The sequence below is a fragment of the Pinus tabuliformis genome, chromosome X (genome assembly GCF_031772625.1).
Source record: "Pinus tabuliformis cultivar Carrire ecotype Pingquan chromosome X, CPIR1, whole genome shotgun sequence".
NCBI lineage: Eukaryota > Viridiplantae > Streptophyta > Pinopsida > Pinales > Pinaceae > Pinus > Pinus tabuliformis.
Window position 1 is genome coordinate 500,159,077 of NC_142308.1, and position 72,089 is coordinate 500,231,165.

The window sequence follows — 72,089 nt, forward strand, 5'->3', positions numbered from 1 at the left end:
CTGCATGTCATTGCTTGGTACTTCCCTTTCAGTATCTGTTGGAACTGATTGAACCATATCATTATCTTCATTTGATGCCTCATTATGTCCTTCATCTTCTTCCATTGATCTATTGTCCACAAAAAAATGAACAATTTCACTGTTCAATTCTGCTGGTTGTGAGGGCATGTTCATGCTTTCTTCATTGGTTGCTGAGACACTATGTGCATTCATATTGATCATTGCTTCTGCTAGCCATGAAGGTGGGGTTACTTGGCTTGGCAATGTCAATTGGTCATTGTCAACTGCATGTTCAACAATATCATTAGCAATATCAGCAATAGGAATTTGATGTTCTTGAGTTGGTGGAACAATCTCCATGTTACTAGGAATTTGTTCATTGTTATATTGTGTTTCACATACAGTTTCATCATCTTCAGCATATAACTGTCCTTGAGACAGGGAAATCATATTACCAGCTGCAACAACATCATCTTGGTCATCTACTTCTTGCACTTCAACACATGTTTGGACATTCCCTTCTTCCTGACCATCCACATGAAATGCTTGGCTACAACCAGTATCATGCATAGCATCATAGTTCAGTGGCCAGATTCCTGTCCTCCTAAAGCCAGCCTTGATATTTAATGGTGTTAAAGCCCTTTTAAAAGCTTTACTTGCAAGCTCTGCTAGCTCAAACCTTTTCACCTCAACCCCTGGATTCTTTTCCATCCATGCAGCACGCTCCGACCTGAAATAGTTCTTGAAAGGGCCAAACACACTAACATCAAGGGGTTGCAGCCTATGAGTGGTATGAGCGGGCAATGTCAACAAGTCGATGCCTAAATTGTTTGCTTCCTCAATTGTTTGTACAGCCATGTGGCTCCCATGGCCATCTAATATCAAAAGGTGTCTATTATTAGGCGAGACGCCACCTGGTACCGATGCAGCAAAGTGAAAAAGCCAACTTAGAAACAGTTCTTTAGTCATCCATGCATGGGGATGTGCAGGCATGCATGCACCTGGTTCACAGTTCTGTATATAGTTTTTCAGTTGATTTTTACCTTTGAATAGATAAAATCCTGGGATTGAAGTACCAATTGCATTAACACAACATAAAATAGTTATCCACTCCCTGCTCTTGGGCAAAATCTTTGGCACATTTCGGCTCCCTCTCTTGGCAATTATCCGCATGCCACAATTCCTCCCTGCCTGTAAACCTGTTTCATCACAGTTCCATATATGGTCTGCTCCATAAGAATGTTTATCATAAGCACTAGAAAGTGTGTCATAGAATTTTTGCACAACTGCAGGGCGCAAATTTAATGCTCTGTCTCTGTCAAGGCCCTCAGCAGTACGCAATACAAGTTCTGGATGCCTTTTTTTAAACCCAAACCACCATGATTTACCAGGAAACCCATCTTTGAATGGGTTTGGCCTCCCTTGACAGATTTGAGCAACTGTTGATTTGAGTTGTATCAACTCTAGCCCATGTCCCAGTTGGGCCATCTCTTTACACCACTCAACCACCTCGGCCTCCTCATCCTCAGTCATAACTGTAAGAGGCCCTCTACGTTTTGTATGAGTCAGTCCATTTATCCAATAATGTATTGATGAGGGAGGAATACCATGTTTTTTTGCAGATGCCCGAACTGAGTATCCATTAAACTCTATGTCGTCAATTGCAACTAACATTTGTTCTTTTGTCCATCCTCTTATAGCACTGATCTTTTTAGTTGAGCTTGCCCCTTGGACAGTTGTTGATGGTTGTTCTGTGGCTGATGGTGTGTTAACATCAGCGGCTGTCACATGCTCATCTTCAACAATGTTCCCTGGTGCATTGCTGGCATCGACATCAGCTGGCCTGTCATCATCAGACGATGTGCATCGCAGCTGTGCACCCCTTGTCACTCTCCTGCCACTTCTCCTTGTACGAGCAGAGTAACTTCCTTTTGCCATAGATGCAACAACCTGTAAAATTATTGCATGCATTTAGACATTAGAATATATGTTAAATTATGCTTTATTACTTCTGCAAAAATTACTTTTCCTCTATTACAGGAAATTATCAACATGTATGTTGCATTTAGACATTAGAATATATGTCAAATTATGCTTTTTTACTTCTGCAAAAATACTTTTCCTCTATTACAGGAAATTGTCAACATGTATGTCATTGTTTTCATAATGAGAGCAAATGTTTCACTTTCATAGGGCAGTGTCAGGATATGCGTATACATTAGGATACAGAGCTTGTTACATTAGGATATGCGTATACAGTGATTACAGTCTATCCATATGTATTACATTAGGATATGCGTGTACAGTGATTACAGTCTATCCATATGTATTGATTATGTATTACATTAGGATATGCGTATACAGTGATTACAGTCTATTCATATGTATTGATTATGTATTACATTAGGATATGCGTATACAGTGATTACAGTCTATCCATATGTATTGATTATGGAGAGAACGGTACTCTATATACCAATAAGAAAAAAGGTATTTATATAATAGGAATGACTAAGAGTGAGAACCTCGGGATATCATGTTGTATATTGATTAACTTGTCACCTTTGTATCTTATCTAAGATTATGACAAGCTATGCAATTAGAACACAGTAGTTACACATGACTCTTTCTAACCATGCTTGTTTACCTAATCACTTGCTTGTCTCATTCTCATTACACTCGGCATAAGTAATAGCACAGATATTTTACAAGTAACATCATCTAAAGGTTGACCTATCAGTGCTAACCTAAGAAATACATGTATAGATATGATAAAGTACCTGTATCACAGGTTGGTTATCTCCCTAATAGACTGGATTCAGCTTTAATATACATATAACATATGTAATTATACAGAGCTTTGTTCTAGCTCACTCATAGATAAGGGTGAACTGAAACCATGCTTAGATACTAATACGAGCTTTTTAGTGTATAGATCTTACTAGTGATAAGATGAATGAGATGTATTCAATAGGTTCAATTCCTGTAAGCTAAGGTTCAATTCCTGTAAGCTAAACAAGCTATGACTACAGTACTAACACGACATACGTAACCTCTGTGATATGTAAGCTGTAATCACTATCACATTTGATTCTATGGTCTCCTAGGTGTCATAGACAATTGGTTTTACTTCAGTTTAATTGAGTTTCATTGCAGTCATTTATTTTTTATATTTTTCATATAATTTATTTAGTTATTTTGAATATTGTGAAGAACAATCTCTGCTCCAAGATTTCTCTCCATTATCTGTGACTTAATTTACAGTGCTGAATTATGTAAATCCCCATTCCTTTGGTCCAACTTTTACAACTTCGTATGGCTCGGGCTCTCCATACCCTAAGGTCTCGAGCTCAACGAGGTGAAAAGATATGAAGGCCAATAAGACTGTCATCTGCTGTGTTACTTATAATTGTGTTTTCTCATTATCTAAAATCTTACAGTCATCTAATCCAATAAAGAGAAATGGTCATCCACTCGGGCTTCCATTCTAAGAAACCATTCCTCAGTTCTATGGTCCATTCATCAGTAGTAGAAATTCACTTATTTGCATTCTTTCGACTCAATATCAAAATTTTTGCTTTCTCAATAGCTTCATGCTTCTGAAAATACATGTCTTTCGATTATGTTTCAATGTGATGTCTCAATGATGATTGTCAAGGTCTGAAAATATGTGAAAAATTACTAAGTTTATCGGAGTCATTAAAGTTACAATTCATTTTTGTTCTATGTTTTAACTCATTCTGCATAGAACCCAAGCCATAATAATCGCTCAATTCCTGTAAGCTAAGGTTCAAGGTTCAATTCCTGTTAGGTAAACAAGCTATGACTACAGTACTAACACGACATACGTAACCTCTGTGATATGTAAGCTGTAATCACTATCACATTTGATTCTATGGTCTCCTAGGTGTCATAGACAATTGGTTTTACTTCAGTTTAATCGAGTTTCATTGCAGTCATTTATTTTTTATATTTTTCATATAATTTATTTAGTTATTTTGAATATTGTGAAGAACAATCTCTGCTCCAAGATTTCTCTCCATTTTCTGTGACTTAATTTACAGTGCTGAGTTATGTAAATCCCCATTCCTTTGGTCCAACTTTTACAACTCTGTATGGCTCGGGCTCTCCATACCCTAAGGTCTCGAGCTCAACGAGGTGAAAAGATATGAAGGCCAATAAGACGGTCATCTGCTATGTTACTTATAATTGTGTTTTCTCATTATCTAAAATCTTACAGTCATCTAATCCAATAAAGAGAAATGGTCATCCGCTCGGGCTTCCATTCTAAGAAACCATTCCTCAGTTCTATGGTCCATTCACCAGTAGTAGAAATTCACTTATTTGCATTCTTTCGACTCAATATCAAAATTTTTGCTTTCTCAATAGCTTCATGCTTCTGAAAATACATGTCTTTCGATTATGTTTCAATGTGATGTCTCAATGATGATTGTCAAGGTCTGAAAATATGTGAAAAATTACTAAGTTTATCAGAGTCATTAAAGTTACAATTCGTTTTTGTTCTATGTTTTAACTCATTCTGCATAGAACCCAAGCCATAATAATCGTTCAATTCCTGTAAGCTAAGGTTCAAGGTTCAATTCCTGTTAGGTAAACAAGCTATGACTACAGTACTAACACGACATACGTAACCTCTGTGATATGTAAGTTGTAATCCCTATGAAGCTGATGATCGAATAATTCCTGTAAGCTAAGGTTCAATTCCTGTAAGGTAAGCAACCTGTGACATTGATTAGATGGATACGACTGTATTCAATAGGTTCAATTCCTGTAAGCTAAGCTTCAATTCTTGTAAGCTAAACAAGCTGTGACTACAGTACTAACACGACATACGTAACCTCTGTGATATGTAAGCTGTAATCACTATGAAGCTGATGATATAATAAGCTAGAACACATACATAAACTCTGTATAAAAAAGGTTAACTGTAACTGTATAGGTTAACCATAACCCTATGGACAGAACTGTAATGTAAGAAATCTGATAAATGAAAACAATGAAAACAGAACTGTAAGAAGAATGAGTTGTAATTCATATAACTAACTTGAATATATTGGCCACTGTTTTGTGATGTTGTCTTCAAGTTTGCTGAATAGTTTGAAAGCATAAGATGCAACTTCAACAGTGGGTGGACTTCTTTTATAGTTTTGGGGACTTGATTTTAATTGGTGGACATGGATGCACATGGATTGCAATGGCTTCATTTTGAATGTGTGGTATGGATTTAATTTGATGTGATCTAATGGTTGGGAATTGTTTATTTGTTGATCCATGTGCTTTGATTTGTTTTAATGAGAAATAGAGTGAGTTTGGTGTCATTTATTGCAGTTATTGGGTCTGGGTGTCATTTATTGAACAAAGTGGATTTAATTGTTATTGGGTTGGGTGTCATTTATTGAACATAGGGTGTTTAGTTGTTGAACAACACAACAGTTATGGCTGACATACATTCCTTTTGTTATGTGCAGGTAGGCATATTTATTTGGGATGCAAAGTTGCAGTTCTGAATGTTTTGTACTTCTGGAATAGACCAGTTTGGAAGCCTTTATGGCTCTAGCCGTTTTCTACTTGGGTCAATATGTTTTGCAATATTAAGTAGTAAAATACTATTTATGGACAGTTGTGGGCCCAGTCAATGTATGGGTGATTTTTAGACATAATTTAATACTTATTTATACATAATGTTATTTATTTCTGTTTAAATTTTGGTTTCAAAAGTCTTAATCACTGGTGGTTTGGTGGGACCAGTATTATATCAACTACTGGTCCCTGCACAACATTAGGAATCTCTCCCCTATATAGAGTTCAATTTTAAAAGGAATTATATATATATATATATATATATATATATATATATATATATGAGTTTTCTAAAGAAATTGAGGAATTGTCTTGACTATAAAAAATCGGTGGAATCCCAGTGAATTTTTTTTTTTAAATCTTGCAATAAGAGTGTTTGAACTATGTTTTGGATGGTGGAAATAGATTCAACACCATCAAAAACTTCTAAAACACCCAAAATATTGAAATTTGACAATTATAACTTGGATTTAGAAAAATTTCTGCCAAAATTTATCAAGATATAACCGAAATTTCTATAATTTTCAAAGCAAAAAGCAATCTAATAAAACTATAACACATATATAACAATTATTTTTTTAAATCAAACATACCAAAAAAACAAAAACGTAAAGGTTGAAGGGAAGATCACTAACATAATATCACAAAAATATTGAAGGAAACGAATGGCGTAGATGATTAAAGGGAGGAAAAAAATCACAATGCCTGCCATAATATTCCACCGTTTCGTTATCTGCTTGGATACGCATATCACAAAAACAATCAATAAATGAAAAAGCAAAGATGACAAAATTTACTTGGGGGAAACATTACAGAGAAAAAATTGCATTAGATTGAGACATATCATTATTTTGTCACGCCCAGATCCGTGCAAGATGGTCTTTATTAACGAATGGTGAACAGTGGAATTCACAAGGCATCTGAGAACCATCAAATTTACTGTACTTAGTCAATAGCAGTACCATCCAAATTTGGATAATTATAATTAAAAAAATTACTCATTCAGAAATCGTACTCACAAAATTTTTGAATATATATTTAGAATCACTTAGTCAATAACAGTACTATCAAAATTTGAATAATTATAATTAAAAAACAAATTACTCAGTCAATAATCGTATTCACAAAATATTTGAATATATCTTTTGAAAGCTGTAGTTTAATTAGATTGTTTTTTTATTGAATTGAGACTTCTGTGATCCGTATTAATTTGTTGAGGAATTTTCGGCAAAAATCATGAAGATTCCTCAACAAATTGTTGTTTTGTTTGGGAAGTTATAGAAATTCTTGTCATATTTTGAAAAAAAATGGTAAAGATTTTTGTAAATTTAAGTAAAAGCTGTTAAATTTTATAATTTTAGGTGCTTAAAAAGTTTTTGATGGCGCTGAATCCATTTTCACCGTAAAAATATGATTTAAACACTGTCTCCATAAAATCTTTTAATTTTTTTTTACCAAAATTCCAACCATTTTTAATCGTCCAAACAATTCCTCGACTTCAATTCCATTTAAAAATACAATACTATATTTTACACAATCAATAACTGTAACCACACATTTTTTTGAATATATATATATGATCTATCGGATTCGAATCGTGTTGGACACTCAATTTCGAAAATGACTTGAAATGGGTCGAATCATGTGTTGTGGATAAGATACATGCACTGCATTGACAAAACGTTGCGAAGAAAATCAAAATGCAAATTGCAGCCATCCCATCTGAAAAATTGACAGTTTTCTAGAAAAAAAATTCAATTTGAATAGTATTAAGGATAAAGTTTCTAGAATGTGAGGTTTTTAAGGGTTAAGATTGAAGCATTAATATACTGCAAATTGATTAGTGTAGATTCATTTTTATGGTTTCAAATTTATTATAGTTTTATAAATACAGGTTTATTTATTATTATTTAAAAAATTATAAGTAATTATCAAATTAGTAATGAAAATAATTATCACTAATTACTGTTTGAGAATGCAGGCTTATTCACCATTGTTATTTAAGAAAATTATGGAACTATAATAATAAGAGAAAAATTTCATTTAGATTGCCCACCATTATTATTCAAAAAAATTATGCCGCTGTGATTTTCACCCTTACCAGATGCTTCGAAATATTAAAAAATTAATCTATTTATGTTTACTTAAAAAACAAACTCTGAATCAAGCAAAGAGACATTTTAATACATGGATCATACCCAAAATTAAGTATATACGACAGAGAATTAAGTAAATTTCCATTTATTTACACGTAAACCATCACATCCCTCTGTGAAAAGTAGGGCGGTTTATGTCGAATTTATGGACCGAATAAATTCAGATATTGTAATGACCTGAAGGCTGCAGAGATCAAAGCGTGAGCTTTCTTTCCCCACACATGTGGGCATTCAGACACTGACACTGATGCAGCTACGCGTCCTTACAGAAAGGGATGTTGTTAAGTATTGTGGAATATAAGGAAGCAGACAAAACTGTCCCAGTACATTACAAGACGAATTTTGAAGCCGACCCTTGAAGGAAAATGATAAGTAGCACTGCAGGGTAGCATTGCAGGCCAAGTTAGTTCATACAAAGGTAATGTGCAATTTCTACACTGTCAACTCCATATGATTTGCTTTGCTTAGTAAAGAAACGATAACATTTTCAGTATTCAGCACAAGAGACCATTTGGGGAGATCAACTGTTCAAGGAAATAGCCAAGCTCTACTGCAGGCTAAGTTCTCACATTCAAAGGTAAATTAAGACTGCCCATATTCTTAATTCCAGATGAATTTTCAAGGCCATGATAACCCATTTTCAGTATTCAATCCAGTTTAGACCATTTGGGGAGATCGACCCTGCAAGGAAAACACCAAGCTCTACTGCAAGCGAAGTTGTCGCATGCAAAGGTAATTAACAGTGCCCACATTCTAAATTCCATGTGGTTTCTTTATTAAGGGAAGGATAATCCATTTTCAGTGTTCAATCCATTTTCAGTGCTCAGACGCACAAGAAACCATTTGAAGATCAGATTGATCCTTCAAGGAATATGGCAAGTTCTACTGCAGGCCAAGTTATCACTTGCAAAGGTGATTATCACTCCCCACATTCCAAAAGTTTCCATATGATTTGTGTATTAAGGAAATCATATTCCGATTTCAGTATTCAGCACAGTGAATGTATATAACTTAATTTCTAGTTGTTACATATTATATGGCTCCAATTATATAGATGCTACTCTTGTTTTCAATCATTTATAAATGGGTATTAGAAAAATATTACGTAGTTCAGGCTTTTATGGATTTTTCTTATGGCATCCTGGAAACGTATCTATTATTCTGAAATCGTCCTTAGTATCCCACATCAAGGATTGGTCGTTATTCAGTGGCATATAATCAATCCTCCTTGGTATCCCACATCAAGGATTGGTCGGTATGAGTGGCATATAATCCCAACCTTCCATGATACTTAATTCAGTGGCGAACATTCCATGATACTTAATTCAGTGGCATATAAGCCCAATATTCCATGATCCTTGAGCCAACAGGGGGGCTACAAGTGGGTAATCCTTGCCATTAATATCCTGTATATACCATGATCCTTATCTCATACATACTATAATCTTTAGATTGGTGCCTTATATTAATACCACAAGTAGGATATCGCCACAAGTAGGATATCAGAAAAGACAATCACAAGGGATCACAAAGGAGTTGTGTCTCTTACTAATACTCAATTTTATGAACTTTATATAATACCCAATACTTGTAAACATTATAATATCTAATCCTTTACCCCAATGGGTACAGCTTAGTGCCTTCTACTAATGCCATGATCTTTACGCACAATATGCCAATGGGGCACCTCGGGTCCTCCCACTACTACCTCCTATATACCATGATCCTTGTGGAAGCAGCCATAAGGGAGCTGTGTACTTATGGCTGTGCTTCATACTAATACCATGATCCTTATGCAGCTCCCTACTAATACCATGATCCTCCCTACTAATACCATGATCCTTAGGTCAATGAGGCAGTTTGGGACCTCCAACTAATACCCCAATATTTTATGATCCTGCCCAATAGAAAAACAATCACAAGGGAGTGGTGCCCCATAATAATATCATATCCTTATAAACCTCCCTGTAATAATATCAAATCCTTATAAACCTGATGCCAATGAGGGCAGTTTGGTTCTTCCGTACTAAGAGCCCCAATATAGTATATCATAATCCTTCGCCGTGAGAGCAGCCAACTTGAGAGCGTCCCACTAACAACCCCAATATATTATGATCACTTCCCATGGGAGCATCAACAAGGGACTGGTACCTCTAATTAATACTATAATCTTCGGTTCTTTTTACCAATACCCCCACTATTTTATGGTCATTCCCAAGGAACAACCACAAGGGACTTGTGCTTCCTAATAATAAAATGATACTTACGAACCTTATGCCAATGTGATAAACTAGGTGTTTCTTATGAATGGTCCTAATCCAACAAAATCCTTGCCAACGGGAGCAGGTACAATGGAGTTGTGCCTCCTACTAATACTATAACATTCCCCTAATAGGGGACTCTTGGGGTTTCCTACAAATACCTCAATATACCATGATTCTTCTCAATGGGAGCAGCCATAATAGGGGAATCTTGGTGTCTCCTACAAATACCCCAATATACCATGATTCTTCTCAATGGGAGCACTTACCATGATTCTTCTCAATGGGAGCACTTACCATGATTCTTCTCAATGGGAGCACTTACCATGATTCTTCTCAATGGGAGCCAGCCATAATAGGGGAATCTTGGTGTCTCCTACAAATACCCCAATATACCATGATTCTTCTCAATGGGAGCACTTACCATGATTCTTCTCAATGGGAGCAGCCATAATAGGGGAATCTTGGTGTCTCCTACAAATACCCCAATATACCATGATTCTTCTCATTCTTCTCAATGGGGGCACTTCTAATGGGAGCAGCCATAAGAATGCTAATAGGGGAATCTTCGTTTCTCCTACAAATACCCCCAATTTATGATTCTTCTCAATGGGAACAGCCATAAGAATGCTAATCATGATTCTTCTCAATGGGCCAGCCAGCTTGGTGTGGTGTTGCCAACCCCAAATATGCCATGCTCCTTCTCAATGGGAATAGCCACAAGGGAGTGGTGCCACCCACTAATATCATGCTCCCTACCAATACTCCCATTCCCCCAATATCCCAATATGCAATTATCCTTCCCAATCAAAGGAGTGGTGCTTCCAATTAGTACTATGATCCTTGTGCCAATGGGGATGCTTGCTGTATTTTATTAATGGCCTCAATATACCGTGATCCTTCCTAATGGGACTAGACATGAAGAAGTCGTGCCTCTTACTAATACCATGATCATTATTATCCTTTTGGCAGTGGCAAGCAAGTGGTGCCTCATACTAGCATAATGGTTGGTTGGTAAACCTTTTTGATATCCTTAAAATACCTGAGGGGGCAGTATCGTATGGTAATACTTGCAGTATACTATGATTCTTATATCCTTATGCCAATGTTTGCAGCAACAAGGGACTGGAAGTGAGTGGTGCCTCCATAGTCCTAATGATCCTCCTTTAAATAAACATAAGGACTGGTTTCTCCTTTTAATATTCCTAATAGACCATGACCCTCGGGACCTTATGTCCTTATCACAAACGGGAGCAGTCACAAGGAAGTGATCCCTCTTACCAACATAATGGTTGTTTGGTTACTCATAAAAACCATTAAGCTTCCTCTATATCCTTAAATTGCTAATAAATATTGATAAGCTTCAAACGAGGAATGAACATCAGAAGAATTATAAATACTTTTTGGGCTATTTAGGAAGTGAAGGTGCTGAAATTTTTCTGCCACATCAACTCTGATATTGCTAATGATCTTTGTTGTAGTGAAACTTTTCTGCCATGTCAACTCTGATATTTCTAATTATCTTTGTTGTAGCTGCTGTTGGTTGGGGACCTGGGCAGCCTTTGAAGATTGAAAAAGTGGAAGTGGCACCTCCACAAGCAATGGAAGTCAGGATCAAAGTGTGCTACACTGCCTTGTGCCGCACAGACCTTGTTTTTTGGGAAGCAAAGGTAAACTATAAACAAAACTAGCATAGGTAGAATCAATGTAAAGTTTCCATCTTAACTCAGAATCTATTATCAGTACTCGAAATGTAAACTTCCATTTTTTTAACCTCACATGCTATTGAATAAATATTGAGATGCATCGGCGTTGCACTTGTCTTTATTAATCTCTCTTCATCAATTCCTTTTCATTCTTAATAGATCCAACTTTAAGAGGTTAAGATGGATCTATGTCACCTTAGTTCACTTTAAAGAGTTAAAGTGAAAAGATTAAGATGGATTTATGCTAATTTAGATCCATCTTAAACCTGGATCTTTTTAACATCTTTTTAACAACTAGAGGTTTCTGCTTGGATTGTTTTGACTCCTCAAAAGGCTTAGTCCATCTGCGATGGATGTTTCATTAGTGTTACACACTCAGAGACATACACATGGACATCTCCTCCACCAGGACCGTGGAGAACTCATATTTCTTTGGGTGCAATTAATTTTTCTTGGTGAGTCCATCTGCGATGGATGTTTCATTAGTGTTACACACTCAGAGACATACACACATGGACATCTCCTCCACCAGGACCGTGGAGAACTCATATTTCTTTGGGTGCAATTAATTTTTCTTGGTGAGTCCATCTGCGATGGATGTTTCATTAGTGTTACACACTCAGAAACATACACACGTGGACATCTCCTCCACCAGGACCGTGGAGAACTCATATTTCTTTGGGTGCAATTAATTTTTCTTGGTGATGAAATGTCTATTACTAACAACTAGAGGTTTCTGCTTGGATTGTTTTGACTCCTCAAAAGGCTTAGTCGATCTTGGGGTTAAGATGGATGTTTCATTAGTGTTACACACTCAGAGACATACACACATGGACATCTCCTCCACCAGGACCGTGGAGAACTCATCTTTCTTTGGGTGCAATTATTTTTTCTTGGTGATGAAATGTCTATTACTGCTCTGGTTGCAACTCATCTTTCTTTGGGTGCAATTATTTTTTCTTGGTGATGAAATGTCTATTACTGCTCTGGTTGCAGGGTCAAACGCCTCTCTTTCCCCGCATCTTTGGTCATGAAGCAGCTGGGTATTCACTCTGTTTTTTCCTATGACAATAATTATTAGGTCATAATTATTCAATCATAGTATTTCATGGGAAAATTTTCGTGTGATTGATTGCCTGCTAATTCTGGCAATTGTTGACACAGAATTGTTGAAAGTGTTGGAGAAGGGGTAACTGACCTCAAGCCGGGTGACAGTGTGCTTCCTGTATTTACTGGAGAATGCAAGGAATGCAGACACTGCAAGTCAGAAGAGAGCAACATGTGTGATCTGCTAAGAATTAATACTGAGAGAGGGGTCATGATAAGTGATGGAAAGTCAAGGTTTTCCATCAATGGAAAGCCAATTTACCACTTCCTTGGTACATCGACTTTCAGCGAGTACACTGTTGTGCATGTCGGTTGTGTTGCCAAAATTAATCCGAAGGCTTCTCTTAGCAAAGTCTGTATTCTAAGCTGTGGTGTCTCTACAGGTAAAGTACTTTCTGATATTTTTGTACCAGATTTTTTTAAATATTTTATTTTATTTCGAATTTTCTTAGAGAAAACGCCCTCCGAATTTTTAATATCAGCAATATTTAGGACTATAGTTGCCCATATACACTAAGCAGTTACATAGATTGTCTAAAAATCCCAGATGATAGTATCTCTTCTCATGTTAAAACAAACTTCAAGACCTCACTTTTAAGCTGGATAGCACAACTTTTTATTACCCTTTTACACTGGTAAAAGGATTCTTGAGAATGATAACGGAGGGACTTAGTTAAGATTCTCTGGTTGGTTAATCAATCCGTGATCTTATTTGGAGGCCTTTATACATGTCTGAACTCCCATCCATCGAGATTCAAAACACTTTTTTCGCTTTTTGTATGGAAGAGACCTTGTTGCCCATCTCCCACCAGCAGTTAAATATTTTCCCAATGCTATTGGTTATAATAAGTCTCTATTCTCGATAGAAAATCACCATTTTGAGTTTTGCATCCTTGCTATGCCATGCCCAAATACGATGCCTTCCATCTTTGCCTGATTTTGAAAAACTTGGCTTACAGTCCTCCAATGTAACCATGCACATCTCTAAACCCCATGTCCAGCTTCCTCAGTGTTGCCCTGAGCAATATGGCCTGCCCTTGTATATCGTTCACTCTGGTTGATTGTTTTAGATTTGTTATCCAAAAACTTGCCTAACATAAGTGGAATGTGACCATGTTTATCTCTAAACACTCCCCTGCCCTTGCAAGGCTTGGGTTACCCTTTGGATGCTCCATTAATATTGAATTTAAAGCATGCCTAACGTTCCTCCATTGTGACCATGTTCATCTTTGAACCTCCAATGTCCCTTCCCCAGGGCTGGTCTGTGGAAGGCATGGCTTGCCCTTGGATGCCCTCCATCTCTGCTTGATTGTTAGATATGGATTCCAATATCTTGGCTAAAATCTGTGTAATGTGATCAAGCTCGTTTCTAAACATTCCCCTGCCTATGCATTGCCTGGTTTGCTCCTGGATGCTCCATCAAAGATGGATTTAACCCATGATGAGTGACTTCGAGTTTGCAATCTGCCTTTCTTAGCCCCCCGTCTGCTCACGGAAAAATTGCGCTTACTGGACTTGTTGAAGGTATAAGTAATTTCAAGATGATAATGAAGAAATACTTGACATAGTTGAAATTGTATAATGTTCTACAGAGTGGATAATTCAATTCTCAGGAAGTGTTGTTGGTTGCACTGAATAAAATTAACCATGATGGTTTCCTTGATTGGATTGTTGTAAAAAAACATTTTTGTTGTGGAAACAGGGATGGGTGCTACTTTGAATGTGGGCAAACCAAAGAAGGGTTCGACAGTAGCAATATTCGGCCTAGGCAGTGTTGGGCTTGGTGTAAGTACCAGTAACAATGGTTTCGCCCCTTTTTCTTGGTCCATGTGTATACAAATTAGTATATACAGTAGGTCTAAAGTTTGTAAACTTATTTTTTTAAGGATTCTCATTAGTTCACTGTTCTGCCCACAAGCCTGCATTTTCTTTGGGATCAATGTACAGAGTATATATATTTTCTTTGGGATCAATGTACAGAGTATATATATATGTGTGTTTTTTCTCTGATCCTTCTGAATTACACAGGCGGCCGAAGGCGCAAGAATTGCAGGAGCTTCTCGAATAATTGGAATCGATTTAAACAGTGACAGATATGAACAAGGTTGTATACTTTCCCATTTCCATTATTCAATAATCTGTGTAGAGATATTGAGTGTAAAATTGTCTTTCTAATTCGTTGTCTGAATCGTTTCTTGTAATCTTTCGTTTCCCAGCGAAACTATTTGGCGTAACGGAATTTATAAACCCTAAAGACTACGAAAAGCCTGTTCAAGAGGTATGTTGAGCCGCCTACAATTACGTCCGATTTCTGTCGTTCAAATGGGAATATGTTTTAACACATGGAATAGTTGCCTCACTTACGAAGCGAGGTACTTGGTGGTCTGGGCGGGGAATGATGTTCCTGTGTCATGGGATAGATCCTTTTTAACCTCGTTGAAGGGAACACAGAGGGTTTTCATACTTAATATTTTAATAATAATCAGATTCATTTTAACTACAGATTGTTGCAGGGAGAGAACACAGAGGGTTTTCATATTTAATATTATAATAATAATAATAATAATCAGATTCATTTTTTTAACTACAGACTTAGCCAGGGATCAATTTTTTGGAGGTACAAATCAAATCTATTTTATCCATAGTTACGATGAATCTATATTAGTTTTCTCTCTGCACACTATTTATAATTTTTCATTGTTTAAATAACATTTTTGAATGCTTAAAATGATTCAATGCCTTGAAAATCCCCTTAAATCCCCTTAACTACTCTGATTATGTAGACTACACAATTTAAATTTACAATTACAACAACTCTCTATTAAATTTTAAACAAAATCAACAAAAAGACGAAAATTTAAAATAGTGAAACTGCTTCAAATATTTTGCCATAACAATTTATTTTTTCAGTTACTATATATAATATATATAGTTTCTTTATGTATGCCTTTTTAGGCTTAGCAGTCAAATAGTTGGGGTCTTAAATGATTCAATGCCTTGAAAATCCCCTTAAATCCCCTTAACTACTCTGATTATGTAGACTACATAATTTAAATTTACAATTACAACAACTCTATTAAATTTTAAACAAAATCAAGAAAAAGATGAAAATTTAAAATAGTGAAACTGCTTCAAATATTTTGCCATAACAACTTATTTTTTCAATTACTTGATATAATATATATATATATAGTTTCTTTATGCATGTTTCTTTAGGCTTAGCAGTCAAATCGTTGGGATCTTCACTGCGTGGAGGTGGGTCCCTTGTCCCACAAATAAAGAGTCTCATACACCAATTTTATTTGATAAAGGGTCTCATACATCAATTTGGTGTTTAGCTTGGATGTGACCTTAAAATTAGATAATAATAATGATAATATGTATAAAGAACTACAAATATTAAATATTGAGACTAATAATAATAATATCCATTTTTAAGGTCACAGCCAAGCAAGACACCAAATTGGTGTATGAGACCCCCTTGTTTGTGGGACAAGGGATTCACCTCCGCGCAACGATTTGACTGCTAAGTCTACTAAGGCATACATACTCTACCCCTCTGGTTTTGAACTTGAGACCTCTTAAGAGAAAACACATGTTTTTTTTTTTTTTTTCTAGGTAAAGTCTACTTCTATATTAAGGTAAGAAAAATATTTACATGGTTTACATCATCCGAGGGGGCCGTGGCCCGCCCTCTAACAGTAACAACCTGGACAGACTATCGATCCACTGAGACAGAGTTACAAAAACTTGTCCATTTGAGTTCCTTGGACAGCAGACATTTTGAACATGGACAGACAAAATACAGACCCTTTTTACTTCATTGACTCTAACCTTTAACGGGCTAACTATACTGACTAGAAACAAACAGCCATGGTAAGGCTGAGAACTAGGACTGAAAATAACCGAAATGTGAACCAACAAAGACATTAACAACTGTGCAAAAAACCTTGAGAAGAGCACCCGAGTAGGTTCAAGTTGGGTGGCTGGGCGACGCTGGCGGCTTCCCCTGCTGCGGACTGGGCGGATCGAGCCATATAACGAACTCATCACCAATCTGAAGTTGCCCATCTGAACCCGGTTGGATGGAGTCATGTCCCTCGTCTCTGCCCTGAGCACGATTGAACATCGGCGGAATTTCTTGCACTGACTCGGCTTGGGCCGAGTCCTCCTGAACCAGAACTTGCTGAGGCTGAACAATCTGCTCTATGGCATCCAGGGGACGGGGCGCACGATAAACCCTGCCATGCATGTCCCCCAGGAGTATATCGCTGCCCTGGATGCTTGCTGAGGCAGGGGAAGACGAGGAGGGGTCTTCAGGTGCCGCTTCCGAAAGATAAACTGAGAAATTGACAATTACATCAGACTGGATGAGTCTTCTAGGAATTCTGAGGCGGAATGTCTGGTATGTATCATGCAAAACCAGAAACTCCTCCTCAGAACTGGATGACGAGGGGGGCACAACAGCCATGGGAGCGATTGGGTGCGGCTCCTCCATTTTAGTTGCAATTCGAGTCCCTGATCTACCGCCTCGTCGAGGCACACCTCTGCTACGCATCATGGCTCCTAACGCAAGGTCTTTGAGGCGCTGCTCAACCACCTTGATTCGGCACTCCGGAGAATTCCCTTGCCAATTTCCAGCGTCGAGTGGCTTGCCCTGTACATTGCAAGTCTGGGCATTCCTACTAAAGAACAAATTCCTTGCAGTCACCGTAGGCAGAGGGCATGGCTCCATCATGCTTGAGCGCATCGAGTTCAGAGCAGCCTCGCTTGGCTTGAATACGCCGTCCTCCTTGTTCTGAACCAACTTAATACCGTTTGCCATGAGCATTGAATTAAATCCTGTCTTCATCGCTGGAATGTACATACCTGTCCTCTCGGCCTTGTCACAGATGTTGAGGCGAGTGCTTGCCTTAATGGCACGTAATGACACCCACATCCGGGTAGAAAACACATGTTCTTAACAAATACATAACAATTTATTTTTTTCAATTATTATATATATATATATATATATAGAAATATTATATTTTTAAAATGTTTTGTTTATGGATAAAATTGTCTGCTCTAAAATGTATTTAAGTAATTTAAATATATATTACATAACCTTGACCTTGCATAGTGAAATTTTTTTTCTTAATTTTTTATTATCATTTTATTTTTATAAAACATTGATATTGAAATAAATAAGTTAATAGGAATATTTAGATAGTTTATTCAAATTTTAAATTAACATTTATTTTTTTATACATTTTAGTGAGACTACAAACACACAACAATTTATTTTTTTCAATTTTATATATATATATATATATATTATTTTTAAAATGTTATATATATATATATATTATTTTTAAAATGTTTTATTTACGGATTATTTATTTTTTTCAATTATTATATTGATATATATATATATATATGTTTGTTTTATTTACGGATTAAATTGTCTGTAGTAAAATGTTTTTAAGTAATTTAAATACATATTACATAAACTTGACCTTGCAATTGAAATTTTTTTCTTAATTTTTTATTATCATTTTATTTTATATAAAACATTGATATTGAAATAAAAATGTTTTTTTTTTTGTTTTTCCTTTCTTTGGGCTTTTTTTTTGAAAGAATGAAATTCAATTTGTAAGAATTTTAAGAGGATTCAACTCCCTCAAAACTGGAATGCATCTGGGGTGCGGGACAGGTAAGAGCTAGGGTTACAAGATTATTTAGGGGTTGAACGCCATGGAGGGGTGCAAGGGGGGAGCTCCACTCCCTCTTACAGTCAAGCAGTAGCTAGTCGAGGTAAGAAGACGATGGAAACTGCTAGAGGTCTTTCAGGAGAAGGAAAAAGGAACATTGACGAGGCACAGGATTTGACCAATTCAAGGGAGGGCAATAGATTAAAAGAAAATGAGGAAGAGGACAAGAGACAGGAAGCAGCAAACAAAATGCCAAAGGGCCCATGTAAACCTAAGGTTGAGGTCACACTTAGAGTAGTTTTAAATGATCCTGCATTGCAGGCGCACAAGGATCACATGCGGACCTATGCTATCATTTGTAAATTCATGGGATTATGGCCCACTGAGAAGGCGCTACAGGGGTGGATTAAATACCACTGGAAACCTAAAGGAGGCATAGACCTACATCTTGGATCAAAAGGTTTCTTCATGGTAGTCTTTATAAATATAGAGGACAAAGACAGGGTGTTTGAAGGAGGGCCCTACTTCTATGCAGCTGTAGACCTGTATATGCAGCCTTGGATGATGAATTTTGTACCGGAACGCGAGACTTTCACTTCGGTCCCAGTCTGGGTAAGACTCTATTCCCTACTTCTAGATTACTGGCAAACTAAATCTTTATCTGCAATAGGAAATAAATTAGGGCGTTTTGTCAAAGCATTTGAGGCAACCAGAAGGGGAAAATACACTTCCTTCGCTCGAATATGTGTGGAGATGGATCTCTCTGGAGCTCTACCAGATGAGGTCATCCTGTAAGTTTTCAATGAAGAATGGGTGCAAACAGTGGATTATGAGCATATTCCTTTCAGATGTCCAAGGTGCCATGAGCATGGTCACCTTTTTAGAGATTGCCCTCTTAGTAAGATAGAAACCAAAAGTAAAGCTACCACAGTGAAAGACACTGAAAGCTTTCACAAAGTGGGATACAGAGGAAAGAGGGGTAAAAGGGGGCCAAAGAAAAATCAAACAGAGGGGAAACAGGCCAGTCCGAACAGGTTCCAAGTACTAGAAGAAGAGGAAGAGACAACAAAGGTAGATCAGGGAATGGAGGGCAGCCCAAGGGAAAAGGATAAGGAAGAAAATAGTGTGAAAACACAGGATATCTATAAACAGAAAGGGACTACGCTGAACAACGGGGAACTGGAAATGGACCAAGAAATGACCCCGAGTGAGATGGAAATGGAGGATCATGAACTGCAGGATATTCTTGATAGAGAACACCTAGATCTGGAAGGATTCTTGAAACAGGGGACCATGGGAGGGGTTGATCTCAAGAAGAGTTTAACAGAGTGCAGCAGTTGTTCCTATGGAGAACTTAGGCTAACGAGGTGGAAGGACAAAGAAACACCAAAAGGCAGGGCAACAAAGGGGTGAAAATTATGAAAACCACACCAGGACTGGCTCCCAGAAATCCAGGAAGGAAAAGGGGCAGAAAAAAGCAAAATTAGTTATTGATGGAATGTGGAAAACTAATGATAGATTTAGGTAAGATGAAATATCTAACCAGCTACTCCTTTACAAATCTTTCATAATGAAGTTAACTTCTTGGAATATCAGAGGTCTAGGAAGTAAAAGGAAACAAAGGATACTCAACAATAGAATGAAACAAGAAGCTCCGGACATGATCTTTATCCAGGAAACTAAATGTTCCATTCAAAAAATAAAGGAAATACACAGTAAATGGCTCAATCAATACGAGTTTCTAGAGGTCAAAGCAGACAAAACAACAAGAGGTATCCTCACTTTTGGAACCCCCAAAAGATTGGCATAATAGATGCTGAGGCATCTAGGAATTATTATTCAGCCTGTGGAAGACAGGGAGATGTATTTAATTACAAATGTTTATGGCCCTCTAAAGACTTGATGATAAACTCAGGCTTCTAGATTCTCTTGTGGAACTAAAAGATAGACATGCAGGAATACCATGGATAATGGGCGGGGACTTTAACATGATCAAATCCTTTACGGAGAAAAAAGGTGGGACCAGAACTTTAAGCAAAGACACTCTAGCATTTCAGAATTTGCTAAACAATATGAAGCTAGTTGACATAGATACGAGTAATGGCCTCTTTACATGGAGCAATAAGAGAGGAGGAGAGTTAAATGTTCCATTCAAAAAATAAAGGAAATACACAGTAAATGGCTCAATCAATACGAGTTTCTAGAGGTCAAAGCAGACAAAACAACAAGAGGTATCCTCACTTTTGGAAGCCCCAAAAGATTGGCATAATAGATGCTGAGGCATCTAGGAATTATTTATTAGTGGTTATTCAGCCTGTGGAAGACAGGGAGATGTATTTAATTACAAATGTTTATGGCCCTCAAAGACTTGATGATAAACTCAAGCTTCTAGATTCTCTTGTGGAACTAAAAGATAGACATGCAGGAATACCATGGATAATGGGCGGGGACTTTAACATGATCAAATCCCTTACAGAGAAAAAAGGTGGGACTAGAACTTTAAGCAAAGACTCTATAGCATTTCAGAATTTGCTAAACAATATGAAGCTAGTTGACATAGATACGAGTAATGGCCTCTTTACATGGAGAAATAAGAGAGGAGGAGAGTCTCAAGTAGCCTCAAAGTTAGACAGATTCATTATCTCAGAGGACCTCATGCTCACAGGCTTGGATATGACAGTGAGAATTCTCCCCTTCGGTGGCTCGGACCATTGCCCTGTTCAACTTAAGGTTCAGGGCATTGGCACCCCCAAGCATAGACCTTTTAGATTGGAGAATATATGGCTCACCCACCCAGATTTTATCAGAAACATTTCAAAATGGTGGACAGAGGATCTGCAGATTCAGGGTACGAGAATGTTTCTACTACACAAATGACTGAAACATATCAAGCTCCGACTCAAAGATTGGAACAAGAATGAGTTTGGCAATATTTTTGAAGTGAAAAAAGCTATCGAAGGTAAAATGCAGGAACTCAATCAAGCCCTAATCACGGATGGCTTTGACAAGGAAAGAAATGATCAAGCCACCAAACTTCATTAGGACTGGGAGAACTTATGCAAACAAGAGGAGATATTTTGGAGACAAAAATCAAGAGTTCAATGACTAAAAGAAGGGGAAAGAAACACAAGGTGTTTCCACATATCCACAATGGAGAATAGGTCGCATAACAGGATCTCAACGATCAAGGACTCTAGAGGTCAAATACTCAATACCCATGAAGACATAGAAGCTGTGTTGGTTCAGCACTTTCGAAGTATCGCAGAGGAGACCATCTTAGATAGAGCTCATTTTATCAGGGACTTCACTAAGCATATTCCGAAGCTAGTAACAAGAGAAGATAATTACAATCTCAATAGGACCAGTGAATGAAGAGGAGGTTAGTGATGTTATCAAAGAAATGCAGAATGGAAAAGCGCCAGGCCCTGATGTTTTCAATGTCGATTTCTTTAAAGCTCGCTGGAACATTGTCAAGCAAGATATTTTGAATGTTGTGGAGGACTCCAGGATGAATAGAACCATTCTGAAGGTGCTCAATACATCCTTCATCTCTCTGATCCCAAAACAGGACAATGCTCTGACTCCAGACAGATTCAGACCCATAGCTTTGTGCAATGTGGTGTACAAGATAATATCCAAAGTAATTGCCAACAGACCCAAACCCCTTCTTCCCACTCTGGTTTCTGTGGAGCAAACAAGATATGTGGAGGGCAGACAAATTCTCAATAACATCATTCAAGCGCATGAGGTGGTACATTCATTGTTAGGTAATAGGAAGGCGGGAATGATTATGCAATTGGACCTAGCCAAAGCTTATAACAAGTTGAATTGGACCTACATCAGGAAGGTCCTTCTAGCCTTTGGATTTGACCACAACTGGGTAAGGTGGGTAATGGCCCTGGTGACTTCATCTAGTTTTTCAATTTTGGTTAATGGTTCTCCATCTAAAACTTTTAAACCTTCAAGAGGCCTCAGGCAGGGAGATCCTCTCTCCCCCTTTCTCTTTATCCTCATGATGGAAGGACTTGGTCGATCTATCAAGCATGCCAAAGAAGTGGGTGCTATCCAGGGTCTTAAACTCTCCGAGACTGGACAGGCTTTGACCCATCAACAATTTGTTGATAATACCATGCTTTAGGGCATCCCCACGGTCAAAGAGGCCCTAGCTTATAAACAAACCCTGAGTGACTTTGCCATGGCAGCGGGTACAGAGGTAAGCCTCTTCAAGTCTAAGATTTTCTTCTTTAATACTAATATTGCTATTCAATGGAATATCTCCAGAATTCTGGGCTTCCAAAGAGATGTGCTACCTTCCAAATACTTGGGAGTTCCACTAACTGCCAAACCTCTGCACAAGAGTATTTGGGAGCCAGTGATTAACAAGATGTAGGAAAAGACCCAGAAATGGACAATTAGATCTTTGAACTTGGCAGGTCGACTGGTGCTTACAAAAGCTGTCCTTCAATCAATCCCCATCTTTATGCTTTCAACCCTTCCATCTCCAAAAGGAGTATTGCATCAATTTAGAATCATTCAAAGAGACTTTCTTTGGGATAAGGGGGAGGAGAAAAAGAAATGGGCCTTGGTAGCCTGGGATACTATTTGCAAACCTAAAAACCACAGAGGTCTTGGTCTGGATGATCTGGAAGTGTTAAACAAAGTTTTAGGGGCAAAATTATGGTGGAGATGGGTAAAAGATCCAGAGGCTCAGTGGACTCGTATTTGGAAGGACAAATATGTTGACAATTGGCAAAACAATGACCACATAAGGATGTCTGACATCATAAAAGGCTCCTACATCTAGAATAAAGCGTGGGAGAATAGAAGCATAATTCAAAAAAATAGTTGATGGGAAATCAGAGTGGGAGATCTAGCATTGTTTTGGGAGGATAAATGGCAACAAGAACCTATACTGCTAAGAGAGGACTTTGTGGATCTCAAAAATGACACTGACACCAAAGGGCTACTTAGGGTTAAGGAATTTTGGGATCAGACAAGTAGTGAAGGAAAATGGTGTACCTAGAAGAATACGGAATACAGGGATGATAGCCCCTTGAAAGCAAATGCTGATGCACTTCTAACAATGTTGGACCGAAGGAAAATACTGGTATCAGAGGATCATGACCAACTTAGATGGGACAATAATAATGAAGATACCTTTAATCTTAAGGAGGCAAAGCGCTTAATCCTGGAGCTTGATTCTAATGAACCAGATAGGGTTTGGCAGAATCTATGGAGGCACCAAGGATGGATAAAAACCAAACTTTTCATGTGGTTAGTTCATCATAAGAAAATTCTTACTTGGGAGAGCATTCGGAAGAGGGGTGTTATGGGACCATCTAGATGCCAGCTTTGTGAGTCTCAAGAAGAAACAATGGAACACCTACTCAATACCTGCATATTCACCTCCAAATTGTGGGATGCTTTTGCCTTCATTTTCAAAAAGGCAGACAGGGACAGAGGGAGCATCACCAATACCCTTAATAATTGGAGAGGAAACTTCTTTGAGTATGAAATAATCAACAAAGCTTGGGCTTTAACTCCAAGCTTCATAATATGGAATGTTTGGAAAGAAAGGAACAACAAATTCTTCAAAAATAAAAAAAGTTCCTACCAGAGCATCATGGCTCAGATCTTAAGTCAGATTAAGGAGACGGTGGGAACTTTAATGCAAACTTTCCCAAACCCCCCCCCCAAGAAGCTGATGTGCAGATACTTCTTCAGTTGGGTATGCAGGGGCTTATTCCTCGGGGCATGGACACGAAGGTAAAGAAACTGGTCACTAAGAAAGACTTCTGGCATCCTCCCCCTCAGGGTTTCATGAAATTCAACATAGATGGAGCCTCAAAAGGCAATCCGGGTATTGCTGGTTATGGTGGGGTGTTAAGGGATGAAAACGGTTGCGTCCATTTCATTTTTCATTGCCATCTGGGTAGAGCCACAAACAATATGGTGGAGCTAATAGCACTAGAACAATGTTTAGAAATCCTGAAGCAGGACAATCTTCAAAACATCATAATTGAAGCTGACTCTGAGCTAATCATCAACTCAGTCAAGAGAATCTGTTGTGGTTCGGCGCTGGAAAAGGTCTCAAGACACTAGAGGCTGCTTCAGGTCTTTCAAAGGATACAGTTCCACCTTCTGCACTTGAGAATCGTAAGTTTCACTCATGTGTGAAGGACGACCAATAAATTGGCGGACATTCTAGCTAATAAAGGGGCTCTTTGCACCAAAAGCAGTGTCAAGTTTAGATGGCAAGAGATACCACAGGGTAGTTTGAGGGAGAATTGTCTCAATCAGGGGAATGAGGATCGAACGCTATATCGAAACAGAGTTGGTCAACAGCCGCAGGGACCGGGTCTAGCAGATACGGATCCAATATGAAGTGGTGTTTCCGAGGTGATTTTGCAATGGGGATGCAAGTCTTTGCTAGCTTTCTCAACCCAGGGAAGCGTGAACACATGGGTCTTAGGTGGAAGTTGCTTGGCAGCGAGAGATTCTCGGATGCTCAGACGGCGAATATCAAGGGTGGCAGGAAGATTTCCTTCTTCCTTGGAATCAAGCGAATGAGGAGTAGGGGTGATGTGAAGGACCAGAGTCTCGACTTTCTCAGCCAACTTGAAACCCCCCGCATTACTACCCGTGGGGTGGTTTACGAGTTATCGCGTGCCCTTAAAGTCGGGAGCGGTTTCTCGAAGTTGAGTGCAATTCCACTCACCACTCTACACGTGGCCAAGGCAGGAGAGAGACTATCGCCCTCATCGGGCGGTTATTCTTTGAGCTTCTTGTTCATGCGATATGATCCTCCACCGTTGGATCTGGTGAGGATAATCAACGGCCATGATACGACGTGCATGTTGGTGGGTCCGCCCATCATGTCAATACTGGCCTCGGGGTGGTTTTTGGTTTATCGCGCGCCCTTAAACTTGGGAGTTGTATCTCTGAGCTGAGCGCAATTCCACTCACCAATCTACACGTGGCCAAGGTAGGAGAGAGAATACTGCCTTCATCGGGCGGTTATTCTCTGGGCTTCTTGTGCATGCGATATGATTCTCCACTGTTAGATCTGGTGAGGTGAATCAACGGCCATGAAGGCATGCATATTGGTGGGTCCGGGTCTTGAAGGGTGCATAGCTTCGCAGTGGGTAAATGGGTGTCGAGGCGGGCCCCTCTCGCATGGCTTATTTTCTCTCCGTGGAACTAAAATTCTATTTAGGTGGGGGTTACTTTTGCTATGTTGTTAGGAAGTTTTACCTTAGGCTAAATGGTTTAGCCTTTGGTTGTTTGTACTATATGTAAATTTCTCCTTTTGGATATTTTGAATAGAAGGCACGACTCTTGCATTAGCAAAAAAAGAAATAAAAATGTTTTTAAGTAATTTAAATACATATTACATAACCTTGACCTTGCAAATTGAATTTTTTTTCTTAATTTTTTACTATCATTTTATTTTATATAAAATATTGATATTGAAATAAATGAGTTAATATGAATATTTAGATAGTTTATTCAAATCTTAAATTAACATATATTTTTTGATACATTTTTCTCACATTTAAAAGTGAAAATATGAAAATATGAGGTCTATTTTTAATTATTTTCTATTTTTTAAAAATTGATATATAATTGTGTTTTTTAACCTGAACATTAAAATATTTCTATTTCATTTATGTTCTAGAGAGATAAATATTTTTATCACACTTTTTTCACGCCTGGTGTTATAATAATCATAGAAAGTAGAATTATTATTAAAAGTAACTAAATATGTATATTTTTTTTTGTTTTGAGCAACAACAGAATCACACATTGCCCTCATATTGGGTTGTAGAATAAGCTGTGCAATAACAATTTCCTTTCCGGTTTTAAATTTCAAGGGGACATCTTAATTAAAAGTAATCAAATATGTATATTCATTTTTGTTTTGAACGCCAACAGAATCACACATTGCCCTTATATTGGGTTGTAGAAGGTGCTGTGCAATAATAATTTCCTTTTGTTATCACCTCCATTCTGTTTCAAATTTCAGGGGATATCTTTGGCTAGTCTTTTGGGGAGTTTGGCCCGTCTTTTGGAAAGTCTCAATTCTTGCTAAGTCATAAATTCTTAATATGTTTAGTTTATTCGCTGTTAGTTATACTTTTGATGTTATAGTGGCAACAACTAAATTTAATCTGTTCAATCTTGGGAGTAAAATCATTTAAGTTTAAAAATCACTATCAAATTAATGGAAGTAGATATACTCTCTCCTTACGATGGAAATAGAATTGATGGAAGTGGAAATAGTCTATCCCTGTGAAATCTATCATCATTTAGAAAAAAACACATTCTTATCTATCAAGTCTCAAACTATACCGATGTAAAAGCAAATTAAATGACAGATTAAATAAATCTGAATTTAAGATATTTTAAAATAAAAGTTAGAAGTTAACAGATTTGTCGTTAAGCAGTTGGAGGTTTGTAATTAGGATTTTATGATGATGATGATGATGGTTAACGTCCGCTGAGACCAAATAATGATCTATCGGACCTAAAAAGACAAATTATTTATTTTGATTTAAGATTTTATTCCTATGCTCAAAAAGCTTGGAGAGAAGCCTCCCGAGTTCACTATAATTTTGGCATTGTAAAAGGCTAGGAAGGTCAGTATTGTAACAAAGGTTGTGAAATTGAGATCATAGTACTTTGATGCAACTTTAGAGTTAAGGTGGGTTTATATTTATGTATTTGTATCCATTAAAATTAAAATTCAAAACATTGTGGATTTACTATCATCAAATTTTTTTACAGGTAATTGCGGAAAAAACTGATGGAGGGGTGGACTGCAGCATCGAATGCACAGGAAATGTGAAGGCCATGATTCAAGCCTTCGAGTCCTGCCATGATGTATTTTCTCTTGGTTCCCTGTGGTTTAAAAGATATTTGCAGTGTCAGTCATAACTTTAAGCTGAATATTTATTCAATCTAACCAACTGGTGTGCAGGACATTTTCTGATCAATGAAAAAGATAATGATCATCATAATTTTATTTTGCAGGGTTGGGGTGTATCCGTTTTAGTGGGAGTCCCTCATGCAGATGCAGTTTTTACAACCAATCCTATAAATTTCCTGAACGAGAGGACTTTGAGGGGAACTTTCTTTGGAAACTATAAGCCTCGTTCTGATTTGCCAGGCCTTGTAGAGATGTATCTGGATAAGGTAAGACTTCAATATGAAAATTTAATGAGTTATGCATTCCTTCAATATGAAAATTTAATGAGTTATGCATTCATTTATTTGGATAGATTTCTCAGAAGAAATGACTCTGTCAAACCAATTATCATATATAGAATTCTATGTTCATGTTTCTAATTTTTTGTTTGCTTATACATGACAGAAGTAATTTATTCTTGGCAGATGTGCTTAGGCTTTTAACTTATCCTTCCTTGATTGGCAATTTGCAGAAAATTACTTGGCAGTTGTGCTTAGGCTTTTAACTTATCCTTGATTGGCAATTTGCAGAAACTTGAACTGGATAAATTTATTACTCATGAGGTCTCATTTGCTGATATCAACAAGTCATTTGATTACATGATTAAAGGAGAGAGTCTGAGAACTGTGATTAAAGTGTCTGACTGATTAGAAGGGAAAGAGAAAGTCATGTAAATATTAAGTGGCTGATTAAAGGGGAAAGTACGAGTGTTGGCTTTAATAACTGTGAGAAGTATGTACACAGGTGTATTATCTTAAGTTTAAGATCTATGAGTCTGACATTTAGATCAGTGACAAGTATGCACACGGTTATAATATATTTATAATATGCTATTATTTTGAATTTAAGTATATACTCTATTTTGACTTGAACATAAATATAATATTTGAACTTTCATCTAAGTACGTTGAACTCTGTCAAATTCTTATGTGATTGAAGTGGCTCTTTAAAGGATACAAAGGATGTCATATGGATCTTGTGATTCAGATGAGTGACATGTCCACAGATGCAACATTATTCTGGAATATTTTAAACTTGGAGAATCTCTGGTTTTCATGCGGCTGAGCTGCAATTTTATTATTGGATGTTTTAAACATTAGAGAATTTGGGCCTTTTATATGTTAAATTTATACTAATTTTGCAAAAATGGGAATTGTTGGGACGATAATTGAATGATTTGTGATTAGTATTTTGTGGTTATTTAGTTGATTATCGTTATGAAGTATTTTGTAAGTTATGAAAATTGAATGATTTGTGATTAGTATTTTGGGGTACTTTAGTTGATGATCGTTATGAAGTATTTTGTAAGTTATGAAATATGAACTGTTATAAATTTATACTAATTTTGCAAAAATGGGAATTATATTTTGTAAGTTATGAAATCTGAAGTATTATAAATTTATGCTAATTTTGTAAAAATGGGAATTGTTGGGATGATAATTGAATGATTTGTGATTAGTATTTTGTGGTAGTTTAGTTGATTATCGTTATGAAGTATTTTGTAAGTTATGAAATCTGAAGTATTATAAGATTTGAGATTCAAATCTTTCCGGAAGTATTTTGTAGGTTATGAAATCTGAAGTATTATATTTTGTAAGTTATGAAATCTGAAGTATTATAAGATTTGAGATTGAAGGATGTAAGTTATGAAATCTGAAGTATTATAAGATTTGAGATTCAAATCATTCCAGAAGTATTTTGTAAGTTATGAAATCTGAAGTATTATATTTTGCAAGTTATGAAATCTTGTAAGTTATAAAATCTGAAGTATTATAAGATTTGAAATCTGAAGTATTATATTTTGTAAGTTATGAAATCTGAAGTATTATAAGATTTGAAATCTGAAGTATTATATTTTGTAAGTTATGAAATCTTGTAAGTTATGAAATCTGAAGTATTAAAAGATTTGAGATTGAAGGAAGTAAGTTATGAAATCTGAAGTATTATTAGATTTTAGATTCAAATCCTTCCTGAAGTATTTTGTAAGTTATGAAATCTGAAGTATTATAAGATTTGAGATTGAAGGATATAAGTTATGAAATCTGAGGTATTATAAGATTTGAGATTCAGATCCTTCAACGTATGTAGAGTTGGTCTTTGGATAGATATTTTGATATTTTAAAAAGTAAAAAAAAGATTTATAAATTTTTTATTTTTATGATACTTGAAGTAAAATTATCCAGATAGTTTAATATTTTAAAAATAAAAAAGAAATTTATAATTTTTTTTTGTTATGATAGCTTAAGTAAAATTGAAATTATAGAATTAATTTACAATTGGTTTTTTTGGGTTTTAGTTTTGAGAATTTTGAAACACATTTTTGTAATTTATTTTTAATCATAAACTATCCATTTTAACTTCGTATTTATTAAGAGTATTCTCAATGTTAAAAGTTTACACTTAAAAGTATTTTATCCTGAAAACCAGATAAATTTGAAATTAAAAATAAATTTACACCAGTGTTAGAAAAAATCAAATCATAAATATTATTTAATATAAATATCATAAATCATCATTAATCAACTATTTGTAAGAAATATTTTACAAAATCATCTTAACATCATCTTCGATCTTAATATTTTAACAGTTATGGCTTCTCGCTTAGGAGCTCATGGATCTTATTGTCCCAGTCACAGATTTAAGCATTTATGTACTCTTGCTCTCAAGTCCTGGTGGAACATATTCAAAAGTATATGAAAAAATATGATACTCAAACCGATTCCAAATGTTTAATTAGTATGTAAATTTTTCTGGAAACAATACAAAATTTGGCTAGAATTTAGTTTATTTAATTTAATTAATTAATTAATTTTTTTTTTTTTTTTTTGTGAGAAATTTGAGTTATAACTGAGTTTCGAGATAAATACTGTACAGATTTTTGATGACTCTGAATCTTTTTCTACTCTAAAAAATAATATTAAGCTGACCTAAATCAAAGTTGGTTTTTCATCGTTCTGAATCTTTTTCCACTCTCAAAAATAAACATTCAAATAATATCAGCTCGCCTAATATCAAATTTGGTTTTTCATCGTTTTGAATTTTTTTCCACCCTAAAAAATAACATTCAAATTATATCAGATTTTTTTCCAGAGAATTTTCTACCGTTTGAGCAAATTTACCTCTGGGTAGACAACGCCTATTCAAAAATAACACGCAGGTCTCCTTCTTTCTGATCCGATCCGATATCAGTTTGTCCATTTTCATTCCATCTGAGAGGAAACTGATTCAAAGTACAGCGCCGGCAATGAATCTGGACGAATGGCAACTCAACTTCCTTGCTGAAAGCGCTCCATAGTCGTGGTTATTTCTTCTGGGCCAGCGTTATAAGTAAATGGGAGGGAGCCATCCCTTTTTGGAAATCAGCGGAGGAACTTCAACTGCGAGAGGACTTAAAGTCTCAATGGAATGATGTTATATTATTGCTTCGTGCCCATGGTATATATCGCTCGGCTGACCACGATTATCTCATATGGAATGGCCCGGGCGGAACCTCGACTGTTCAGGTTAAATTAACATACCAGCAACTTTTATCCTTGGAGCCGGGTACTAACAGAGACATTTTTCCCTCTGCTTTCTGGAAAACAGGATGTCCCACGAAGATTATTATATTTGCTTGGCTGGTGTTCCATGATAAGAACCTCACGTGGCTGGTGTTCCATGATAAGAACCTCACGTGGGTAAATTTGCAAAAAAGGAACTGGCAAGGGCCTGCAATCTGCCTCCTGTGTCGGAACTATTCTGAAAGTAATTTTCATCTATTTCTTACATGCTCTCAGGTTCGGCCAATATGGGAAAATATAGTGGCTCATTTTGGTTTCACACACGGCTCATTCTCTTCTATTCCTGCAGCCTTCAAAAGCTGGAGCTCCATGTACAAGGGATGGAGGCTTATTCCTTTATTGACAATTTGGACTATTTGGAAATGGCGAAACAGCAGGCTCTTTGATGCTAAAATGGAACCTATTTCCACTGTTGTGTCGTCTATCATATCCCAATACTACACCCTGGATATGGCTGGACAAATTTAGAGCAGTAAAAGGAAAATCAACACAACAAAAGACAACAGACACGGGGGCGATAGGGACCATCCGGCAAGGAAGTCCATGGATCCTCCATGTGCATATTTTGATGGAGCTGCTCAACAGGGGACGAGCGCATGTGGTGTCTTCATCAAGACAACAAAGGAACAGTCTTATGGAATCTATTGGAACGCTGGAAAGGGTTCCAACAACAGAGCTGAGGCCGTGGCATTGGCGGGACTTCTATCTTTTTGTTCTTTCCTAGACATCCCGGAGCTGCATATATATGGAGACTCGAAGTTAATCACTGATTATGTTCTGTCAAAGCACAACATTAAAAATATCCATCTTGCTGGACTGCTGGACAGAATTACTTCTTTATGGAACAACAAGAAGAATTATACTATCTCTCATACACCCAGATCAAACAACAGTAAAGCTGATGCATTATCCAAACAAGGCCTAAATTCTCCCCAAGGTGTGTGGAAAATGCAGAAGGTGTGTGGAAAATGCAGATTAAAATCGCAAGCTGCTGTTTTCAGATTCAGGACTTCTGTCTTCCTGAAATATAAATCAAAAGCAATGGTTTTATATAGTTTGTATTTTCTTACTCTCTGAGATATTTCGGATCATACACAGCCAGGTATGCACATATATATATCCTCTGCTGTCATTAACACAGTTTTGTCAATCGCTGATGATCATATGCTCCTATATTCCATCAGAATATTTTGTTTATATTCCAGACATACATCTTAAATTCTGCTATTTTGCTGGGTGTGGAGAATCCGCACAACTATCTATATAAAGCCATCTTGTTGAATATACAATATGAATATATACTGCTTTTTTCGTGCTGAAAAAAACAGAGATACGAATTTGAGAACAAAATTCCAATGGATGCTGTTTGACTTATTGTCAATTACAAAACTTTGATGATAGAAGCGTGACAAGTAGCATGATGATTTGACAGATCCATGAATGTGGCCAAAGGTCATATCGACTGATTTGTTTTCATACGGAGGAGACATCGAGACAATATGCAAGAATTCGAGTTGATTCTATTCAACTGTAGGAGCGTTTCGCATGAAGATTTATTGTCCATGGGGTTTGTTGAGATTTTAATGTGTTTTTTTTTGTTTTTTTCCTACTGTGTGTTATAATTTGTTAATTTTATTTTGGTGAGATGATAATGTTATATGGTTTAATTTTGATGTTTAAATTTAAAAATATATTAACTAGCATTTGCACCAGATGTTGCAAAGAAAATGCCGTAAAGCATAAAGTGCGGAAATCCATTATCCATGTAGTGTGTGCATTATTCAACAAGGTGGATCTCTCTAAATTTGTTGCAAACATTTATGTTGTTGCATTGCTAATTTATTTAGAATCTACTACTACCTCCTCTTCTTGGAATATTAAATTTCTTATCACCCCATGATGACTATCCCTCTAATTATTGGCATCACAATTTTTGCACTTTAGTGGCTTTACCTTCAACCTAAAAAAACATGAATTTAAGTCACTCAATTAAAAAGAAATTGCTAAATTTCTATTTATCAGATTTTGAGTAAAAACAATTAATAACTCATATTTACAACACTTCAAATATTTACAACCTATTAAGTCTTGTATTTATAACTCATATTTATAACCCTTTAAAATGAAACTAACTATCTATATTTTTATTAATAATAAAAAGAATCTTCTTTATAAATCTAACACTCACATGCTACTCCTATATATTTATCTTATATTTAATATTGAGTGTCCATCAATTGAATGACAAGATGAAAGCTCAACTTAATTGCACATTTTTGAACTGCTTTGTGGGAATTCATGTCCCATTAATTTAATGGCAAATTGAAGTTTCAAATACAGCACACATTATATACCAGATTCAGAGAGTTCATGAACAAACTTTCAAGGTTTTAATGGATCTAGGTCATTTGTATTTTCTCTCATATTCTGGGTCGTTTGTATTTTCTCTGATGTTGACTATACTAGCAATTGTCCCAAAAGGTACAAACCTTAATGTCCTTTTAATGATCAAGCCTTATGTGAAAACAATCATATTGATGCAGTGGTGTACATTGATTTGTTACATTTGTCTTGGTCTATAATAGAGGTGTAACAAATATGCATTGCAAGGTATGTTGAGAATTTGGTTATCTAGTAAGCTTAGAGTCATTCTTGAGTCATTATCTTTACCATCTCAGGAAGAAGAAGAAGAAGAAGAAAAGCCTATTGAATTGAAAAAGAGCCCTAAAAAGTATTAGGATCCATGGGTCATTTTTTTGCATCATGTAGCAAGATAACATGGCTAATTGATTATGCCACATGAAGAATTAGCCTTTGCCAATATTTAGGCTTATAACTCGGTGATTTTTTATACTAATATTCTTATACCAATTTACCATGATAATTCTATTCTAAATTAAAACATTGTTTGCAGGCTATCGCGGGAGCTGAGCGTTTGCTCCCTGAAAATATACCTTCAAGGTTCCTTAGGTGGATAGCAGAGCTACTATACTTGACATTAGCAGTTTCTAATGTCGGGCTCTGTAAGGCCAGGATGCCCTTTTTGCTTCTTTTTTTTTTTTTGGGTAAAACAAGAGACACATTGTACCAGAAGACATATAGGGATTCCGCAGAGGATTCTGTTAAGGTTAAAGTCAAATAACTATGAGTAAAATTCATAGGTACTTTTTTGAAGTACTTATTCTATTTCAAGAAAGATCATTCTATTGTACTAAGCAGTGTGAAATGACCCCGCTTAAGTAAACACTGTGTTAGTTCGAATAAGTTTGATAGAATTTAAAATAGGCCATGAACTACTAAGATTTGGCAGAGATTTATGAATGTTCAGTTAAGTTAGCAGGCTGTTGTCCAGAGGCACAGTTTCAAAGAGAAAATGCCATCTGAAATGAACACTGTTTATTTACTTGTGGAAAATAACCATTAAATAGTCCAATTGAGAGGCAAATGCCAGTATGCAGCCTGCATTTTTTATTATCAAAAGAAGTTAAAGCCTGTTATGCATACCAAATGACAAATACTAATCATTCACATCGCAATAAGGGTTGGAAATTAATAATTCTGGAGGCACCAAATACAAGAGTTCAATACAACGATAAAGCTTATTAATAAACGCAGGGTAGCATTGTCATGCAGGGCACACCAATCACCCATTTGCTACATGAGTTTCCAAAGCATCACTGGACTCTGGCATGATTAGCATTCAACTTGCATTTTACGAGATAGTAAAACTCATCACTGGACTCTGGCATGATTAGCATTCAACTTGCATTTTACGAGATAGTAAAGATACATGGACAGGGTATCTCTAGAACATGACATCATGCTCCTGAGTAACAAATCTAAAAGAAATCTGTATAAACAAAACAAATACATTTCCAACTGGCTTATCACATATTTCCTTAAAATTTGTGATAGATAACCTACCATAAACAATCCAAAACTCAAACTGGACTGGACGATCTCTTATATCTAAACAAGACTGGGGACTTGAGGCTGTTGTGCAAATTACTGCATACACATTCCATGACAACTTGTACTACAAACTTTCAAATATAATCTGAGCTCCCATATCCCTCTCAAGGAATTATAAGTTTTTCTCCAACATAGATGGTGTCATCAGTGTACTTATTTGCAGATTTTATTTGATCAACTGAAACCTGCACTCAACCAAGGAAACAAAACCAGTTACACAAGACCTATACAATGGATAGAAGGGAACAAGATGGCAACTTTAGCTTCACATGCATTCAAAAAGCTGAACATCAACTACGCTAAGAAATGCTCTACAATAAGGTGGAACAAAGAATAAAGATACTTGATAAATAGAGTGAGACCACTCACCAAAATACAAGAGTTCAATACAACGATAAAGCTTATTAATAAACGCAGGGTAGCATTGTCATGCAGGGCACACCAATCACCCATTTGCTACATGAGTTTCCAAAGAATCACTGGACTCTGGCATGATTAGCATTCAACTTGCATTTTACGAGATAGTAAAGATACATGGACAGGGTATCTCTAGAACATGACATCATGCCCCTGAGTAACAAATCTAAAAGAAACCTGTATAAACAAAACAAATACATTTCCAACTGGCTTATCACATATTTCCTTAAAATTTGTGATAGATAACCTACCATAAGCAATCCAAAACTCAAACTAGACTCGCCGACCTCTTATATCTAATCAAGACTGGGGACTTGAGGCTGTTGTGCAAATTACTGCATACACATTCCATGACAACCTGTACTACAAACTTTCAAATATAATCTGAGCTCCCATATCCCTCTCAAGGAATTATAAGTTTTTCTCCAGCATAGATGGTGTCATCAGTGTACTTATTTGTAGCTTTTATTTGATCAACTGAAACCTGCACTTAACCAAGGAAACAGAACCAGTTACACAAGTCTTATACAATGGATAGAAGGGAACAACATGGCAGCTTAGTTTCACATGCATGAAATGAACACTGTTTATTTACTTGTGGAAAATAAGCATTAAATAGTCCAATTGAGAGGCAAATGCCAGTATGCAGCCTGCATTTTTTATTATCAAAAGAAGTTAAAGCTTGTTATGCATACCAAATGACAAATACTAATCATTCACATCGCAATATGGGTTGGAAATTAATAATTCTGGAGGCACCAAATACAAGAGTTCAATACAACGATAAAGCTTATTAATAAACACAGGGTAGCGTTGTCATGCAGGGCACACCAATCACCCATTTGCTACATGAGTTTCCAAAGCATCACTGGACTCTGGCATGATTAGCATTCAGCTTGCATTTTACGAGATAGTAAAGATACATGGACAGGGTATCTCTAGAACATGACAACGTGCCCCTGAGTAACAAATCTAAAAGAAATATGTATAAACAAAAAAAATACATTTCCAACTGGCTTATCACATATTTCCTTAAAATTTGTGATAGATAACCTACCATAAACAATCCAAAACTCAAACTGGACTAGACGATCTCTTATATCTAAACAAGACTGGGGACTTGAGGCTGTTGTGCAAATTACTGCATACACATTCCATGACAACTTGTACTACAAACTTTCAAATATAATCTGAGCTCCCATATCCCTCTCAAGGAATTATAAGTTTTTCTCCAGCATAGATGGTGTCATCAGTGTACTTATTTGCAGATTTTATTTGATCAACTGAAACCTGCACTCAACCAAGGAAACAGAACCAATTACACAAGTCTTATACAATGGATAGAAGGGAACAAGATGGCAACTTTAGTTTCACATGCATTCAAAAATCTGAACAACAACTACGCTAAGAAATGCTCTACAATAAGGTGGAACAAAGAATAAAGATACTTGATAAATAGAGTCAGACCACTCACCAAAATACAAGAGTTCAATACAACGATAAAGCTTATTAATAAACGCAGGGTAGCATTGTCATGCAGGGCACACCAATCACCCATATGCTACATGAGTTTCCAAAGAATCACTGGACTCTGGCATGATTAGCATTCAACTTGCATTTTACGAGATAGTAAAGATACATGGACAGGGTATCTCTAGAACATGACATCATGCCCATGAGTAACAAATCTAAAAGAAACCTGTATAAACAAAACAAATACATTTCCAACTGGCTTATCAGATATTTCCTTAAAATTTGTGATAGATAACCTACCATAAACAATCCAAAACTCAAACTGGACTGGACGACCTCTTATATCTAATCAAGATTGGGGACTTGAGGCTGTTGTGCAAATTACTGCATACACATTCCATGACAACCTGTTCTACAAACTTTCAAATATAATCTGAGCTCCCATATCCCTCTCAAGGAATTATAAGTTTTTCTCCAGCATAGATGGTGTCATCAGTTTACTTATTTGCAATTTTTATTTGATCAACTGAAACCTGCACTTAACCAAGGAAACAGAACTAGTTACACAAGTCTAGAAGACTACAACATGGCAGCTTAGTTTCACATGCATTCAAAAAGTTGGAACACATATCCCCATATTAAACCACGTCCTAATCAGAGAGTTGCTATGATTGACAATCTAGGCCATGACATTGCCACATCACATATACACTACATCCACTTTAATTATAATTTCTTTCTGACGGGCCTTCCACCGATTCTCGGAATAGATTTGCCAGACCCTCTTCTATACAGATCTGATATTTCATTCAACTGGTTCATTCAACATTCCCTTCGGCTTCAGGAAGCTCATGGAATTCTGATAAACACATGCCAAGAAATGGAACCAGCACAAATAAAAGCTCTCAAGGAAGGAAGGTTCTGAGCGCTGTTGAAATGACCCCTTGTATTTATCCCGTTGGGCTGCTAATAGCTTTGTCTCTTTCAGAATCTGAAGAGAAGTTTGAGAAGGAGGGCTGCCTCAAATGGTTGGACCGTCAGCCCGCCTCGACAGTTCTGTTCGTTTCTTTTGGGAGCCGCGGCACCCTGTCGGAGAATCAGATTCAGGAACTAGCTTTGGGGCTAGAAGCAAGTGTGCAGCGGTTCCTTTGGGTGTTGCGTAAGGAGCCTCCTCCTCCAACTGAATCCACGATGACTACCGAAGCAGATATGAGGGAGGTTCTACCTGATGGTTTCGAGACTCGAATCCAGGACCGTGGATTTGTGGTGGATTCATGGGCGCCTCAGATTGCTGTCCTCTCTCATCCATCCACAGACGGTTTCCTTTTTCATTGTGGTTGGAATTCAACGATCGAAAGCATCTTACATGGAGTGCCGATGATCGCTTGGCCTCTCTTTGCTGAACAGAGAATGAATGCCTTCCTTCTAGTGAAGGAGATGAAGGTGGGCATTGAAGCGTAGAAGGGCGCAGATGCATTGGTGAAGAGAGAGGAAGTGGAAAGAGCGGCGAGGGAATTAATGGAAGGAGAGGGGGAATGGAAATGAAGAAGGGGATGGCAAAATTGAGGGGAAGGCCCATCATTGAGTGACAACTGTCTTAAGGATGGAAAACATCACGAAAATGGTTTCTAAAAAGTGCAATATTCTCAACTGCCTACGACATTCCAATAATCTGAACCGCCTACAACATTTTTCACCGACGATCTAATGGCTAGAGTTTATTCCATCGTCTAACAATCGATCTAAAGGGCCATAACGAGACAGCACGGCATGGAGGGGAGTTCCCTTCAGAGGGAACGCCTTACGGCGTAAATATTTCCGAACTCCTGAAAGGGTATACCTATCCACTCTTAAAACTATTTTGCAGATGGTGCAAGGCTTTATGAACCACAACCCCATGCCAGAATTCAGAGAGTTCACTCACGCAGTTGCATAAGCATTCGTGCCATAATCCTAGATTTACTTCTCTGAGCCCATTAGACTTGAATGCTATTCTTCGACACAAAAAATTGCAGACTTCTTCATGCATGGCAAATATCAGTGCTAAATGGTGTTCAGCATCCTTGTAATTATGATAAATTTCAGGTGATTGAATTACGATATAACTTTCAGGAAATTTAATTTGATTTGCAGATTCCAAAACATTTTAGTAATCAAATTTCCTTAATATTCTGCAATCTTGAATTTCATTACGTGTGCTCTTAACAACGCTCAGCAGACTTTGCTAGTTTCGATCAGAAGATTGCACCCTCACATTTCTTTGAAGGATCTGGATGAAATGGCATGTTTATTATTATTACTGGCAATGCAGTATCTATGGCGATCTGGCCTCTTCTGTGAATTCTACTCGTTTACTGGCATTCCATTTTAGTTTCTCTTTGAACCATCTCAGCTCTATGGTTGTTTCCCATCGATAAAGAAAATCCATGGCTTAAGGAGATTCTCATGACAGAGAAAAGAAATGAAAGCGCGAAGTCATACTTGACATGCAGAAAATTAAGAAACCATGAAAGAAAAGAATTAAAGGAATCAGAACCATTATATAAATTGCCATTGTTCCATTACAGTTCAAGCAAAATGTGGCTTCTTGATAGAGGAACATAACATGCTGCATTCATAGACATTTAATTGCTTGCTTCCTGGACATGATTTCTCATGGATACCATTGTACTCAAATTGCAAAGGCAAAATACATCACAAATACACAGACAACAACTAAAATAAAAGAATCTTTAGCTCCTTATTGACCTACTACTACTCATGATGATCACCAGTGCTGCTGTTTCTGTAAAACCCCATCTGATCCTCTGAGCTCATCAAGAGGGACCGAAGAATCTCGCTGCTGTCGCTGGAAGCCCACTCCATCCGATCCACAGAGCTTATGAGCGGCCGAAGAATCTCATGCACGACTATCCATCTGTTGCTGAAAACATCCGCAATATTTATACCCACATAATTGACAGAGAAGGGTTTGCTGTTGCTCACAACCAGCGATTGCCCGTGGAGGAGAGTCTTCAGTCTTGTGCCCGCCGGAAACTGCACCAGATCTGCCAAAGGCAGTGTCATGTTGGGAACCACATGGTACCTCACATTGTTCGAAAATTCTTGGCCTTCGCTTGAGAAAACGGAATCGTCGCTGAGAGTAAAGATGGTGAGGTTTTGCAGGCGCAGAAGCTCAGGGGACTTGATGCGCATGGCCAAGGCGAGGATGCTGTAACCGCGATCTCTAAGACTGAGCGCTGCATCTTGCAGCATGAAGGGCGTTATGACATTCAGGGGATGATCAGGACCAGGACTAGCTGATGATGATGGTGATGGTGACATCATTGCAGGAACAGGGGCTCCCGCAGTTGCGTCATAATTACTGTGATCAAGATCAAGATCAAGAAGCAGCTTGTCGATGCCATGGATCGCTAACAGCCCGTCATTGAGAATGTCAGGATGTGAGACAAGAACTCCATTAATGTACACTGGATGATACTCGGCCGGCATCTGAGTGGAGGGAGAGATGGAATCTTGGCGGCCGCCTCCGTGAGAATTACCTGTGACGACGAGGCTGCAGTGGGCGGCAATGGCTTCCAGGTTTGTTCCGTTGGGCAGCTTTTGCAGATCGGCGTAGGTGAAGAGGCCCTTGGCGATGTGGTGGGAGAAGGCCCATCATTGAGTGACAACTGTCTTAAGGATGGAAGATGATCTAATGGCTAGAGTTTATTCCATCGTCTAACAATCGATCTAAGGGCCCATAACCAGACAACGCAGCATGGAGGGGAGTTCCTCTCAGAGGGAACGCCTTACGGCGTAACAAGATTCTCGGTTGGAATTCTGTGTGGCCAAAAGAATATTGAGTTACGAAGTCAGTGAGAGCTACGGATGGCAATACGTTGTAGAGACATATAATAGCCTTTGATCCCTGTGATCTCGTTCTCTTTCGCTCCCAATAGGACAATTGATGCATCATATTAGTGCACATATCACGCTTCTCTATAAGAAACTTGACTCCTCCAAAAACAGATAACAATATCAATAACACACAAAGCATGAATGGTATTTCAGTTAAAGCGTTTGGAGAATACATCGTTTGGAGTGTAAGGCGTTTGGATTGGGAGGAGGTCCACGGAGCTAAGGAGTGGCAACTATGTATGTATTGGAGAGGCGGTGTGGGTGCCGCAACGTATGAAGACTGTCAAAAGAACAGAAAATAACGCACAGTTTCGTTGCGCAAGTGGGGAGAGCAGCGTAGTAACTTGGTATGGGCAGCGTGCTAGTCGAAGGAGAATCCTACACAAAAGATAGCATTCAACACATAGAGAATTGCATAAAACTCAGGTGACAGGAAGAGCGCACGTGACAGGCGTCGGAGGAGCCCATGCTAGTGCCTGAAAGCCTGAAGCGTAGACAAAGAACAGAGGAGTTACTATGACAGAACTGGCAAAGAATGCAGCTAGAATTTATCTGATGGCACATTCATTACATTTGGGACTAATAGTAGAATTGTCATGCACAGAGACGCCACAAAACCAGTGGCTCAAATTTGAGTAGGGTAGGAAATCCCCTGCACTTTTCATACCATGTTAAACATAACCATGGGGAAGACCAAATATGAAGGATAAGCATTGAATGCATTATTATTCACAATAATACACATTTATAATACATAGGAGTGACCCTTGGTTTCACATTCCAAGTGGTCTCTTGGACTCCATTAGACCGTTCAGCGCCCACACCTTAACCCTTGGCAGATTAGGTGTCCAACAGATTTAAATTCTGGATCCAACGAGCACCACCCTGCATACTTTGGACAGACCCAGAGTGAGATAAACTGGAAATCATGAAATAATGTGTTTCTTGTCAATATTTTGGAGGGAAAGAAAGCAAGCTACTTTTTTAGTCGCATTTTCAATTTATTTCTTTGAAGGTCTATTCAAATTTTAAGTGTACGTACTCATCTGATGCGGAATGAAATTTCAGATCCAACCAATACGCAAAATTCACTTAATGGTTTCTCACGTTTACAATTCCTCGATTCCTTCAGAATGTAACTCTCTCTTTCATAAATATAAAAGTTACAAAGTTTTCCATTGGAAAAATAAAAGAATTTCATTATGAATATTCAGCGCAATGTCGTCCAAATTTTTTAGACCAAACATCAGAATGGAATGCAAACTAAAGAGGGAAAACCAACATCACTAAAAAAAAATCCCCTTGCTGGCAGACTAAATAATATAAATATGAAACAAAGATTCACAAGTAAGAATAAATAAAGCTGCTATGGTTTCTGTAGGTCAAAATAAACAGATAGAGCTAGAGATTTGGAAAAAAAGAACAACAGCATATCTCCAACAAAGAATAAACAGAGAAAATAAGTGGAGAGGTCTGTCCCATTGAACAGATCATAGAATTTTGTTTTGATCTGGCTAAAGTGGTTCAGAGGAGTAATTGTTATCATCTCCACCTGGCTTCAAACCACACATGTGACATGTTCACTCTTCATGAGCTAATTGTTGATTGAGGCTTTCCATAAGCAATGAAAGTGTATCTCACTCTTGCTTACAGGCCAGAGGGTGGGGTGAGTCTTGAGAGAAGTTACATAAAAATGAAAAATAATATCATAAAATTATCCAAGACAGGCAAACAATTAAAAAATAAGCATCTGAATATTATCATTATCTATAAAAATAAGATGAATCTTGCCAAAAGAATTACTTGTGAAACAATCTGGTCTCAAACAAATATAAAGAAGGCAATAAATGGGTATACATGGGTAATCTGGCATTCTTAAAAGTCAGTCATACAAATATCTGTTGCTTATAATACCTTCTGTTCATAAGGCTCGTATATGGGAATTGTACTGCACGAAGTAGATAGATGAACCACACAGGAAGCATCAAATGAAAACTTTTACATCTAAAATTAAAGTCCAGAACTGATTCTAAAAATAGGTTAGGAATGTAGTGCGATTGGATGATGTCTGGAAAGGCATTTGGTAGAACTATGACAAACCTGGTTAGTTAAAAAGAGGATATCTCCACCTGATAGGGTAAATGTATGTTTTCTCTTTTGTTACCTTACAGATCTTCATATCTTCCTACCCTTCAGCATATCCGACACACTATGGAATGTCCTCTCCCGCAACATTTACAACAGGCTAATACAATAGAATCAGTTCAGCGGATTCAAAATGATCCTCTGTTTTGATCTCGAATAGTACTTGGACTCATTCATTTGCAACTTTCTTGATTATTGAAATATGTCTGCATCGAGAGCCTACTGATAGAAACCGAAAAGATGTAGCGTGGGGTACCAAGACATGTTGAGAAGGAAAAAATCGATATGATAGGGGTAAGGAAGAGGAGATTGGACAACAGGCAATACTCACCTGCTCTCTGACTTCATCTGAAATCTCTAATAAATCATATGGCATGCCATCTAGAATACGATCTAGTTCTTCGGTCAGAGCATGGAATCTACCCGAAATTGCTTCACCGTCCAAAGCCTGGATCATGCCATTAAAGTTGAAACCCCAAATTAATCCTCCGCCGTGATTAAAAACCATGAAAACAAACCTCTATGTAATGTGTAGCTGAAAGATAAAGAAATGTGCTCAAACACAATTTTATCTATGAAAACAGGTGAAGCATTGTGTATTCCAAATGATTTTCTGAACGACCAAGAAACATATTGCCCAGAAAGAGTTGATGCAAAGGAGAGGCATAGAGAAGAGAATGAATGAAGTGATCATTACCAGGTACAGTTTGCTGCCATCATGGCAGAGTTGAAGCAGTCTTTTCGCAGAATGGAATGTTTTTCGTAGCGAAGAAAAGCACTTGCTGGCAGACTAAATAATATAAATATGAAACAAAGATTCACAAGTAAGAATAAATAAAGCTGCTATGGTTTATGTAGGTCAAAATAAACAGATAGAGCTAGAGATTTGGAAAAAAGAACAGCAGCATATCTCCAACAAAGAATAAACAGAGAAAATAAGTGGAGAGGTCTGTCCCATTGAACAGATAACATCATAGAATTTTGTTTTGATCTGGCTAAAGTGGTTCAGAGGAGTAATTGTTATCATCTCCACCTGGCTTCAAACCACACATGTGACATGTTCACTCTTCATGAGCTAATTGTTGATTGAGGCTTTCCATAAGCAATGAAAGTGTATCTCACTCTTGCTTACAGGCCAGCGGGTGGGGTGAGTCTTGAGAGAAGTTACATAAAAATGAAAAATAATATCATAAAATTATCCAGGACAGGCAAACAATTAAAAAATAAGCATCTGAATATTATCATTATCTATAAAAATAAGATGAATATTGCCAAAAGAATTACTTGTGAAACAATCTGGTCTCAAACAAATATAAAGAAGGCAATAAATGGGTATACATGGGTAATCTGGCATTCTTAAAAGTCAGTCATACAAATATCTGTTGCTTATAATACCTTCTGTTCATAAGGCTCGTATATGGGAATTGTACTGCACGAAGTAGATAGATGAACCACACAGGAAGCATCAAATGAAAACTTTTACATCTAAAATTAAAGTCCAGAACTGATTCTAAAAATAGGTTAGGAATGTAGTGCGATTGGATGATGTCTGGAAAGGCATTTGGTAGAACTATGACAAACCTGGTTAGTTAAAAAGAGGATATCTCCACCTGATAGGGTAAATGTATGTTTTCTCTTTTGTTACCTTACAGATCTTCATATCTTCCTACCCTTCGGCATATCCGACACACTATGGAATGTCCTCTCCCGCAACATTTACAACAGGCTAATACAATAGAATCAGTTCAGCGGATTCAAAATGATCCTCTGTTTTGATCTCGAATAGTACTTGGACTCATTCATTTGCAACTTTCTTGATTATTGAAATATGTCTGCATCGAGAGCCTACTGATAGAAACCGAAAAGATGTAGCGTGGGGTACCAAGACATGTTGAGAAGGAAAAAATCGATATGATAGGGGTAAGGAAGAGGAGATTGGACAACAGGCAATACTCACCTGCTCTCTGACTTCATCTGAAATCTCTAATAAATCATATGGCATGCCATCTAGAATACGATCTAGTTCTTCGGTCAGAGCATGGAATCTACCCGAAATTGCTTCACCGTCCAAAGCCTGGATCATGCCATTAAAGTTGAAACCCCAAATTAATCCTCCGCCGTGATTAAAAACCATGAAAACAAACCTCTATGTAATGTGTAGCTGAAAGATAAAGAAATGTGCTCAAACACAATTTTATCTATGAAAACAGGTGAAGCATTGTGTATTCCAAATGATTTTCTGAACGACCAAGAAACATATTGCCCAGAAAGAGTTGATGCAAAGGAGAGGCATAGAGAAGAGAATGAATGAAGTGATCATTACCAGGTACAGTTTGCTGCCATCATGGCAGAGTTGAAGCAGTCTTTTCGCAGAATGGAATGTTTTTCGTAGCGAAGAAAAGTACTTGCTGGCAGACTAAATAATATAAATATGAAACAAAGATTCACAAGTAAGAATAAATAAAGCTGCTATGGTTTATGTAGGTCAAAATAAACAGATAGAGCTAGAGATTTGGAAAAAAAGAACAGCAGCATATCTCCAACAAAGAATAAACAGAGAAAATAAGTGGAGAGGTCTGTCCCATTGAACAGATAACATCATAGAATTTTGTTTTGATCTGGCTAAAGTGGTTCAGAGGAGTAATTGTTATCATCTCCACCTGGCTTCAATCACATGTTCACTCTTCATGAGCTAATTGTTGATTGTGGCTTTCCATAAGCAATGAAAGTGTATCTCACTCTTGCTTACAGGCCAGAGGGTGGGGTGAGTCTTGAGAGAAGTTACATAAAAATGAAAAATAATATCATAAAATTATCCAAGACAGGCAAACAATTAAAAAATAAGCATCTGAATATTATCATTATCTATAAAAATAAGATGAATATTGCCAAAAGAATTACTTGTGAAACAATCTGGTCTCAAACAAATATAAAGAAGGCAATAAATGGGTATACATGGGTAATCTGGTATTCTTAAAAGTCAGTCATACAAATATCTGTTGCTTATAATACCTTCTGTTCATAAGGCTCGTATATGGGAATTGTACTGCACGAAGTAGATAGATGAACCACACAGGAAGCATCAAATGAAAACTTTTACATCTAAAATTAAAGTCCAGAACTGATTCTAAAAATAGGTTAGGAATGTAGTGCGATTGGATGATGTCTGGAAAGGCATTTGGTAGAACTATGACAAACCTGGTTAGTTAAAAAGAGGATATCTCCACCTGATAGGGTAAATGTATGTTTTCTCTTTTGTTACCTTACAGATCTTCATATCTTCCTACCCTTTAGCATATCCGACACACTATGGAATGTCCTCTCCCGCAACATTTACAACAGGCTAATACAATAGAATCAGTTCAGCGGATTCAAAATGATCCTCTGTTTTGATCTCGAATAGTACTTGGACTCATTCATTTGCAACTTTCTTGATTATTGAAATATGTCTGCATCGAGAGCCTACTGATAGAAACCGAAAAGATGTAGCGCGGGGTACCAAGACATGTTGAGAAGGAAAAAATCGATATGATAGGGGTAAGGAAGAGGAGATTGGACAACAGGCAATACTCACCTGCTCTCTGACTTCATCTGAAATCTCTAATAAATCATATGGCATGCCATCTAGAATACGATCTAGTTCTTCGGTCAGAGCATGGAATCTACCCGAAATTGCTTCACCGTCCAAAGCCTGGATCACGCCATTAAAGTTGAAACCCCAAATTAATCCTCCGCCGTGATTAAAAACCATGAAAACAAACCTCTATGTAATGTGTAGCTGAAAGATAAAGAAATGTGCTCAAACACAATTTTATCTATGAAAACAGGTGAAGCATTGTGTATTCCAAATGATTTTCTGAACGACCAAGAAACATATTGCCCAGAAAGAGTTGATGCAAAGGAGAGGCATAGAGAAGAGAATGAATGAAGTGATCATTACCAGGTACAGTTTGTTGCCATCATGGCAGAGTTGAAGCAGTCTTTTCGCAGAATGGAATGTTTTTCGTAGCGAAGAAAAGCACTTGCTGGCAGACTAAATAATATAAATATGAAACAAAGATTCACAAGTAAGAATAAATAAAGCTGCTATGGTTTCTGTAGGTCAAAATAAACAGATAGAGCTAGAGATTTGGAAAAAAAGAACAGCAACATATATTCAACGAAGAATAAACAGAGAAAATAAGTGGAGAGGTCTGTCCCATTGAACAGATAACATCATAGAATTTTGTTTTGATCTGGCTAAAGTGGTTCAGAGGAGTAATTGTTATCATCTCCACCTGGCTTCAAACCACACATGTGACATGTTCACTCTTCATGAGCTAATTGTTGATTGAGGCTTTCCATAAGCAATGAAAGTTTATCTCACTCTTGCTTACAGGCCAGAGGGTGGGGTGAGTCTTGAGAGAAGTTACATAAAAATGAAAAATAATATCATAAAATTATCCAAGACAGGCAAACAATTAAAAAATAAGCATCTGAATATTATCATTATCTATAAAAATAAGATGAATCTTGCCAAAAGAATTACTTGTGAAACAATCTGGTCTCAAACAAATATAAAGAAGGCAATAAATGGGTATACATGGGTAATCTGGCATTCTTAAAAGTCAGTCATACAAATATCTGTTGCTTATAATACCTTCTGTTCATAAGGCTCGTATATGGGAATTGTACTGCACGAAGTAGATAGATGAACCACACAGGAAGCATCAAATGAAAACTTTTACATCTAAAATTAAAGTCCAGAACTGATTCTAAAAATAGGTTAGGAATGTAGTGCGATTGGATGATGTCTGGAAAGGCATTTGGTAGAACTATGACAAACCTGGTTAGTTAAAAAGAGGATATCTCCACCTGATAGGGTAAATGTATGTTTTCTCTTTTGTTACCTTACAGATCTTCATATCTTCCTACCCTTTAGCATATCCAACACACTATGGAATGTCCTCTCCCACAACATTTACAACAGGCTAATACAATAGAATCAGTTCAGCGGATTCAAAATGATCCTCTGTTTTGATCTCGAATAGTACTTGGACTCATTCATTTGCAACTTTCTTGATTATTGAAATATGTCTGCATCGAGAGCCTACTGATAGAAACCGAAAAGATGTAGCGTGGGGTACCAAGACATGTTGAGAAGGAAAAAATCGATATGATAGGGGTAAGGAAGAGGAGATTGGACAACAGGCAATACTCACCTGCTCTCTGACTTCATCTGAAATCTCTAATAAATCATATGGCATGCCATCTAGAATACGATCTAGTTCTTCGGTCAGAGCATGGAGTCTACCCGAAATTGCTTCACCGTCCAAAGCCTGGATCACGCCATTAAAGTTGAAACCCCAAATTAATCCTCCGCCGTGATTAAAAACCATGAAAACAAACCTCTATGTAATGTGTAGCTGAAAGATAAAGAAATGTGCTCAAACACAATTTTATCTATGAAAACAGGTGAAGCATTGTGTATTCCAAATGATTTTCTGAACGACCAAGAAACATATTGCCCAGAAAGAGTTGATGCAAAGGAGAGGCATAGAGAAGAGAATGAATGAAGTGATCATTACCAGGTACAGTTTGCTGCCATCATGGCAGAGTTGAAGCAGTCTTTTCGCAGAATGGAATGTTTTTCGTAGCGAAGAAAAGCACTCCGCTGCCACCCGAGGAAGGGGTCCCTGCAATTCTCTAAGTTCTTCAAACAATGGAAGTAACAGTTGAATCCTCCTAACGAGGTCGAAACAGTCTTTCTTCTGGCTTTTTCTGTAGTCCCTGTTCATGGTACCTCACATTGTTCGAAAATTCTTGGCCTTCGCTTGAGAAAACGGAATCGTCACTGAGAGTAAAGATGGTGAGGTTTTGCAGGCGCAGAAGCTCAGGGGACTTGATGCGCATGGCCAAGGCGAGGATGCTGTAACCGCGATCTCTAAGACTAAGCGCTGCATCTTGCAGCATGAAGGGCGTTATGACATTCAGGGGATGATCAGGACCAGGACTAGCTGATGATGATGGTGATGGTGACATCATTGTAAAAACAGGGGCTCCCGCAGTTTTGTCATAATTACTGTGATCAAGATCAAGATCAAGAAGCAGCTTGTCGACGCCATGGATCGCTAACAGCCCGTCATTGAGAATGTCAGGATGCGAGACAAGAACTCCATTAATGTACACTGGATGATACTCGGCCGACATCTGAGTGGAGGGAGAGATGGAATCTTGGCGGCCACCTCCCGTGAGAATTACCTGTGACGACGAGGCTGCTGTGGGCGGCAATGGCTTCCAGGTTTGTTCCGTTGGGCAGCTTTTGTAGATCGGCGTAGGTGAAGAGGCCCTTGGCGATGTGGTGGGAGAAGGCCCATCATTGAGTGACAACTGTCTTAAGGATGGAAGACGATCTAATGGCTTGAGTTTATTCCATCGTCTAACAATCGATCTAAGGGCCCATAACCAGACAGCGCGGCATGGAGGGGAGTTCCTCTCAGAGGGAACGCCTTACGGCGTAATTATAAACTAGCATTTGCACCAAATGTTGCAAAGGAAACGCCGTAAGGCATAAAGTGCGGAAATCCATTATCCATGTAGTGTGTGAATTACGTCAATGACCTAAATATCAACATCTCTATTCACTTTTTCTAAATGTTGTAAACAACCAGAATTATGGAAATATTCTTAAATGTGTACCAATATTTATAGGCACACTCCCTATACCTTCAGATTTTTGGTTGCAGCTTCAGCTTTGGAAGTCTTAAGATTTACCAAAGCTTCAATTCTTGCTTCTTCTTGCTGATATCTGAAATTTACAGACAACTTGAATGCTCACAGATTTTGTTGTGAAAATTATAGATAACAAATGTTAGCAATCTATTAATTTATAAAAAGCTTTGTCAAAGATAAAGGTCTTATTGTAAATAAACGTGTTTATGAATACATAGCATTGTAGGCTAGAGCTCATTTCAACTTTAAAAATTGGAAATTGAAACCAAAACAAAGAAGGGGAAAACATAAAGGAAATTTCACAGAATTGTAATACGATCTTTTAAATGCATTAACACTAAGCTAATGATATGTTCTTTAAAAATGCAATGATGAAAATCGTTCTCTATTAATAAATTATTAATGGAAAAATATACCAAATAACTTCAACTCTTTTCATCAAAATAACGTTATACCTTTTTATTATTTTTTATGATGTACATCTTTCCCAATTTATATTATGATAAACCTCTTTTATTTTATGTTTTTATATTTAAATTTTTTTAAATTATTTAATTATCTATTTTATTTTAATAAAGTTAATAACTACAAATATTCTTTTATGTAGTATTTTAAACTTATTTCATTAAAAAAAATATGAACTCTATTATAATTAATAAAAAATTTATTTAATTAAAAAAAAACACACAATATAATAAATAATAATCTTTTCACAACTCATTTTTAAATTAAAATATATATCAATACTTCCAACAAAATATAATATTTTAACAAAAATATTAAAAAAATTAAATTCCTACATTTATTTTATTTTAAATTAATACGATACCATATAATCAATAATAATCATTTAGAAATTCACTCTAAATTAAATATATCAGTTATCATTGATTATATAAAATAAACTTCTACACCTATTTTATTTTTAAATTTTAAACTAATACACTACAATATAATCAATAATAATCATTTAGAAATTCACTTTAAATTACATATACACATTATCATTGAGTATATAGTACACCATTAAGAACTCAAAAATATAAAATGACCCTCATGCTCTATCTTAGCTTTCTAAAAATAAAATATACACATTATCATTTATAACCAAATGTGACATTTCAATATTTTTAATAATATAAAATGACGCTCATGCTCTATCTTAGCATTCTAAAAATAAAATATACACATTATCATCTATAACCAAATGTGATATTTCAATATTTTTAATAAAAAAATATTGAAGTGATGTTTTTTTTGGCCTTATCCTCTTAGCATGTTACAAAGAAATTCATTGATAAAAAGCAAAGATGACAAAGGGCTAAAAATAAAATAAAAGAAATTATATTCCCAAAAACACATTTATGGGTCACATTTATTACTCCATTCCCCAGTATATTGATGAACATGAAATAGGACGGACAAACGGTGCCAACATATTTATTCTAATCCAAATGTGGGCTATGGTGCCATAGTAAATTCAACAATGAAAACGACAAACGGGCTCTTCTCAACCTAGTACTCTTTAAAACTTGGCCACAGGACAAGTGGTTGTCACTGATTCTAATTTCATAAGTTTTTTCAATTACATAATTTCAATATATATAGTTTAGTTAGATTATATTTTGGAATTGAAATCACAAGTTTGATGGTAATCCTGTGCAATCGAAGTTCTCAAGGGGTTTTCCAGCGTACTGAATTCATATATACAGTGAAAAAACTAGCTTAAATAACACAAATCAAGATTTCACCTCAAATTTTTCCACCAGATTCCAGCACCGGAAAGTCGTCGTTCCCGATTCTAGAACTGGGAATTGAACCAACTTATTACTCTTTCAAATTTGGCCACAGAACAAGGGGTCGTTCCCGATTCTAGAACCGGGCACAGCGATTTGACTGCTAAGTCCGATCCTAGAAACTACTAAGTCTACCATGCTAAGTCTACCAAAACATTGATTCTAGAACTGGGCGCAACAATTTTACTGCTAAGTCTAAGTCTACCAAAACCTCAATTCTAGAACCAGGCGCAACGATTTGACTGCTAAGTCTACCAAAACATACATGCTCACTCTGCCCCTCTGGTTTTGAACACGTGACCTTTTGAGAAGAAATACATACTCTTAACCATTAACCATTAAGTTCACTCAGAGAAATTCATAATAAAATCATTAAATTTAATTTATTTAAATTATTTATTTAACAATTTAAATCTCCAAAACTTTTCTTCATAAGTAAAATTCTTTTAAATAAAATATAAATTTTAATTCTATAAACCATGTATATATTATATATTTCCATTATTCCCTTTTTGATATATTGACTGGAGTACATCTCCCCCTGGGCATAAGTAAAACCAAATACCAAATACCATCTGAATCAAATTTCATTTTTGACCTTTTATCAAGTCAGTCATGAATCCTTTCATAATCCACATAAAATTTTAATTCATAAATAAAACATTCCAAAGTATGAAAATTTAAATAAAACATTCACAACTGCTTCACTGGACATAAAGCAAATAACATCAAAATTCTCATAGATATTAGAAGGCATGATACACCATGATCACAACCCAGCCAACTATACATACTGCCATACCAGGCTACCTTTAGCAGTTAAACCAGAGCTATAGCACAGTGAACAATCAGTAAAACCTCCACATTATTCCAACTGAATAAATAAACAATAACAATACTACAATTGAATAAAGCATCAACAAGAACAATACACCCTGAATCCACCCATGCTACTCCAATTGAATAAAAGCATCAGCAATAACAATAAACCCTAAATCCATTCCATTATGGTTGGTTTATATGTCAATAAACCCTGAATCCATCCATTCCTTTATGGTTTATATGTCCCTTTGACTACTGTCATTGGGCAAGATGCATTGGACACAACATAATTGCTCACGCTCCCAAGTAAAACTCTGCAGAAAATGAAAGCCAAACCATCAGAAGAAGACGATGCCAAAGTGACTTAGGTGATCACACAGAGAGAGAATACCTTTTGATGAGTACGAGGCCTCTGCTGCCCATGACTAAGCAGTCCACCTTAAGATCTTCAATTGCATCACAGATTTTTTCCCTTGGATCACCCCAGTAAACCTTAGTTACAACAGTTGCCTATATAAAACATACATAATTTGTTAGTCTGGCTATTGTCATGAAGAAAAGTCCAGCTTCTGTCTCAAATCTCATTGAGGTCTGCATCCCTTTAACCTTTTAGCCCCTCTTCAGGTATGACAAATTCAAATGAATTGATGTTAGTTTGATGAAATATAAAAATAAGACACATTCAAGTTTATATCTGGCATTTTATTTCTCCTGATAAACACCTAACGTTTCTTAACAGAATAACCAGGATTTTAGAAGGTTTGCTGACAGAATAACGTTTCTTGACAGAATGACCTAAATTCTATATGGTTTACTTCCTATTAATGTGAGAACACGTGAAAATTGTCAGGAAGTTTATGGCATTCCAGATGCCACTAGAACTGATGTTTGTGTCCAACACCTGCCAGAAGGTCAAAAAAATTTGTCCGCGTTAACTGCAAAAATAAAGATAGAAGAAACTCACGATGACCCTATTCAACAAGAACTAAAGAATAATATAGATATGGGGACTTGTTAAATATTTCAATGGGAAAGGACACATATAACATGGAGGAAATGTAAAATAATAAACCAACCAATCATCATAAAGGAATATAACCTGCCACATTCGTTGCTGAGTATCAGAACAGCTCTAATGAAGTCAATGTTGATGAAACTCAAATTTCCTTTATAGTAAAAAGCAATCAGCTACAAAAAGGTATTTTGGTTCCTCCATCTTCTAAAGTTAGTTCACATAAAGCAAATAACATCAAAATTCTCATAGATATTAGAAGGCATGATACACCATGATCACAACCCAGCCAACCATACATACTACCATACTAGGCTACCTTTAGCAGTGAAACCAGAGCTATAGCACAGTGAACAATCAGTAAAACCTCCACATTATTACAACTGAATAAATAAAGAATAACAATACTACAATTGAATAAAGCATCAGCAAGAACAATAAACCCTGAATCCACCCATGCTACTCCAATTGAATAAAAACATCAACAATAACAATAAACCCTAAATCCATTCCATTATGGTTGGTTTATATGTCAATAAACCCTGAATCCATCCATTCCTTTATGGTTTATATGTCCCTTTGACTACTGTCACTGGGCAAGATGCATTGGACACAACATAATTGCTCACACTCCCAAGTAAAACTCTGCAGACATGAAAGCCAAACCATCAGAAGAAGACGATACCAAAGTGACTTAGGTGATCACACAGAGAGAGAATACCTTTTGATGAGTCCGAGGCCTCCGCTGCCCATGACTAAGCAGTCCACCTTAATATATTCAATTGCATCATAGATTTTTTCCCTTGGATCACCCCAGTAAACCTTAGTTACAACAGTTTCCTATATAAAACATACATAATTTGTTAGTCTGGCTATGGTCATGAAGAAAAGTCCAGCTTCTGTCTCAAATCTCATTGAGGTTTGCATCCCTTTAACCTTTTAGCCCCTCTTCAGGTATTACAAATTCAAATGAATTGATGTTTGTTTGATGAAATATAAAAAATAAGACACATTCAAGTTTATATCTGGCATTTTATTTCTCCTGATAAACACCTAACGTTTCTTAACAGAATAACCAGGATTTTAGAAGCTTTGCTGACAGAATAATGTTTCTTGATAGAATGACCTAAATTCTATATGGTTTACTTCCTATTAGTGTGAGAACACGTGAAAATTGTCAGGAAGTTTATGGCATTCCAAATGCCACTAGAACCGATGTTTGTGTCCAACACCTGCCAGAAGGTCAAAAAAATTTGTCCACGTTAACTGCAAAAATAAAGATAGAAGAAACTCACAATGACCCTATTCAACAAGAACTAAAGAAGAATATAGATATGGGGATTTGTTAAATATTTCAATGGGAAAGGACAAATATAACATGGAGGAAATGTGAAATAATAAACCAAACCAATCATCAGAAAGGAATATAACCTACCACACATCCATTGTTGAGTATCAGAACAGCTCTAATGAAGTCAATGTTGATGAAACTCAAATTTCCTTTATAGTAAAAAGCAATCAGCTACAGAAAGGTATTTTGGTTCCTAAACAATAACAATACTACAATTGAATAAAGCATCAGCAAGAACAATAAACCCTAAATCCACCCATGCTACTCCAATTGAATAAAAGCATCAACAATAATAATATACCCTAAATCCATTCCATTATGGTTGGTTTATGTCAATAAAACCTGAATCCATCCATTCCTTTATGGTTTATATGTCCCTTTAACTACTGTCACTGGGCAGGATGCATTGGACACAACATAATTGCTCACGCTCCCAAGTAAAACTCTTCAAACATGAAAGCCAAACCATCAGAAGAAGACAATACCAAAGTGACTTAGGTGAGGCCAACTTGCAGTCCGAAAAGGGTCAAGCCCTAAAAGAGACCTGAACCTCAGATCAGACTATGGTGGAGGGACGAAAGGCCTAAGAAGGTTTGCTAGATTTTTGTAAAGGCAAAGCCTTTATAAACCAATTGTATAAAATGGTTTTTGGAAATGTTTGAGACCACTCAAAGCAATGATGGGACTGCACAAAGGAATTTTGTGAAAGGAGGCTATCACATCAACCCAGGAACTTGCTTGAAAAGCAATTATATTCCTCCTCCCTTACAGTGACTATTGAGAAAGTTCCAAGAAAGTTACTATCGCTATTCAAAGGAATAAGAAACTTTACTCTGTAATTTCGAGATTTTTTCAATTTTAGGACTCGAACTCAGATAGTCAGATTGCTGCCACTCCTCCTTCCATATTTCCCTGCATATTTGATTGAATGAGGCCTTCAAGCATCAATGTACCATTACAAGGCAACATGGCCCGTTGGCAGAGAAAGTAAGTTGTGAGCTGAACATCCCATGGCTGAACACCGTGGCAGCACCTATCTCCTATGTAGCATGTGCATTAAAGTACAACCCTTGAAAGCACGTTGGCTCCTGAGGAGTAGGGTTACTGACTAATGATTGATCCACATACATGGTGGACCAATTTTTGTTGAAATTTATGATTAAATGGATTGGAATTATAGAGCCTGATTGGCACTGATGGACTCAGTAAGTAAACAAATAATTTGGCTGTAATTGTATTTGTAGATTTTGATAGCATAGAAGGATTCAGTAACAAACAACTCACTGCACTTGAATTATGCCAGTTGTGACATACAATTTTCTCAATCAAAGAAACAAGAATATTTTTAGAAATGAGGGCCAAGGTCGCTATTAAATGCAGATTCTACATAACAGATAGGTAGAGCCAATGTCTTTAAATGAGATTTTTTGGAGTTTCCTAGTGAAAAAATTTGTGGCCAAATCTTGATTTGTGTTGTTTAAACTGGTTTTTTAATTGCATATATAGATTCAGCACCCTCAAAAATCTCTGGGGCACTTTCTTTGTGAAGAGTTCACCTAGACAGCTTGTGATTTCAATGAATCCCTAGCAGATTTTAGACAAATTTAATAAGAAAACTTTCCAAAAAATCACATTTAAAAACTATTAGAATCTAAAAATATCTTGCAATCCTAAAAATAAGAGCAAGTTCAAACCATTAACCTTGTTGTTATCTGCCAGATTCCCGATATATATAAAAATTCCCATGGTTGCCCCTATAAACAACATTTGCTCACCTGAAAACAAAGCACTACTATCAAAGAGAGGGGAGACTGCACGAATCACAAACAAACGAAAGAGACTCTTAAAAATTGTTGCTTGTTGCAGATTTTGTTTCTTTCTTGCTTGCAGTTATAGTATCTGTCCTTACCTTTGAGTATATTGGCTGTGAGATAAGAAGTGAAGAGAAGCGGAGGACACCATTAAAGCAGCAGTAGCAGAGGAGGTTTCGATTGGGGCGACCTGGGAACACATCCACATTACTCTAAACTCTTGATCTCTCCATTAGTCCTGTGAATGTGTTGCAAGGTCATCCCAGTCGAGCCTGCTCTGTCTCATTTATTCATGTGAGCCCAATATGCAGGGGAAACCCTTTCTGAAACTGCATCAATGAATGTCTGTAATTTATAATTTATTGAAATGAGATTGATAGAGAAGGAGAAAGGAACCGAAATCTGGTAGTACAAGCAATACACGTGAAGTGCAGATATGGCCCTGAGATTTATGTTGAGCTACGTCGAAATTAGATGGTTTCACACACTGTCGGTGGAAGCAATGAAAGGGCTTAATCTCCTCCATATTTAGGTTGAAAGGACAGCGCCATGATGGGAGGTCAGTATGAAATTGCAATGTATGGAATGTACTCCAGTACTATTTTTACCAGGAATAATTGAATAGTACAAACAATAATACTTTATTATAATAATAGAACGAATTGAAGTATAGTAAGGTTTGAAGGTGTCAAAGCCAGTGTGAATGCTGACGTGTCTAACAGTGACTATTGAGACTATGACATTAGCCAGGGACTTGCACACCAAAACCCATAACCAGTTTCTGGCCCGATAAATCTTTTGTTCATGGATGATATGTTATAAATCATATACATTTCACAACTTGCTTGACCACGGTAAGATAAGCACCGTACCTACCTAATGTATAAAAGAAGACTGATAAGCAGGAGGGGGGGCAGGTAGTCCACTGCCAAAGCGATGGTTGTTGTAATTAGTAGAGGAATTGTAAGAACCGTGCTCTAATATGTCTGATTTTGAGTTTGAGTCAGTAAAGAAAAATGCTCAAATGTAACTATGTGCTCCTTCAGCAACCATGATGTGATGGTGACTTGGGAGCTCCACAGGCAATTTGTGAATTTCTAACCATTACATTAACCCACTTGCAACTTCTCTCGGTAATTCCTTCCTCGCATCTCTATTAGATACTTAATAGACATTTTAACATAGGATAATGTATAAAACACAGGGAGAACATCAAGGTCTACAATGGAATTTATTGTGAGTATTAAAATGTTTAGATATTTGTTTTCAGATATTCTAATATAATCCCACTGCAGCAGAGTGAGGTACAAATGTTGGAGAATTCCCAAAACAAAAAATACTTGTGTCATTTTGACTTCTTTTGAAGTTGAAAATTCTTAAGAGAAATAATCCCAACAACAATGTTAATATACACACAATAATCCAAAAATAGGGACATCCAGTTATGCCACTGCAGTAAGATCACCTAAAATATCACATAGAAAACAACCACAAACCAAAGATCGCCCATGTGGCATGGCACTGAAACCGTTTACAATGTTAGTAACAAAGTGAGGAAGGATACTATGACATTAGCCAGGGACTTGCACACCAAAACCAGTTTCTGGCCTGATAAATCTTTTGTTCACGGATGATATGTTATAAACCATATACATTTCACATTTTGCATACGTATAGAAGTTCAGTTCGGCTAAACTTAACAGAAAGGAAGTATATCTCTAGGTGATAATGACAACTCTTCCATGTTACACTTAAGCTCAGTACCTTGTAAGGATTTTGTGCTAGAGGGTGCAGATTTGTGTAATAGTAGATAAAAATCAACTCTCTAATACCATTTTTAAATATTTCTAATAAATTTTTATATTTCTAAATCAAATTCCATGAATTTGCCAGAATTCTTAATTCCATTGCTAATTTGCAAATAGCTGCACACATATGTTATTGCAGTTTAGGGTGGGATAACTCTGTACACTATTCCAGGTGGGAGAAATCTGTGCATAGATTGATAAAGGAAAAAAAAACCACTTGCTATTCAGAAAAAAATACCAAAAAAATTCGTGAAAATAAATTAATATAAATACATACTGGCCTTGATTTTTTAACCATTAAAAAAAATTAGCATTTATTTTTGTTCAATATAATATAAAATAACAAACAAACATCTTCAATGAAACGAGATTCGAAAGAAGGAAAATCTTGAAATTGAAACTATGTGGCATGTAAGTTGTCTGAAATTTGAATATACAAACTGAAATTAATGAACATCTGTGACATTATTTCGTCAAAGCTCTACTCGTTGGAGCCAATGCACAATATATTCGTTCACAAATTCCAAATACAGTCAAAGGACACACAATAAACAGACCAAACGCAGAAGATAGTCTTCCACAATTTTCAAGTATTGATATCATTATCTGATTGGATATTCAAAGTAGAAAAATAGACAGATACATTCAAACTATTCACGTTTAGTGCAAATATGTAAAATGCAAAAGGGCAACCCTTACACTACAAGGTGGGTCAGTGCATCTCAAGAACTAAACGAATAAGAAGCAACCCTCGTAGCCACAATAATGACCCACATTCAAACCCTGGAGGCATAAATCCTTGATCTTGTGTATTATTTAGTTGAGTTTGATGACCATGACCACATGTTAAATGACAATGGTGGTGTAAGAAACAGTGTCTTATTCAGTTTGTGAACCCTACCGAGATCATGTGGAGTTGGGTTTCATAAATCTAAAAATGAGAGAAATGAAGACATAAATGGTACAAGAAATAGGTGTCTTATTAAGTTATTCAGGCTGTGGGCTTCACTGCAATAATGCAGAGTTGAGGTTTACAACTCACCATGCATCAAAAAACAAGAGAGAATTAAGGACGAATGGTACAAGAAGCAGGTCTTTTATTCAAGTTGTGGGCTTTACTGCAGTAATGTGGAGTTGGGGTTCCTTTTTACTTACAGATCCAACAATAAAATAAAAAGGAATGAGGGCACGGATGGTACAAGAAATATGCACTTTTTTCAAGTTGTGGGCTTTACTGCAATAATGCAGATTTATGAAAGAACGGTACAAGAAACAGGTCTTTTATTCAGGTTGTGGGCTTTACTGTGATCATGCGAAGTTGGGATTCTTTTTCTCTCACAGAGATATACAAAGGGCAGGAATGAGGACAAGTATGGTACAAAACATTGTTCCTATTTATTCAAGCTATGTACTTTACTTCAATAATGCAGATTCATAAGGTTGTTTAACTTCACTTCAATAATGCAGATTCATATAAGGATGGTATAAGAAACACGTCTCTTAATCAGGTTGTCGGTTCTATTGCAACCATGAGAGTTGGGGTTACGGTTCATGAGCTCCATACCACTAGGTGTCAAGTTTGAATCTAAGTCTGAATCTCACTTGAGAAATCTGAATCCCCTTAGAGGTGAGGTAAGGTGCACTAGTCTATTGCCTATGCCAATGCCAATGGGTCTAGCATGTCTAAAGGTTAAATATACCATCCATGAATGTGGGAAACCATCCTTCCGAAGGGTTTCCTAGCACCATTAAGTTAATGAATTCAAACAAATCAAAGCTAGTGAATTCCAACAAACCTAAATTGATGGAATGAAACAAAACAAAGCTACTGAATTCCAACAAAGCTAGATTGATGGAATGAAATGGAGTGATTCCATGCTTACCTGCGTATTCAGGGGCCAGATAACCAAAAGTGCCAACCAGCCTGGTTTCAACAAAAAACTTTCCATTAGGGGCCAGCTTGACCAACTCGAAATCCGAGACCTTGGCCCTCATGTCGTCGCCTAGAAGAATATTAGAGGGCTTCAGATCTCTGTGAATGAAGCTCGTCTGTGCAAGGCTGTGCAGGTACTCAACTCCGTGGGCGACATCGAGGGCAATGGAATGAAATGGAGTGATTCCATGCGTACCTGCGTATTCAGGGGCCAGATAACCAAAAGTGTCGGCCAGCCTGGTTTCAACAGAAAACTTTCCATCAGGGGCCAGCTTGACCAACTCGAAATCCGAGACCTTGGCCCTCATGTCGTTGCCCAAAAGGATATTAGAGGGCTTCAGATCTCTGTGAATGAAGCTCGTCTGTGCAAGGTTGTGCAGGTACTCAACTCCGCGTGCGACATCGAGGGCAATGGAATGAAATGGAGTGATTCCATGAGTACCTGCGTATTCAGGGGCAGATAACCAAAAGTGCCGGCGAGCCTGGTTTCAACAGAAAACTTTCCATCGGGGGCCAGCTTGACCAACTCGAAATCCGAGACCTTGGCCCTCATGTCGTCGCCCAGAAGGATATTAGAGGGCTTCAGATCTCTGTGAATGAAGCTCATCTGTGCAAGGCTGTGCAGGTACTCAACTCCGCGGGCGACATCGAGGGCAATGCTAAGCCTCTGTTTCCATTCTAGCGGTCTCAGCCCGGCCGCCGCCCATTCAAACAGATGCAGACTCAGCAGCCCCTGGGGCATATACTCGTACACGAGCATCTTCTCCACGCCGTCGATACAGTACCCAAGGAGACGAAGCCGATGCGCTGCTCAGGCAGTTAAGGTGTTGCAGCGACCTCAACATAATCCAACGACTCAAAATGGCTCAATCGTCTAACATATCATCTAATGGTACAAAGTAATGACACGTAGGCAGAGAGCAAAGTTGATTTTAGAGGGGAACGCCTTACGGCGTAAATATTTTTGGATGAAAATAGATTCATAGTAATGGAATATAAGGTTGATAGGTAACAAGGTTTACCAGTCGTATCTGCATTTACTTCCATGAGAGCTAGACGTTGGCATTGGTGCTGCAGTGTTGAGAGCCAACGCTAGATCCAAACGCCAATCCGGAGCTGACCACAGAATGATACACGGAGTCCACACCTCTATGGTCATAATCGATGTGCTCTACCTAGGTAACCTGTTATAAACAGTTAATGAGTCAGTCAGCAATGAAAACCTGTAGGCAAGGAACCATGGATATTAATTCGATAACATGGAATAATTGTTATGAGCAATTACATTTGAACAATTGCCAGAGAGGTCTTGAATTATTAATCCCGATGGCTGCCTCTTGCAATTCACCGGAATTGAGTTCTCCACTAAACTGTCTGCAGAAACATCTACGACGGTCCATACTCCTGCACCAAGCTGCTGGCAGAACCTTAAGAAATACAATTCTCTAAGCGGACCAAGCGGTGAGAGAGCATGGAGCTCCATATACATCTGATATACATCTGTTATGACATTCAGTATATCTAATGAGATTCTACCTTCTGCATCGATAAAGAAATATGTATAATTCGCTTCACAAATAAACTATTCTAGAGACCATTACTAAGCTTTAGAAAAGTAAAAATATTTAAATTTCTAATTCAAAGCTAAAGCGTTTTTAATCTAAAATCCTGGACTTAAATAATGAGAAAATACTTGATTTTCCAATTCAAAGTTAAAATGTTTTTAATCTAATATCCTTGAATTAAATAATGAGGCCTAATCTGATTAGGTATTTTAGAGCATTTCACTTCCCTCTGTAACAATACTCAGATCTGAATAAAAGATTAACATACCAGTTGGAGTTTGCCGTTCATGGTATCCCCTACACCATCGCATAAGACCTCCAAGGTCGTGGCTCTGGAAACAATTGATGCGAACATTTCCGAATAACGGTTCTGAATTGTATACGAAAGTTCAGTTAGTTAGTTCAACCGTGTATAGAGTAGCAGTAGTTAGAAATCGATCAAGTAGGCAAGAAGATGAAATGGTGGTGGTACAATCAGTGGTTGTTTGCTTACATACCGAATTCATAAGTATCTCCACCAGATCCATGCTATTCATAAGCACGGTGGCAACACCTCTGCTTCCCTCAGTTCGGTATCCCAGCGGTTTCGGACCATTGGCCGTCGGCAATTGGCGAAAATATTCATCATGGTTGAGCGTTTCCTTTATCCCATCGTGAGGAATTTTGATCCAGAAAGGTTGTTGCATTCCAGCCATTCTGATGAGTTCATTCATGGATGCCACGGCAAGTTCTTTTGGGGATGATTTGTCGATCCCACTTGGACTTGATCCGTGTCGGCCTGCACCATCGACAGTGGAAAGCCCGTCCAGGGAATTGAAAGCAGGATTTACACGATTGATGACACCAGCACTACCAGTTGCCAGGCTCAGAGAAGTATCGTGTACAGGGGAAAGTGATGCTCCAGGCAGATTTTCTACAATCGCAGCAACTCTCTGCAACTGCACAATCGGGAAAAGAAACATACGATTATTTCTGTCAGAAAATAATATTCTATAACCCACCAACACAGTATAATTATTTTAAGAATTTAATATTTGATAGAACGCTTCCATGAATGTCAAATTGGGCCACTTACAAACCAAAAATCAACACCACGGTCTTTCAATCATATAGTTAGTAATTACAAATCGTTAAAAACGGTCATAAACATATAGCCCACTTCCGACAAGAAAAATCATTCCAAAACCAGTTGGGAGAAGGCAGTTTTCCACAATCTCTGAGTTTTCTGCTTACCAATTCGTGCATTAGCAGGATTAATTTCATTTCAGTAGAAAGAAAAACAAATAATTACTACTGAAAGGAAGAACTAAATGACAAATATAAGTTTAAAATCCTAGCTTAACTTCAAACCAATACCCTGAAACAAAAAATAAGGGTTTGCTTAGTTTTAATAAATGTATGAAACCGTTTCGAACATGAAATGCACCGATTTCATTTGGAAAATTCCCTTCAATATTAATTTCTCAGAGTTAAAGCTAAACTATGTTTAAATGGCAGTGGAAGCAAACCTCATGTTTTAATCTGATGTTCTCCAACCGCAGTTCTTGGTCTTCCAAAGACATCTCCGTGAGCATCGCAGGTCCTCCACAATGGCAACAGCTACAGTTCGTCATTGCTTCTTTAATTAAACGATTTTCCATTAGAAGTCTTTCATCGGGCAACACCCAGGGCAATGCTAAGCCTCTGTTTCCATTCTAGCGGCCTCAGCCCGGCCGCCGCCCATTCAAACAGATGCAGACTCAGCAGCCCCTGGGGCATATACTCGTACACGAGCATCTTCTCCCCGCCGTCGATACAGTACCCAAGGAGACGAAGCGGATGCGCTGCTCAGGCAGTTAAGGTGTTGCAGCGACCTCAACATAATCCAACGACTCAAGATGGCTCAATCGTCTAACATATCATCCAAGGGTGAAAAGTAATGACACGTAGGCAGAGAGCAAAGTTGATTTCAGAGGGGAACGCCTTACGGCGTAATAATTCAAAATAATAATTAAAAAATGATTGGATTTGGGATCTCTTAAAAAAGTGGATTGAAATTGAAAATTTGGAAATTGATGAATTATTAGTTTCTTAATAAGATTTTAGTAATAGATTTGTTTGTTGACCACTATTAGTTTAGCAATGATAAATGCAACTCATAGTTTATGAAAAATAAATATTTATTTTGTAATATTATTAAATTGGATCATAAATGGAAGGTTTTATTGAAGCCTTTGTATAATGCCATGTGGATAACTATTTCACATATTTTATGGATATAGTTGCAATGTTCATGCATTAGTTTTAGATATTTATATAGTGATTTTTTATTCTTAAGTTTTGAAGGAAGTAAATAGCCATATCTACCATGAGTTACTTCCCACTATAATTTAAGCAAGTCTTTGCATCATGTTATGCTATAATTTATGGATATGGTTGCAATGTTCATGCGTTATTTTTAGATATTTTTGTAGTTATTTTTATTTTTAAATTTTGAAAAAAGTAAATAACATATCTACCATCAATTACTTTCCACCATAAGTCTTTGCATAAAAAATTGATAGGAATAAGATGTAAATAAATATATTTATCAAGAGTTACTTATGTTTTCCTCAACACTTATGTACCAGTAAAACTATAAATGTATAGACATACTAGTTGTTACTACCCACTAAAATTTATTCATATCTCAATTTATTAGTTCCTCCCAAAGCAAGACTCTATGATTCCATTTGCCTATATCTAATATTAATCAATATATTATATTATTTTATACACAATTTTAATTTGAGTGACAATAACTAAACTACACTTAGTTTTATAAAATAATAACTATACTAGCCATTATTTTATAAAATCACTTTACGTACTTCCTTCTTTAAACATGGTGTTTTTTGTATTAATCCCTTGGGTTTATTAGTCCTTTCGGTTTATAATATCAATCCCTTGGGTTTATTAATCTAGGGGTTCATATTCCTAGTGTATAATATTATTCATAGGGTTTATAATATTAATCTTAGGGTTTAATATAAATCCCTTGGGTCTAATAGTATTCCCTTGGATTTATAATCCCTTTTGGTCTTAGTATTGCTCCCATGGTCAACCATGGTCCAATGTCGCATTGTGACAAAGGTGATCTCAATATGAAAATCAATCATGGTCAACGATGGTCTAATGTCACATTGTGACAAAGATTGTGTCAATACGAAAATCAACCATGGTCAACCATGTTTATTTTAGGGTTTATAATATTTATCTTAGGATTTGTATACCTTAAGTTTATAATATTAATCCCTTTGGTTTAATATTATTCCCTTGGGTTTATTAGTCTCTTGGGTTTATAATATCAATCCCTTGCGTATACTAATCTAGGTGTTCATATGCCTAGGGTATAATATTATTCATAGGGTATATAATATTAATCCTAGGGTTTAATATAATTCCCTTGGGTTTAATATTATTCCCTAGGGTTTATAATATGAATCCCTGGGGTTTATTAAACTAAGGGTTCACGTTCCTCTAGGGTATAATATTATTCATAAAGTTTATAATATCAATCCTAGGGTTTATTATAAATCCCTTGGGTTTATGATCATGGTAAACCATAGTCCACTGTCACATTGCGACATTGATTGTCTAAACCATGGTCAACTATGTTTATTTTATTATTTATAATATTTCTTAGAGGGTTTATATCAACCATCTCCAACTATGTTTATTAACATTTATAATATTTATCATAGGGTTTATATACCTTGGTCTATAATATTTATTTTACAGTTTATTATAGTATTTTCTAAATATGATAATCATTTGTGGTCAACATTTGTCAAACATGGTCAACCATGGTCAATAATGGTCAATCATGGTTAACCATGGTAAAAAATGGTCCAACATCACATTGTGACAAATATTATCTCAATATGAAAATCAACCATGGTCAAGCATGGTCAACCATGATGCAACATCACAGTGTGACAAAGATTATCTCAAAATGTGAATCAACCTTGGTAAAAAATGGTCAATCATGGTCAACCAGGGTCACATTATGAAAAAGATTGTCTCTTGGTCCAATGTCACATTGTGACAACCATGATTGTCCACGGTTAACCATGGTCCAACATTGCATTGTGACAAAGATTTTCTTAACATGATAATCAACCATGGTCTAATGTCACATTGTGACAAAGATTGCCTCAATATGAAAATCAATCATGGTCCAACGTCAAATTGTGACAAAGATGGTATCAATATGAAAATCAACCATGGTCAACCGTGTTTATTTTAGGGTTTATAATATTTATCATAGGGTTTATATACCTTGGGTTTATAATATTAATTTGTTGCGTTTACAATCCATTGAGTTTTTTGTATTAATCCCTTGGGTTTATTAGTCCCTTAGGTTTATAATATCAATCCCTTGGGTTTATTAACCTAGGGTTTCATATTCCTTGGGTATAATATTATTCTTAGGCTTTATAATATTAATCCTATGGCTTAATATAAATTCCTTGTGTTTATAATCATGGCCAACCATGATCTAACGTCACATTGTGACAAAGATTGTCTCAATATGAAAATCAACCATGTTGAACCATCCTCAACCATCGTCAATCATAGTCAACCATAATTCGACATCACATTTGATTATTATTATTATTATTAATTATGATAATTATTTTTATTATAATAATTATTTGTAAATTATTTTAATATTTATAATAACTATTATTATAGTTATATATAATAACTATCATAATATTTATTATAATTATTATTTTCTTATTTATTTTTGCAAATATTAAATAATTATAATATTTATTTTAATAATAATAATAATTCTTCCAGGATGCGGGTGTACGTCGAAATTGATACGCTGGTAGGGGAACGGGACGACAAGTGGCCTTACCACATGGCCCTCCGTAATCCTGCACACAAAGCCATAAAACAAATAAACATCAGCAGTAAGTGGAATTTAAGTTGGTACTCTATTCAACTTGTCCGCATCTACCTGCCTCGGCTCTACATAATGGTACCCTCTGGTAATTTCAATTCCACCTCCTTTGTCTCTAATCCTACGCCTCTGCACTGCCATTGTCCATTAGTTGTAGCGAAACCAAGCTCACGCACTGCTACGGGCAGGCGCTGCAGCATTCTATGCTGCATTAAATTTGGTCCGGGCAATCATTATTCGTAGAGCTTTATCTGCAACCTTATTCTCCATTCTGCGTCTGCTGATCTTTCTACCTCTGAGCCGACCTCTGAACCTGCTGCGCCTTCTCAATTCTCAGTGTCACCTCCTCGCGGACATTCTCTCCATCCCCGTGTTAGCATGCCTAGGCTTCGACACAGATTGCGAAGCAGAAGAGGGAGTAGCAAAGGCAGACTGCCTCGCTCTCCACCATCTCCTGTCTCAGACTCCTCCTACCCCCTGGCTCAATATGTATCTGGCCGCCATCCAAACACTCGCAGCGGCAGAGGCTGCTCACAAGCCCTCTACTGCCAACCGTCGTAATCTGCCTCTCCAACCATTGGCATCCCCTCCAGCACACAGCAACCCCTTCGCTTAGCCCAGTTCATGTATCACTGCTCCCTGAACCAACCACTCATAAAAGCCCCCATATCACTTACCTTCCACGAGGAGCCAACCGACGAAGATGGATGCCCAACCTGCGAGGAGCCAGACAGGGACGATGGACGACTACACTGTCCAAGGGACAAGAAGGACAATCCTCAGGACAAGAACACTACGGAGGAGAAGAACCGCGACCCTCAGGAGAAAGACGACACGGGTGCGCTGCAGCAGGAAAAGCACGACATTGATGCATACATGTGTTTCGTCATTGAGGAACACCCGTCACCACCGCATAACACTTGACTCACCAGCACAAGATGCCACATGACTTGCCACGCGTCATCGAGTCTCAGGTTTCCAGAATTACATCAATAGGTTTTTTTCTTGTGCATTTTTGATAGAGTGAGGCACTCCTATCTCTTTGCAGTCCTGAAGAAGATGGGATTTGACGTAGGCTTTCTGAACCTCATCAAAGCCTGTATTACCGGACCTTGGATCACCCCTCTTGTCAATGGCAGACCAGGAGAAGCTTTCCAATCCACCCGTGGCCTTAGACAAGGATGCCCCCTCTCACCCTACCTTTTCATTCTGATGGCTGAATCATTTAGCAAATTGCTGGACTTCCATCGGAGAGTTGGTCTAATAACAGGAATAAAATTTGGGAATGGAGTCAAGAATATCAATCATTCGCAATTTGCTGACGATACCCTGCTAATTGGGGGGGCCTCCATCACAATAGCTAGGCGCTTCAAAGTCCTTCTGGACAAATTCATGGATTACTCTGGCGGCCTGGTTAACCAGCAAAAAAGTTGTGTTTATGGCTGGAACACATCAGTGCAGGTCCTCCACAATATAGCAGCAACATTTGGGGTCTCATGCAAATATGACTGGTCCCATTTTTCATATCTGGGCATTCCTGTAAGCGCAGGGCACTTAAGGGCAGAAGTTTGGGATACTATAATCGATAAGATGAAAAGGAAAGTCCAGCAGTGGGGCTCAATGTGGCTGAACCCAGCTGGCCGCCTCATCCTTCTCAAATCTGGTATATCCTCTTTGCCTCTATACCATTTCACTCTTCTCCAAGCCCCAGCCTCCTTTCACCACAAAATGGAAGGCATCCTTCGACATTTTTTATGGCAAGGAGGGAAGCAGGAAAAAAAAAATTCAATCTGATCAGATGGACGCAGGTAATTCAGCCCCAGGACCGAGGTGGTCTGGGCATCAGATCCCCTAGATTTCTCAACTTAGCTTTTGGAGGCAAAATTGTTTGGAGACTCATAACTGGTCTTCCTGCTTGGTGGAAAAGGGTCCTGGAAATCAAATATTTAAATTATCCAAGGCATCAGCTCCTCGATCAAGACATCCCCAACAGAGATTCCACCAAAATCTGGCGCTTATGTAAGAAAGCAATTCCCATAATCGCTCAAAATACCTCCAAAATTCCTAAGGGAGGAGCCAGCATTAACATTGGAGTGGACAAAATCATGGGGCAACAACCCATCAATATGCAAGCAGGAGTCAACCCCATCCTCTCATTTTTCGAAAGATCTGGTATCCACCATTTGAATCAGATCTCTTAGTGGGATCCTTCAACCCATCTTTGGGCTGGATGGTCCTTTCCAGCTATTCCCAACAATCTTAAAGTCAGCTTGTCAGCTCTTCAATCTCACCTGCATAGCATAGCTCCTGTAAAAAAAAATGACTTAGATGGCTTCAGCTGGGACCCTACCGGATCTTCATACACCATTAAGGCTGCTCACCATCTCCTCTGCAGCAGCAACCACCCGATGCCTATCTGGAATCATTGGAAGGCTGTTTGGAAGTCCGAGGCTCTTCCAAAAATCAAATTTTTTATGTGGACTCTACTTAAAGGCAAGACTCTCACCGCTGAAAATCTGCAAAGGAGGGGCATCATCGGCCCTTCTCGCTGCCCCAATTGTATGGCTGCAGAGGAAACCATTCCTCACCTTTTTATTGGCTGCCCCTTTGCTACAGAATGTTGGGGAAACTTATATCAGAGCAACCAGATTTCTTGGACCAGCCAAACCACCATAGGCGAAATCTTGCACAAATGGAAAAAGAATTTCCCCTGGCAGAGAAGGAAGAACAGCATAGCGAAGAGGGTATGGGACCTTCTCCCTTATACCATGTTATGGAATCTATGGTTGGCCCGCAACTGAAAAATTTTTAAGGACAAGGGATCGAATGCTAGAAGCCTTTGCAGTAAAGCAAGGGGTCTCGCCCTTGAAATCATATCGGCCAAAAATCAGAGGGGAATAGACATCACCGAGCTCAGTGTGGAAGAACGAAGTTTCATTGGCCCCTTGTTGGACATACACAACAGCAGGCACACAGGTAGCATAGCTAGCAACAGACAAAACGCTGTCCCTCAGAACTGGAAAATAAGGCTCAAAGAAAATGAGTTTGCTGCCTGGATTCAACATTCCAAAAGGTACAGTCTTTTTTTTTATGGAGCTTCAAAGTCGAATCCAGGGGTTGCAGGGGCTGGAGGAGTGATCCTCGATGAAAATGGAGAAACTGTTTTATCATATGAATGGGGTTTAGGACATATCTCCAATAACAGGGCAGAAGCCCTGGCACTATATCAGGGACTTCTTCAGCTTGGGAAGCTAGGCATCAAAGCAGCCTCCATCTTTGGAGATTCAGCAATGGTCATCAGTTCCATGGCCCAGAAGAGAGAACCCCTCAATGTGCGCCTTCAGCAGACTTAAGCCGCTGTCAAAGTCTAGCTCACCATATGAAAGATCTTCGTTTCCATCATGTTTTACGCAGCTTAAACAAAGATGCAGATAACCAGGCTAATAAGGCGTGTGCCAGATCGCAGGGCTGCTTAGTTTGCAACGGAGTGGAGACTATCCAATATTTGCCATGACTGTTTACAGCATCTCTCTCAACCAGCTTTGCACCAAACCAATAAGGACAGACGCAGCGGAAGGATCGAAGAACCTTAACTCTCTCATTGTGATTAAGATAGACAAAGGATTCAGGAGCGCTCAAAAAATCAAGGGAACGAGATTCCAGCTAGGCGGTCGCCCCACCAGATCCCACCGCTTCAGCATTCTCGACACAGTCCCACCTTTCTCTTACTCTGCTCAAAATAACGCTCGGTATATGCTCGGTGTATGCACCCCTCCCACATGGATTCTCTACTCGGGCAACATCCTTCAATTACAGAGCATCAAGGGCAGAGTTCCCACGGCATCGCATCAGGATCAAGCCTCGGTCCACTCAGGAATTGTTCTCTTTTCCAGTTTTGTCGCAGATCAACCAGAATCTACAATTAAACAATCAGGCTCCTCCTCTTCATTGGTGCGGAGCAGTCAGGCATATCATTTTGGCAAATCAGGCTTCTCCTTATCTATCAAAGTCAGGCACAACAATCACCTTATTATTAAGTGAAAATGTTCTGCAAATGTCGCTTTTTAGTTTTTCAATTTGTCAGGATATACAGTAGCTTAGCTTTCATCTTAAAGCCTAAGTGGCGGGAATCAGGAGGATGTTGTAAATCTTTCACTCCCAGCACCACTCGGCGAATAATCATGTATTACAGGAGAGCAGTCTCATTTTCTCCTCTTTTTTTCGAAACGTAATATAGCAACCGATGATGTTAAAAAAAATAAAAATAGACATGTTTATATTAGAATTGGTCTTCCAAAATTTTAATTTAATTATTAGGTGGATGGTAAAGACTCAACTTACATGAAGTTTGCCAAAATAATCAAGGGTTAAGATCTAGCTCCAAATACTCTAGTCAGTTAATATAATTTAAATCATACTTGTAATTTTTTTACTTCAAATAGATTTGCATTATTTTTTTATTTGTATTTTTTTATATAATTTTTTTAATGTAATATTATTTAACATGATTTAATTTTTGTATTCAGGCTTTTGTGATCCATAATGAATTAAGCAAAGTCTTTCGGTAAAAATCACATAAGAGAAATTTTTGGCGGACGTGTTTCAAACCAACAAGTGTGGTTCATCATCACACCAATTGAAGAGACAGACCATGACAAAGGGGCTTAAATATAGAGCAATGTAGAGACATAATTTCAAGTAACAATATTTTCTCAATGAAATAAATAGTTGTATTTTTTAATATAGTGAGGTTGTCGGTGTTAGATAAACTCACATATTTACTCAAAAATTTTGTTCTCGTATTCAAAACCATTATAATAATTCATCAGAACATTAAAGCTCATCATATCACTCATAAAAATTTAAATATAAATAAAAAGAACAACAATCATTTAAAAGAACGATGCAAAATAAACAATTTTTATAATTAATATAAATTTATTTTTATATTTATTAAATATAAATAAATTAAAATGTATAACTAATAAATATTCATTTTGAAGAGTTTTAAAAATAAACATTTTAGAAATTACTCATAACTATTTATTTTAATTTAATATTTATTAAATATTAAAAATCTTAATTATAAAATTTAAAATGGAAAGTAAAAATAATGGTTTTTTAAATATTAAAAGAATATTTATCTAAATATTAAAAAATATTTATATAATTTTATTTTATGAGTGATCTAGTATTTATATATTTTAATTTTAATTTTTTTAAAATTTTATTAAAAAAGTTGCTAGAATTTTGAAGTGATAATGAATAAGTATTTTGTTAAAATACTTTATACTAAAAAAATTTTATAATTAAGAAAGATTTTTCGGTGAAAATCACATGGAATATCATTTGTCGACGCGTTTCGAACCAACTAGTGTGGTTCATCGT

The 72,089-nt window shown here is 37.1% G+C and overlaps 4 protein-coding genes across 8 annotated transcripts; 1 reads left to right on the forward strand and 3 right to left on the reverse strand.

Moving 5' to 3' along the window:
• Positions 1–7,972: 7,972 nt before the first annotated feature.
• Positions 7,973–28,394, forward strand: LOC149140869 (alcohol dehydrogenase 1-like). 3 transcript variants are annotated; one of them, XM_089449382.1, is made up of 12 exons: positions 7,973–8,334; positions 8,419–8,489; positions 8,560–8,669; positions 11,552–11,688; positions 12,721–12,767; positions 12,889–13,214; positions 14,534–14,616; positions 14,860–14,935; positions 15,048–15,109; positions 27,312–27,407; positions 27,558–27,719; positions 27,965–28,139. In XM_089449382.1, exons 2-12 carry the CDS (start codon positions 8,482–8,484, stop codon positions 27,995–27,997), a joined length of 1,140 nt encoding a protein of 379 aa, XP_089305508.1. In that variant the 5' UTR covers positions 7,973–8,334; positions 8,419–8,481; the 3' UTR covers positions 27,998–28,139. The 3 variants fall into 3 exon arrangements, with proteins under 3 accessions (XP_089305508.1, XP_089305507.1, XP_089305509.1); XM_089449381.1 differs by having other exon boundaries at positions 7,977–8,334; positions 28,023–28,394; XM_089449383.1 differs by having other exon boundaries at positions 8,246–8,334; positions 8,578–8,669; positions 28,023–28,394.
• An 11,274-nt stretch (positions 28,395–39,668) lies between these two features.
• LOC149140870 (fasciclin-like arabinogalactan protein 21) lies at positions 39,669–40,406 on the reverse strand. The gene has a single exon (XM_089451088.1). The coding sequence runs from the start codon at positions 40,404–40,406 to the stop codon at positions 39,669–39,671; it is 738 nt and encodes a 245-aa protein (XP_089307214.1).
• A 2,151-nt stretch (positions 40,407–42,557) lies between these two features.
• On the reverse strand, positions 42,558–49,215 carry LOC149140871 (U-box domain-containing protein 17-like). 3 transcript variants are annotated; one of them, XM_089447559.1, is made up of 8 exons: positions 48,527–49,215; positions 48,161–48,277; positions 46,900–46,992; positions 46,534–46,650; positions 45,283–45,375; positions 44,917–45,033; positions 43,657–43,749; positions 42,561–43,407 (listed from the first exon to the last, which is right to left on the reverse strand). In XM_089447559.1, exons 1-8 carry the CDS (start codon positions 48,734–48,736, stop codon positions 43,129–43,131), a joined length of 1,119 nt encoding a protein of 372 aa, XP_089303685.1. In that variant the 5' UTR covers positions 48,737–49,215; the 3' UTR covers positions 42,561–43,128. The 3 variants fall into 3 exon arrangements, with proteins under 3 accessions (XP_089303687.1, XP_089303685.1, XP_089303686.1); XM_089447561.1 differs by lacking the exon at positions 43,657–43,749 and having other exon boundaries at positions 42,558–43,407; XM_089447560.1 differs by lacking the exon at positions 46,900–46,992 and having other exon boundaries at positions 42,613–43,407.
• Positions 49,216–52,135: 2,920 nt separating this feature from the next.
• LOC149140872 (homeobox-leucine zipper protein PROTODERMAL FACTOR 2-like) lies at positions 52,136–63,543 on the reverse strand. The gene is made up of 7 exons (XM_089448016.1): positions 63,277–63,543; positions 62,266–62,706; positions 62,037–62,138; positions 61,489–61,692; positions 61,226–61,387; positions 52,680–52,798; positions 52,136–52,602 (listed from the first exon to the last, which is right to left on the reverse strand). The coding sequence occupies exons 1-5, from the start codon at positions 63,406–63,408 to the stop codon at positions 61,379–61,381; spliced, it is 888 nt and encodes a 295-aa protein (XP_089304142.1). The 5' UTR covers positions 63,409–63,543; the 3' UTR covers positions 52,136–52,602; positions 52,680–52,798; positions 61,226–61,378.
• Between the last annotated feature and the right edge of the window lie 8,546 nt (positions 63,544–72,089).

Excerpts from the sequence above, each read along its gene's own strand:
- LOC149140871 (XM_089447559.1), bottom strand. The coding sequence starts at position 48,736 with ATGAACAGGGACTACAGAAAAAGCCAGAAGAAAGACTGTTTCGACCTC. Across the intron at positions 48,278-48,526 it reads ATGGCAGCAAACTGTACCTG|GCTTTGGACGGTGAAGCAAT; the intron begins GTAATGATCACT and ends GGCGTGATCCAG. Across the intron at positions 43,750-44,916 it reads CAGATGAAGTCAGAGAGCAG|TCTGCCAGCAAGTGCTTTTC; the intron begins GTGAGTATTGCC and ends TATATTATTTAG.
- LOC149140870 (XM_089451088.1), bottom strand. The coding sequence starts at position 40,406 with ATGCCGGCCGAGTATCATCCAGTGTACATTAATGGAGTTCTTGTCTCA.
- LOC149140872 (XM_089448016.1), bottom strand. The coding sequence starts at position 63,408 with ATGGAAAATCGTTTAATTAAAGAAGCAATGACGAACTGTAGCTGTTGC. Across the intron at positions 62,707-63,276 it reads ACATCAGATTAAAACATGAG|TTGCAGAGAGTTGCTGCGAT; the intron begins GTTTGCTTCCAC and ends CCGATTGTGCAG. Across the intron at positions 61,693-62,036 it reads TGAACGGCAAACTCCAACTG|ATGTATATGGAGCTCCATGC; the intron begins GTATGTTAATCT and ends GATGTATATCAG.
- LOC149140869 (XM_089449381.1), top strand. Across the intron at positions 8,670-11,551 it reads CCAAGTTATCACTTGCAAAG|CTGCTGTTGGTTGGGGACCT; the intron begins GTGATTATCACT and ends TCTTTGTTGTAG. Across the intron at positions 12,768-12,888 it reads TTTGGTCATGAAGCAGCTGG|AATTGTTGAAAGTGTTGGAG; the intron begins GTATTCACTCTG and ends TTGTTGACACAG.